The sequence below is a fragment of the Hypomesus nipponensis genome, chromosome 27, assembly GCF_054491055.1.
Source record: "Hypomesus nipponensis isolate SF chromosome 27, ASM5449105v1, whole genome shotgun sequence".
Lineage (NCBI taxonomy): Eukaryota > Metazoa > Chordata > Actinopteri > Osmeriformes > Osmeridae > Hypomesus > Hypomesus nipponensis.
Window position 1 is genome coordinate 8,475,655 of NC_140387.1, and position 72,089 is coordinate 8,547,743.

Consider the following 72,089-nt stretch of genomic DNA (forward strand, 5'->3'; position numbering starts at 1 on the left):
CGTAGTAGCTAGCTGTTGATAAGTAACGGTTGGAAAATAACGGATAATACTGTATCGCTACAATATATGATTCCCGTTCAGGTTACAAAATTCTCGTCAAAATGCGCTTGACGTTACCCAGCGCTTTTCTGAAAAAGCAAAAAAGGCTGAAAAGGCGCTCAAGGCAGCGTTTTTTTTCTGAGAAAAGAAGTCAAGTGTGAACGCAGCCTGACTTTTTCTCAGGCATCACAGTCCTGCTAACATTGTAAACAGTAATGGACGAGGCGCAGGCACACTGAGTGATGCAACAAGCTCAAACACCCATAAAAGCTTGTCTCTGGGTTTATTTATTTTATTTAAGATACAGTATAAGTTTAGCTAGCTTGCATATACTGAGGATAGAGTACCAAAGTAGAGTCAGCCAATGTTGTTAGCGATACTAGCGAACGTTAGTTTGCTAGCTGTATAACATTTGACTGGGTCTTGTAGCGCTGCTTGATTTGCTGAAATTACTATGAAATGTTATGTTCTACCACTAGCCATTTGCCTACTTGAGCAAGTCACAGTATTTCAAAGCCCTGATAGTGTAACTGAGACAACACAGAAAATAATTCCTCTTTCAAGTAATAAGCCCCCGTTCAAGTGTTGAGTATTAAATTAGCTGCAAGGTCTGTAGAGATCTTGGGACAACTTTTGTTTTGCTAATACAGAATTTGGTAAAATAAAATCGGTAAAATATATGTAATGAGTGTAACATAACGTGAAGTAACATGGCATTTTATTTTGTTCGAGCTTTAACTTGTCCAGTGCGGCAAGTATATTTCTCTTCCACTTGCACTACAAAAAATCCACTTGTCCCGGACAAGCCTTAATGTCGAGCCCTGTATGAATAGGGGCCTGTGCCCCAGTAGAGTTTGATGTCTAACAACAGCCCTGGGCCTATGTGAGAGTTAGTTTGTCAAGTGCAGTATGTTCTCGTTTGCAGTATGTTGCCCTGCTCACTTAGTGACTGTTCTTTTGCTATTTGCACTCATCTGTTGTGTGATGGCATTGTTGTATCCAGAGTGCGAATTATTTACATTTACATTTTAGTCATTTAGCATTACATTACATTTACATTTATTCATTTAGCAGACGCTTTTATCCAAAGCGACTTCCAAGAGAGAGCTTTACAAAAGAGCATAGGTCACTGATCATAACAACGAGATTGTCCCAAACATTGCAAGTAGCCAAAACATGAAGCATACATTGTGAAAAAGCTAAACAAGTGCCAAAAGGGAAGACCCATAAGAGCATGCACTTATACAAGTTACAAATTAAAACAACATGAACCACAGAAGTGCAAGACTGTACCTGTAGAAGAACAATCAACAGTAAAATACTTCACAGCGAGTACAAGACTTAGCTTTGTTATATCTAACCTAAAAGAGCAATGAGTCACTTAATAAGAGTCATTGTGATCCTGGAGGAAACTAACAAGTCCATCCAAGCATTCTTAAGTGCCGTTGTACTCCCGGAACAAGTGCGTCTTGAGCCTTTTCTTGAAGGTGGGGAGACAGTCAGTGTCCCTGATGGAGGTGGGGAGCTGGTCCCACCATTGGTGGGCCAGGCAGGAGAAGAGCTTGTGTTGGGACCGGGCAGTCTTGAGCGGTGGGACCACCAGGCGGTTGTCTGAAGAAGACCGTAGGTGACGGGTGGGGGTGTAAGATTGCAGGAGAGACTTGATGTAGACGGGTGCAGTCCCGTTCACTGCTCGGAAGGTCAGTACCAGGGTCTTGAATCTGATACGGGCGTTGATGGGTAGCCAGTGGAGAGAGATGAGGAGCGGGGTAACATGGGAGCATCTGGGTAAATTGTAGACCAGGCGGGCCGCCGCGTTCTGAATCCTCTGAAGAGGGCGGGTTGCACATGCTGGGAGACCAGCGAGCAGCGAGTTGCAGTAGTCCAACTTGGAGAGGACCAGTGCTTGGACTAGCAGCTGGGTGGAGTGCTCAGACAGGTATCTCCTGATCTTCCGGATGTTGTAGAGGGTAAATCTACAAGACCGGGAGACTGCGGCGATGTGGGCCGTGAGGAAGAGCTCATCATCCATGGTAACCCCAAGGTTCCTGGCAGAGGATGAGGGGGTCACCGTCGCAGATCCCAGGGTGATTGACAGATCGTGGGAGATGGAGGGTTTAGCCGGGATGATAAATTCAGTTTTGGCGAGGTTCAGCTGGAGGTGGTGCTCGGTAATCCAGGCGGAGATGTCTGCGAGGCAGGCTTCAATCCTAGCTGATATCCCCGGATCGGTCGGGGGGGGGACGACAGGTGCAGCTGGGTGTCGTCGGCGTAGCAGTGGTAGGAGAAGCCATGGGAGGTGATGATTGGTCCAAGTGAGGTGGTGTACAGAGAGAAGAGGAGGGGTCCAATGACGGAGCCCTGTGGGACACCGGTGGAGAGCTGGTGAGGGTCAGACAGTTTGCCTCCCCAGGAGACCTGGTAGGATCTTCCCGAGAGGTAGGATGAGATCCACTGGAGTGCAGTGCCAGTGATGCCCATCTCAGAAAGTCTGTAGAGCAGGATCTGGTGGTTAACCGTGTCAAACGCTGCAGAAAGGTCCAGCAGAATGATGACGGATGACCTCGAAGCCGCTCTGGCAGACTGGAGGGCAGTGGTGACTGAAAGGAGGGCAGTCTCTGTGGAGTGGCTGGTCTTGAAGTCCGATTGGTTGGGGTCAAGCAGGTTGTTCTGAGAGAGAAAGTTAGACAGTTGGTTAGAGACAGCACGTTCAATTGTTTTAGAAAAGAAGGGTAGCAGTGATACCGGTCTGTAGTTCTGAAGGACAGCAGGGTTAAGGGATGGTTTTTTGAGTAGAGGGGTAACTCTGGCCTGTTTGAAGGCAGAGGGGAAGGTGCCAGAGGTAAGAGAGGAGTTTAAGACATGGAGCAGAAAAGTTATGATAGAGGGGGAGATGGTTTGAAAGAGAGGGGAGGGGACAGGATCAAGGGGGCAGGAGGTGGGGCGATGAGAGAGAATGAGGTCAGAGAGCTCTGACTCGGACAGGGGAGAGAAAGAGTTTAGACATTTAGTTGGGTCAGTCATGAGTGGTGAGGGGGTAAGAAAGGTGGGTTTAGGGAACCGACTGCTAATGTCGGAGACTTTTTCCTCAAAGAAGGAGGAGAAGTCGTCTGCTGTCAGGGTGGAGGGGGGGGGTGGGGGAAGTGGGTTAAGAAGGGTGGAGAAGGTAGAGAAAAGTTTGTGGGGGTTTGAAGCAGAGTTAATTTTGTTAAGAAAGTAGAGGGATTTAGCACCAGTTATGTGAGAAGAGAAGTATTTAAGGAGAGAGTGATACTTATCAAGGTCCAGACCCTCTTTGGACTTGCGCCATCTCCTCTCGGCTGCTCGAAGGGTGGACCGCTCTTCACGAATAACATCCGTAAGCCACGGGCAGGAGGGAGAAGATCGCGCAGGCCTGGTTGACAGGGGACAGAGAGAGTCAAGTGATGCAGTTAAAGTGGTTAACAGGGTGTCAGTGGCAGTGTTAGTGGGGTGGGACGAGAACTCGTCAATGGGAGGGAGGATGTTACAACCGAGGAGAAATGGGAGGGGGATAGGGAGCGGAGGTTGCGCCGGAAAGTTACGAGGGGAGGGGAGGTAGGAGGGGTTGGAGGGAGAGAGACAGATAATTTGATAAAGAAATGATCAGAAATGTGCAGTGGGGTTACAGAGGTTAAGTCAGTGATACAGTTATGTGTCAGGACGAGGTCTAGCTGTTTGCCTGCCTTGTGGGTCGCCGGTGTGCTCAGCAGCGTCAAGTCAAAGGCGGTCAGGAGGTACAAGAAGTCGACAGCCTGCGTTCCCTGGACGTGGATGTGGAAGTCCCCAAGGACTATCTGGGGGGTTCCATCATCCGGGAGGACGCTGAGGAGCATGTCCAGCTCCTCCACAAAGTCAGCAAGCGGTCCTGGCGGGCAATAAAGAACAATTAAGCATGCTTTGATAGGATTAGTTATCATCACATAATGGTGTTCAAATGATTTGGCAGTAAAGGAGAGTGGTGTGGATGTGTATTTAATATGAGGGGAAAGAAGCAAACCTGTCCCACCACCCCGTCCGGTTGAGCGGGGTGAGTGAGTGAAGGAGTGGTTGACGGAGAAAGCAGCTGGAGTTGCAGTGTTCTCTGGGCGGATCCACATCTCTGTCAGCGCAAGGGCATGAAGAGAAGCATGGGATGCAAACGCCGGGATGAAGTCTGCCTTGTTCACAGCAGAATGGCAGTTCCAGAGCCCTAAAGAAAGAGAGAGGGCAGGTGGAGAAGATCTGGATAGGTAGTGAAGGTTAGAAGTTGACCGTATATACTTTGTGACATATCTACATCTACGGGTAGTGTAATGAACAGGAATGCTAAAGAAACACATGCTAGCTAGGAATAAGTTCTAGGTAGAATATGATCTAATTATGAATATAAATAGGTTGATACTTATCAGAAGAGGTGATCCTCTTCGGTGGACTCCCGCCGGTAGACTCCTTTGTCTTTGTTCGACTGAGTCTTTGTGCACCAAGGCTGCAAGACGAGGCTGCCTCTGTAGTGCTAACCGCCTTAAATATGCAAGGCGCAGCTGAAAATGACCCTAATTATGTAAACAAAGATCAGGGTCTCACGCGGCGGCAAGTACCCTGAACAGATCTCTAGCTAGCTACTTAACTTAGCAGACGCCCTTATCCAGAGCGACTTACAGTAAGTACAGGGACATTCCCCCCGAGGCAAGTAGGGTGAAGTGCCTTGCCCAAGGACACAACGTCATTTGGCACGGCGGGAAATCGATCCGGCAACCTTTTGATTCCTAGCCCGACTCCCTCACCGCTCAGCCATCTGACTCCACTCAGATGGCTGAATTATACAATGACAATCGGAGGGGTCAAAATTGTGTATCGACCCCCCCCCCCCCCCCCCTACAGTAGACACAGCAAACCTGGTGTTTCAAGATGGCGTCCCCATTCAGTTCTATGAAAAGTGCTAAGTGGCGCAGTAAGGCAAGCAAGAAACGGACCGCGCCATCTTTCCAGACCGACTCGTCCGGTCTTGCGCAGAACAGTAGCTCGCCATGTTCCTACTTCCGGAACTCGTGCACGCTTGCAACTCGCTGTATACGTCATACTTTGCGACATCTGGTCGCGAGCGTGTGAGCAAAGACATTGCAGTAGTTAGAGAACTTGTAGAATGGGGTAAAAGTCTGATTAAGAATCAGATACATGATGCGAACTCAACCAAAATCCATGTTATCACTGTATACACTATACTATAGTATACAGTGATACCTTTCACTTGGTTTTTAGTAATATAAGCCTATTCTAGATTCGACATATGTTCCACGTACAACTCAGACTCACTATATATATACATTGTTCTTTTTGCTTAGTTTTTTTTGTATGACTGCTTAAAAGGGGCAATTGACTGCAAAACCGATTTTACCTTGTCATAGTTGAATAACGACAGTTCGTGGGTAAACTGAACATACAGTGAATATCAAAGTCCATTGACACCTCTTTCCTATTCAAATCTCAAAAAGAAAAAATTTGGCTGTAAAACGCTAGGTTTTCAACAAAGCTACCGGTCCTACGTAGGACCGGTGATCACCCTCTTATTGGCTCTGGTCTGTATCTTTGTCACGCCCCAGAATTTACATCCAGACCAGCCCAAGGTAGCGTCTATCTCCGATACTAGTTTAGCTGCACGCTGCTCTGTGTAGGCTACTTATAAGGAATTACAAAGAAGAACGTTTTGAATTATACCAGATATTGAAAATGGACCACGGTCGTAAATGCTGTATTCCAGGCTGTACAGGGAAGGCTAACACTCAGTCTTCCAAAGGAGCCAAACATTCAACAGGCATGGCTGCTGTAGTCTATGAGAAGATCCCGGCGAAGTTCGACACTCAATCATTCATTTGCTCTGAACATTTCACCCAAGACAGTTTTGACAACCTTGTACAATTTCAAGCAGGATTTGCTAGGAAGCTGAACCTGGAAAGAGGTGCTGTTCCGACCGTATGCCCATTGCAACCGCAAGCTATAAGGACAGTATGATGTTATGCTAACAGTTATTAGCAATGCTAAAGTTTCCTGTATATAGCATACCAGGTAGAATGCTAAATATGTTTTTCTACACACATCAAATGACTCTAGCTAGACTAGCTGTAGTCGGCATTAGAACGGAAGCTTCCGAAAAATAGCCAGAAAACGAACAGCAGTCTGGCTTATTGCTAACGCCTGTATAGATAATCTATTTGAAAGAACTGGAGAAAGGCAGGTGCTAGATACAGGATACGTTAGCATTGCTAGTAACTGTTACTAGTAGTAACACCTAGACTGTAGGCATGTTTACAACAAATTTAACTTAATAGTCAATAGTCTTTCTCTGTGTCCTTCATGAACTTCAAGGTACTCTGGGGCTCTTGACTTCTAGACCTTCTTCAGACAAACCGATGCTACCATGCATTATCCTCCTTGGAGATAGAGAACATACATTTGTTGAGACATGTTGGAGGTGCATTTGTCTTCACAAGATGGGTGGATACAAGTTCTATTCATCATTTGTATTATTATCTATATATAGATGAGTTGTACTTGTTTACTTACAGAGTTGTTTAAGTGTAAATGTAAATGTAGGCACCTATTGTAAGTCGCTCTGGATAAGAGCATCTGCTAAATGACTAAAATGTCAATGTAAATTTAAGGTGTACATACAGTTAAGTGGAAGAGTTTCAATATGCACAGGCTAAAACATCTACCTTGAAAGCCTAGCTTCAAAAGGACTGAAAGAGCTTTGTTCCATGCATGCATAGTGACGATAAGCAGCTTACCCATTAAGCACTCCACTCAAACTCCGAAATGCGGGTGATAAGGGTCAGGACTTTTGGTTTCACCGCTTTGCTCCTCTTCTTTTCCTGACGTTGTACTTTGGAGCCCTTGTCAGGATTTATCTTGAAGATACTACTGTAGGTAAAGTGGTACAAAATACACTGTTAGACATCAACAAAACATCAACTCCGAATAACACAACAATATAATCGATTTGTTTGTTAACATGGAAAATGGCGGAAATGATATTGAGGACATTCCCGGTTACAGACTACTTTGACTGGATATTGACACATGATGCTTGAAAATGAGTTTTTATTCAGTCCAACATGACACATACTCACTAAGTGAAGCACTGTGTACCCTCAACTAAATACATTGATAACATTGACACCATCTGTAAGGAGGAAATTTGTTGCCCACTTTCACACATGATCTAAGCATCTGAGCTGAAGTTGCATATGAAACTGGTGGAGGAGATTCAGCCACGGAAGTCCCTCAATCATAAGAGAATATATGTACATTTACCTCTGAAGAAACTCCATTGTTCCCCCAAGCTCCGCTGTATGGAAGCAAATCGTGACCAAAATTCAAATGAAAATGCATTTCCAGAAATGCTTTTTCATTTTAAGAATGTGGCTGCATTATTTGACTCATAAATAAAATTAGTAATCAATCATCCTATTTGCATTTTAATTTTCTTCTTTAAGACTGCTCATTCTTTCACTTAATTAAAATGAAAACGAAAAAGACATTTGAAATTTAATTTTCAAAATATGCCCCAGCAAATAGATACCAAAATTCTATTTGAAATGTAAAATTCGAAAATGAAAATGCATTTCCAGAGATGCGTTTTCATTTTAAGAATGTAGCTGCAAAATCGTGACCACAATTCAAATTCAAATGCATTTCCAGAAATGCTTTTTCATTTTCAAGAACATGGCTGTAAAATCGTGACCACATTTCAAATGCATTTCCAGAAATGCATTTTCGTTTTCGTGTTCTGCCCGCAAAGAACTGCCCATAATTCGAAAACGAAAATGCATTCTGAGCGGCGCAGCAGAGTGACGTCAGTAGCCTCTCTTTTTCAGCTACCTGCTGACCGAGCTACCCATCTTGTTCGGTAGGGGGCGGTGGGCACATACGCATTGTATTACATGACCAAATTTGCCTAGAAATTGACTGAATTGCCGGGTATTTAGAGGACGCATCACAGATCATGGCGCTCCCTCAAATTGTGCATACACTGATAGAATTAGCTGAGCTGGTAGAAACTAATAATATATCTGAGTCTGATGCCCGTGACCGAGTAGAACAAACTGAGTTGCTAGTTGCTTGAGGAAGACCCAGATCATCTGGGATAGCACACATACTTCTTGCCGACGTCGGCCCGATGTGTATAAGATACGTCGGCAAGATGTAGTATGGAGACAGTTGGTATTAGATCGAAACTGACTTCCAGATGATGTGTGGACGATGAATCAAATCACACCCGGCCGCACTACAGATATATTCTGATAGATAACTCCTTATATGCTGTTAAATAGGCTATGTCCGATCTCTCAGACAGCAAATATTTCACTAACCATAACCGATATGAAATGTCACTTAGCAAATGAACATAGCCTATAGGCTGAACATTGACTTTGATAGGAATAAGGAGACAATGAAAAATGTGCTTGACCATCCAAAATTGGCTATTAGCAATACAGTACTTGATTTAACCTGGATTTTCTGTGTAGGTATTATAATTAAGAGACACAATTGAAGTTCATGATTTTATATCAGGCTGGATGTTGATGGCATCAAGAACTCCAACACAGAAAAGAAAACAACGAAACATAAATATATAGGCTATGGCTTTGCCAGTTGTTCCACGTCTTCCATCGGTCTCCGCCGCCCTCCGAGTCTGTCTCGACTCACTTGGTAACAGTAACTGCCGATTTTGGCAAAGGAGAAGACACAAGTGTTTACAAGTTTCATAAGCACTTGCTCAATACTGTTCCTCCAATGAGCAACTGAGCTTGTGTTCTGAGGTAAAGTTCGGTCGTTCTGAAATCGTCTGCTTTTCCCTGTGAAAGCAAGCTGTTTCACCTTTGGCCTATTTCAGACAAAATTTGAATTTCCGCAATCTGAATCTGAATTTCAGCAATCTGAATTTCAATAATCTGAATTTCAAGAATCTGAATTTCAAGAATCTGAATTTTTGAAATGTGTATTTTTGGATGAAATAATTCCGTTTAATTAAATTCGGCATACAAATAATTCAGATATTATATATTAAACAGCAAAATATTTCAATTTTATGAAATTCGACACACAAATATTTCTTAACTTTCATATTCAAATTCAGATACCTTTGTCAGCTTTAGCTCCATACACTTTGTACATCTTTACTGTATCTCCCCCACACATAGCATTTCACTCCACTCACTTTCTTCCAACGTCAGAACCACACCCCCCTGTCACAATAAAAGCACACAAGAAAATACCTTACAAGTATCAGCACAATTAGAGGGAGCGCCATAATCTGTGATGCGTCCTCTGAAGACTCGGCAATTCAGTCAATTTCCCGGCAAATGTTGTCATGTAATGCAATGCGTATGTGCACACCGCCCCCTACCGAACAAGATGGGTAGCTCGGTCAGCAGGGAGCTGAAGAAGAGAGGCTACTGACGTCACTCTGCTGCGCCGCTAGGAATGCATTTTCGTTTTCGAATTATGGGCAGTTCTTTGCGGACAGAACACGAAAACGAAAATGCATTCCTGGAAATGCATTTGAATTTGAATTGTGGTCACGATTTTGCAGCCACGTTCTTGAAAATGAAAAGGCATTTCTGGAAATGCCTTTTCATTTTCGATTTTACATTTCAAATAGAATTTTGGTATCTATTTGCTGGGGCATATTTTGAAAATTAAATTTCAAATGTCTTTTTCGTTTTCATTTTAATTAAGTGAAAGAATGAGCAGTCTTAAAGAAGAAAATTAAAATGCAAATAGAATGATTGATTACTCATTTTATTTATGAGTCAAATAATGCAGCCACATTCTTAAAATGAAAAATCATTTCTGGAAATGCATTTTAATTTTAATTTTGGTCACGATTTGCTTCCATACCGCTGGGTATTGCATGTTGAAGATGTAGTAACAGGCGAACATGCTGACCAGAGCGTCGATGAAGTTCGTCAAGTTTTCTATTATCACCGTCTGGTCCGCTGCCAACATGAAAGCTGCTGCAGACATTGGACTTTCTCCTGTGAAAAAAGCAAAAAGCATACAGGCAAATCCATCAGTATAAATACCTCTATTTGCATGGAAGGCACACAATATTATATTGCCTCTGACTTACCACATACAACAATGCATGGAGTGGCTGGCAGGTGTTCTCTCTGAACCTCGTCTGCGATGCAAGTTTTGTCGATCATGTGGAACATTTTTGCACGATCCTCTTTGAAGTGTGAGAGTAGCATCAACACTGCCCCACATGGTGCACCACCAGCTTGCATTTCGGCTCTTTGTCTTGCAGCTCTGTTTGACTTCTCCAATGGAAGAGACTGAAAGTATTCAAGAACTCTGGCAAATTTGGTGGCCATTGCCTTATCAAATCCTTCATCAATTTGGACACCAGTTAAAAGTTTGAAGTGTGCCTTCATGCCAACAAGTGAAAATAGGTAAGGCCATTCTTCCTTGAGGGTCTGTGTGTCCTTAACAGACATGATGTAATTTCTCTGAGATATGAAGGTGTCTGAGATCAACAGTTTTATTTTATCTGCATTATCATTTTCCAGGTACATTTTTTGCATGTCTTTTTTCTTCTTCATTTGTTCTTCCACATTCACACGCCCAGATTCCCACTGAATACAGCCATATAAGTCTTTCCTTTGCTTCTTCTCTTCTGGAACTGTGCTTCCATCATCTGGAGGGCTCTTCTGCTTGGTGAGTATCTCATTTCGCTTGTAGTTTCAACTCTGCACTGAAGTTGTTTGGTTAAAGAATCATGGCCACTTCCAATGAGCTCATCTTCTATTTCGTCTTTGAAGGACTTTGGATATGTTAGCACCATCTGACGTGCAATTTCACTTAAGTGCTTCTTTGATGGTTTATTGCAAATGGCTATGATTTCAGCTGCAACTATGCGAATAATTTCCCTTCTTTCCCTGGCTGTTGGTCGCTCCTGGTTGGCTAATTTTTTCTTCAAAACAGCTGTCAGCATGTTCCAAGGGACTTCAAAACTGTAGTGCCAGTTATTTCCCAGTTTTGTAGCAGAAGTAGAGTATTCACCATCAGATGGAGAAGAAATGATGCTTCCAAATGAGCGTTGAGAATTAGAGGGTGTGCTTGGGCTTGTAGTGAACCGGGGTGTTTCCACAAGAGTTTGAGGTGAACTTGGGCAATCTATCTCCAGGTTTGAGTGGCTTGGAGTTGTGTGGCTCTGATCTGAGAAGACACGTAAAAATTCAATGGCATATTTTTATTTAATTGACATAGTAGCCCCATAATGTCACTGGTGTCAACGTACTCATATTACCAATTGGACTTTTACTTTTGATGTATGCAAGAAGCTTTCTTGCTTGAATGGGTTTGAGCACACCTGCAAGGTCATCTATTTGGGTTTCAGGTCATCAACTGTTTCCACCCCAAGGTCTTTCAGGGCATCCAAAATGGGTTGGAGTGTAGCTGGTGTGTTACACATTGGTAGGGCTTGTTCAATATGAGTGGCTATGTCATCCATGGCTAAAAAGGGTAGAAAAAAATTATAACTGAAATGGAAACAAAGCTACAGATCTAAAACACTATGCTTCAAGGATATGACTGTCATTGCAAACAGACTGTATGCAGCCAGTGGATAAAAATCCAGACATTTCTCAACATTAATGCAAAGCATATTTTTTGTAGAGCTTTGTAGAGCCCATACTCTGGCATGTAGGATGATGAGTGTAGCGTCACAAGAAAATACACATCCTTGTCTTCTTTCATTAGAATGAGCTTGAGTTGTCCAAATTCAACATACTCGTCATTCTTAAGGCATAGAAAGAAACCGTTTCTATAGAGTTCCCTGAAAGCTCACTTCTGTGGACACAAAGTCAAGTGTGACCAAGCTTGACTCAACTGCATTGCGTACCTTACTGCTGTATAGCTCAGCATGGCAAGGGGAGGAGTGTTTCACTGGCAAAGCTGGAGGAAAGAATGAGCTGCAGTTCATGTAGGACTGAAGTAGCTGGTGATTGTTTGCAAGAGTCTCACAAACATTTTTGAAGTTTTGTGTCCTCCTCACACATCGTTTAAAATATGAATGTTTGCTCTCAAACCTTAATGTCCACAAGCGAATGAGTGGGCCAAGCTTCATGATCAAAAATGGGTAGTGGAGGAGGTAGTGATGTTTTGGTTTCAGTTTGTCAGAGGGAAATAGATGCTTCCTTGTTTCAAGATAATCTTGAATGTGCACCTGGAGGAAACTAACTTGGGCAGCAGATATCTTGGGGGCACAGACTATCTCAACTACTTCCTTAAGCATTATCACCAACTGCCATACCTGGTCTTTGGTGTCTTTGATTTTGTCCACAATAATGATGGGAAGGAGTCTAAGCAAACACCAATTCTCGACTGCCTTCCCACCAAGCTTAATTCCACGTTCACGGACTTCTGAAGGAACCGAACTAGCATCAGAACCCAGGTACTTGAACTGTTTGACTCGCCGGTTGAGTTGACTGTAAGTCATCCATTTCTTTACTTTCACCAAGTTGTGTATGTAAATGGAGAGGTCATAGGCAACTACTCCTTCAAATAAGTCATGGCCTATGCATGGTGGAAGGCCAGGCTGACATACATGAAAATACTTAAGACCATTAAAAAATGAGTCAAACTTCACTCCATTTATATTTGTTGCTTCACTGTCTTGTAACAGCTGCACTGCTTCTTTGTAATTCTCAACTGTCCTCACTGGAAACCTGACACTCACATTGCCGATTTCCTCTCTGGGTACCAAGCAGAACCTACAACAGTATGAAGAAGTACTGACATTTTCAGTACAGCCACCAATGCAGTGGGATCCCAAATTGTAACCAACAATACACAAGACTGTTACCCGTACAGTATAACCTGAAGAAGTGACTATCCCATTGTCTTCTAGCTCTCTCACATCTGACAGCATTCTTGAAAATAATTTGTCATGTCCGAAGTACTTGAAATCTTGCTCTCTGCACAAAAGCAACAACTGCAGGTGATAAACACTTGATCTATAGAACGGCTCCAAGTTGGCAAGTGTAAAGTACACCCCCAATATCTTGTGCTTTTTCTTTGCCGAGCCAATAGGGTTGACTACCTCAAAAGCATCCTGGTACAAAATGAGCTTTAAACTTATACCTGGCTCCATACATAACGCATTGGTATCCATCACACACATCAGTTAACACCGAGGTGGGAGGGACTTTTTGAGGCTTCAGACATTCCTGCCACACCCCAGGATCTTTTAATAAAGCTTTTAAAGTTTCTTTGACAGGGATGTACTATGCATACCTCGCTCTTCTATTCTCATCTGTCCCTAGGTAAATGCGTTGTGGGTGTACATATGAGAAGTTTTTATGGAAAAACTGCTCTCTGGTATATTTTGTAGAGTGAGGAAAACTGCATGAAGCATGCAAATTACTCAAAATACTCAAAGCTGCTTCTACATCACAGTCAGAAAGGTTTGTTTTTGCTTTAAGTACCTCTTTGAATTGCTTGTTTGTATGCTGACTGCAAATATCCTGTAAACCATTAATCTCTTCGACTATCATCTGTATGGTTGATGATGGAATTAGGTATTTTGCCTGCATTTTCATGTAAAACATACAGAGGTTTTTCATGTACATGGCTCTCATAGAAATGTCATCTGGCATATCGTCAGATTCAGTTGCATTTTGACTTCTATCAGTTTCGATCACATCAGAAGCCGGCTCAGTGTGCACCAACCCTGCAGAACATGTAGCAGGTACTGTCCTTGCTATTGCATGTTTATGGATCCTAGATATATGGGAAGTAAATGATGATCTTACTTTGAATGTCTTTCCACAATTACCGAATGGACAGTTTGACAACTCATTTTTAGAAAGATGGGACCTGAGATGTGTAAGAAGGTCTTTCAAATCTGTGCACTGTTTGTGACAACTTGTGTTGCTACATGTGTATGGTCCTTGCATAACATTCAATTCTGACACCAAAGGGTTCTTGTGGTGTCGATAACAATGTGTTTTAAAAGCACTATACTTGACAAATTGGCGTTTACAGTCAGCAACCCAATACGGAAATTGGACATGAGCATCATTTCTATGTAGTACCTGATGGTCTACATAACCTTTTACATATTTTAAGTTAATACCACAGGAAAGGCATGTAAATACATTTGCCATTTCACATTACAGCCTACTAACAACTGTGTTCTAAAAAACACAAACAGGTATTAGAGACTATCACATCAGCACTTAAAGCTCCATAATGACATAGCCACTCAATGTAAAAACAAATTAAAAACAAGAAATTCTTTTACATACTTGATGACTTGTCATGGGCGACTGATAAGTCAGGTGTGGGTGTTGAATTAAGAAAGACAACAAGTTAAACAAGAAAAAACATGGAAGATCTAGCATATAATTGCTAGCAAGACATGTTATTTTATTCAGCATAAACACAAGTTAAGGTTAGCTAGTTTACTAAAATTACTGACTAACTTAAGCTACGGTTAGCTAACTAACGACCACGAGCCAGCTAGCGCACTTGGGAGAGCCAGTAAAATTACTTGAAGAACTTCATGTCAAACACACAACTTATCATGAAATTACATGGAAAATCTAGCATTATATTGCTAGAAACCCATGCTATTTTATAAAGCTTAAAAACAAGCGAGCAAGCTTGCAAGTTAGCTTTCTAAAATGACTGACTAAATTTAACTAACTAACTAATGACCTGCAGCAAGTTAGCGCACGTGGGAGAGCCAGTAAAATGACTTCGACTCAAGATCGACTCAATGCAATTTATCATGAAATTAGTAAAACAAAAGGGAATGTGGGTTGCTCACCGTGTTGGGTACTGTCACTCAGCCCGTTCGACACGTCGCTGCACCGTTCGACGGCAGTCTGTTATGGCTGGCCACGCATGCAGGAGGAACAGTACAAGCAACTTAAGTAACTGGCTGGATTCAGGAACAACCCACATGACTTTCTCGCGCACTACTGCGGGTTACAAAATTAAAATGTAGAAATATGAAAGTATTACATTTACAGTTTCCTGGATGTAGGTTCTATTACACTGATTTCAGCGTACTGGGCTTAACGCTCTTTAAATTGAAGACCTCAAACCAATCTTTAAAATCACCAGTTAGTAAAAAAAGGTTGCTATTCAGTATCAGAATCAGAATCATGTGTAATCGCCAAGTAAGTTGTCACAAACAAGGAATTTACTTTGGTGGGCAGGTGCATACAGTAAACATAATGAACAAAATAAAAATGTACAAAATGTACAACAAAATAAAATACTGGCAGAGCTATACATCAGAATATAAAATACGATAAATATTGAATAAACAATACTGAATATGTTAAAGTGACACAGAGTGTATGAGGTAAAGTGACAGTGTCAGTTTGGGGCCTTGGTAATAAGGCTAGTATCAGAAGAAAATAAACTGTTCTTATGGCGTGAGGTTTTGGTCTTGATGGACCGTAGTCTTCTGTGTGTCCAGGGTGGGAGGAATCGGCCACAATCTTCCTCGCTCGCCTCAGGGTCCTCGAGGTGTGCAAGTCCTCGAGGGTAGGCATATTGCAGCCGATCACCTTCTCAGCAGTGCATATGATACGCTGCTGCCACTGCCAAGGACAAGAGCAGACTGCAGCGTACCATCCGATGGATGATCCGATCATAACAGATAGTGATGGAAGAGGTGAGGATGGACTCAATGATGGCTGTGTAGAAGTGCGCCATTGTTGTCTTTGGCAGGTTTAATTTCTTCAGCTGCCGCAGGAAGTAAATGTTGTGCTTTCTTGGTGAGGGAGCTGATGTTCAGTTCCCACTTGAGGTCCAGGGAGAGGATAGTGCCCAGGAAGCGGAATGTTGACTGGGGCTGTATTCTTTTCAAAGTCCACAACCATCTCCACTGTCTTAAGAGCATTAGCTATTGGTTGTTCTGGCTACACAAGGTCACCAGGTTATCTTAACTATACTGAGAGTGATAGGTTATCTTGCTAACACATCCAAAATGCACAGTGTCCAAAACACTAAGAACATTAATCTGTTTTCTAGTACTTTACCTTTGGGTTGGCCAGTAGGATTTGTAATGCAAGTAGGCCTAATGTCAGTTTCCTGGTCATTCCCAAATTATGCATAAAGTAACTCTGCATTTGTGGAGCCACTGTAAAATACATTCTGAGTAAAACTTTTCACTTTGGCACCAACCTTATAGTCCAGCATATGATCTGGACAAGTCATGAGATAAAGCCCCAGTTTATAAAAAATAAATTATTTGTTGCACAAATTTACCATGTAACCAACCCAGAAATGTATGATACGACTTGTGCTTGGTTTGGAAAGATATAAATGTTTTTCGAACATATAGGGTAAAAACACAATAAGAAAGATGTGTGTCAGTGTGTGACCCATGGTGTGACCAAAATTATGTTGGGGGATGGGATGACTACTGCCTCAGGGCTTTCAAGGAATTTCCTAGCAGATTAGAAACAGTAAGTTTATTGTTATGAATGCTAGTAAGCAGAAAACTCTGAAATCAACAATGAACTGTCCAATATAATAATTAGACAGTAAATTGGACGGTAAAAATATTTATTTCGGAGACAACATTGAATGTTGATTTTTGAATTAGGAAGTTCACACATGCGCAATGGTTGTAGCAGTAGCACTTTGCTTCTCCCAACGGTCACTGCCGCACCTGGCGCGAAAACCGGAGGAGAATGGAGTTTTCAACTGAGGAACTGCTCCACAATTTAAAGGATATCAGCTGAAGAAGAGACTAAGAGATTCAGAGGTAACTTTAATGTTAAGATGACAGTGCGTTATATGTTCTTTACAACTTTTTTTGTCAAAACGGAATGGACTTTTATCAAACTGAAGGCCAATTGCTAGGTGACGTTGGCATTATTTAGAGTGACTATTAGCTACTGTAGCTAGCTAGCTAGCTCAGGCGTTAGAGCTCAGGTAACCTAACTGATCAAATCTTCCATTCGCAATTTTAAAACTTGGTTAACGCTATAACCTTCATGATTTATGTGTGGCTTTATAGACCACCTTTACTATAACGTTATGTTGATTCTATTTTGCCCCCTCTTACCCAACTAAATATAATGTTAGCTGCTAGCCAACTAGTTACGTCAGTAAGAAATATTTTACGAAAAACGAAGGCACTTGTTCAATGTTACAGTTGTACATAGTTGATAAAAGCACGTTAATTCATTAGATAATTAATTTGGAGCTGGCAAAGTGCCGCTGTTCAGAGAACTGTCTAAATAGAAGTGTTTTGTGGAATTCTAATATCACCGTGTAGGCAAACCTAAGTTTGGTTAAGTGAAGCTCTCGTGTGTGTGTTTCTGTTGCTGCAGATTTACATTTTCTCACACTCTACATTGTCACCTGGAGTCAGCTCTGTAACCGTGGGCCCGAGTTTTGTGGTGAGTATTACATGAAGTTGCAATTGCCATTATTGTTGAATGGACCGTTGATGGAAGTTCTTTCTGTCACAGACATTCACTTGCATGCATTTCAAATCACAAAACCTACGGTGATGAAAAACAATCTGATCTTGGTAATCATGAGTTTTAGCACAGTTTGAACATGGAAGTGAACTAGTGTTGCACAGTAAACCTGTAATAAAAAGAGACACTCTTACATAGCTTCAGTGTTCCTGTGCATCGACTTTTATGATACTCAAACGATGCGATGTTAATATACCTCTCTGATCTAACGAGTCTGACTAGCTGTCGTGACCTCTCAGGTGGGCTTTGGCTAAGATGGAGAGATGGTTGTTCTGTCAGATCTCCTGTCTGCATAGGAACTGTAGCTCTTTTGCAGTGCCCAATTAAGTAGCCTACCTCACTGACCAGTTCTGATATTACGTCATTTATGCAAAATAATATACTTTTAATTTATTTGTCATCAATTTTGACATATTCATCATTGAACTTGATTACTTGTATTTTTGTGGATTATCTCATTAGACATGATGCTTAACCCTTTCACACGTACGTTCTAAATTGTTTGACTGGTCCCCCAGAGTGAGTTTTTAATGCGCGTGATTTTGGATCAATTTTAACGTTCCAGAAATTGATTAAGACGCATTAATGTCGAATTGCTGTACAATTTAAGCATTTCTCTGTTCGCATTTTGAGTTGAACCTGTTGGACCCCGTAGCTTTGACCAGGCCACAACCCATTGGTTGTTTAGAAGATTACCCCCCCCCCCCCCCCTCCTTCTTGATGCATTTCATCCGCCTCGTGGGACCATGTGTACTTTTCATGGCGACGTTTTTCTGGTAAGTGAAGTGTTTGTTCAACTGAAGTTACAACGCCTATATATTTAGCATGATATTGAGATGAAATTATTAACTGTTCATTACGAGGTGATGTGTTTGCTAAACTAACTAGCTCGTAATAGTGTAATTCAACTAGCTAGAGTGTAATTCAACTAGCTAGCTGTTACTAACTAATGGCTATGTTACGTAGCGTTATTTAGTGTAGTCGGATTTTAACTAATAGGCTACTAAATGCTGCAGAAGTCTTCGATCCAAATGGATTGCTATGCAACGATTATTGTTGTCTGGCAGGCTTTCATCTAACGCTAGTAACTTATTTCATGAACACGGTTTACCCATATCGTACTGTATGCTAGCTGAGTAAACTGCACGGGCGTCTAAATCACAGGATACATGTACAAAAGACACAGTAGTTCAGTATTTTCAAACAATTGTTTTTATTTTATATAATAAAGACTGCTTTTCCAGAGGGAATCGAAAAACCAGTCAGCCAATTTGAGCCAATAAAGGCGAGACTGGAAAATTATTCCCTGACCCCTAGCAAAAAGGCGATCAAGCAAGCTCCTGGAAAATCTTTAGGTTCTAGTTTGCCCACTCAACGGCCAAGGTCGAAATGTGTTATCTGAAACAGAAATAATAGTTGGTGCATAATAATATAAAAAGAGAAAGTATAGCTTGAAGTCCATCGGATATATGTACATATAACCATTTGTTTCATTTTATGGAAATAACAATTAGTACACTTTGAAACAACTGGATAGCTTGACGGTTATCTGAAAAAGAGAGTTTATTGTTTTGGCTCCAGACGAGGGCTCCGAGCAGGTTGACTCCTCTGTTGATTTACTATGTCGTCCTTAGTTTTTTTGAACCATTCTTAGTCTGGCCCCTCACCTGAGACCACTTTGTCTTGGGAGACCCTACCAGGAGCACCAGGCTCCAGACAACACAGCCCCCAGGTTCTTTAGGACACACAAACCTCTCCACCGCGATAAGGTGATGGTTCTAGAAGAGGTGGTTAGTTTTTTTTTGTTTTTTTTGTTTTTTTTTATAACAGGAACTGGATATCTGGACAAAAAGTTGTTATTATAACAGGAACTGAACTGGATATCTGGGGAAAAAAGTTGTTATTATAAAACAGGAACTGAACTGGATATCTGGGGAATATATATATATATATATATTATATATATATATAAATATATATATTTTTTATAACACAAACTGGATATCTGGAAGAATATCTGAAACAGAAAATATATTTGTGTGTGTGTGTGGTGGGGGGGGTTATAACAGGAACAGGATATCTGAAACAAATGTTTTTTTTTGTTTTTTTGTTTTTTTTATAACCGGAACTACATATCTGAAACAGAGAAGGGGCAGTACAATAGAAAAAATGGTTATATCATTATGTATGTATAATGCAGGGAGTGTTGAAAATCTACTACTTGTACCGTTGGCTTTTAAATCCCGCTCAACGCCAAGGCAGAAAGTCACATACAAACCTGCTGCTTGAACCGTTGGCTTTTAAAATCCCGCTCAACGGCCAAGGTAGAACGGGAGATCTGTTGGCTTGATCAGTTGTTGTGGCATGACCCCTCACCAAGATGTCATGTGAACGTCCTGCTTGAACCGTTGGCTTTTAAATCCCGCTCAACGGCCAAGGTAGAACGATGGGTGTTTAATAATGTTTGAGTGTGTGATACTCCTCAAAACATGGGGCAGCACACAAGGCAACGTTGCATGCCACACACATAAACTTTGTCACTTTCCTCTCCTTTCTCCGACGCGAGGTAGAAGTGCACACCTTGCACTTCCTCCTGGTCCTGCTACCTTGGGTAGCAGTCTGAGGGACCTCCGAGGGAAAGTGCCTGGCAGTCAACCGCAGAGGATTGTCTGACGTGGGACGGCCACCGGTGGATGGGCGTCGAGGTGTATGATGCACCTCGAGCAGCTGTTTCATCAAGTTCAGCCTGTACTCCTGGTAAGGGATGACTCTCCCTATTCAGAATGTAGTAAATGAGTAGGAATCAGTAATCACAGCAACACAATTATTTTAAAAGCTTTTTAAGGAAATTATGTAATTTTGAAATGTATTGTGCATTTCTCTCACCAGACTGTTGACGGTGGACAATGTGGCCATTGAGAACAGCAGTGTCTACCAAGTGAAAGAAGACTTTCTTGTACCACTTGGTAGTCTTCCTGGCACATTCAACAAAGCTGTTCACCATGTCCGCCTTGTCCACAGCCCCCATCTTCTTGTTGTAATCAAGAACACAAGCTGGCTTGAGTTTCCTCTCCCCGGTGGCATGATCAATCCTCTGCGTGGCTGACATCACTGAGGAATGAACAGTGGTGAGCATGTGAACGTCACGTTTGTCATGCCACTTAACGGCCAACTAACTGCCATTCTGTTTAAATTCCACTTCACCCTTCTTCAGTTTAGGGCTGAAGGCTGGCATCCCCTTCCGATTTGCACGGACGGTCCCACAGGCCCCTGTTCCTCGGGAGAGGAGGTGCTGGAACAGTGTTGGACTGCTGTACCAGTTGTCGATGTACAGGACGTGGCCCTTTTTTAAGTGGGGTGCAAGTAAGGTCACTACGACCGAGCCAGATATTCCAAATCCTGGAAAGTGGGTGATGTCAGTGCTGGATCCCGTGTAAATGATCATGTCCTGCACATAACCGGTCAGTACATCACAAAGGACAAAGAATTTGATACCAAACCTATGCCTTTTTGACGGGATGTACTGCCGAAATGCCAGCCTACCCTTCCACTTCATTAGGGATTCATCGACACAGAGGTCTCTGTGTGGCACAAAAACCTGTCGGAATGAAGTGGTGAGAGCACTGAACACATTTCGGATCTTGTGCAGGGGATCATTTACATTAGCGCTTGCACTGTCGACAAAGTGCAAGCAACGCAGCAGAAGCAGGAAGCGGTCCTGAGAGAAAAGTGTAGCGAAGAAGGGGGTCAGGAGGATGGGATCTGTGGTCCAGTACTCTCGGAGGGAGGACTTTCGCACAATTCCCATCAGGAGGACAGCAACCAAGAATGAGTACATCTCATTCACGGTTGTCCGCACCCATTTAGCCATTTTGCCTTTCACTCCGGACGGCATCCTCTCCTGCTGCACTGAGGCATAGCGGTTGGTTTCCTCCACTATTTCTTCAACCAGTTCTTCTGTGAGGAACAGTTTGAAACACTGAGCCTCAGTGGGATCATCGGGTGGGGTCTGCACCCCAGAGAGTGTTTCATCAAACACAACTCTAGGTCCAGGGGGAGTGGAATCGTTGGCTGTGCACCAGCTTGTGGAGCTCTGCAAGGTTCACCCGAACGCTCGGGCTGGACTGCCAGGTCCACTGGATGGGCCGACGTGGGATGAGGTGGGAGCAGCTGGTGCCACTTCTTCGCCGGACGTCGGGGCCAGCACCGGCCGTGATGGTTATCCATCTCGGGGGGAACAATCTCGGGTCGCAGTCGGGCTGTAGCCTTTTGCGCAGCATTAGGCGAGACCTCGACTGCATCCGCTGGATGTTCCCCGACACCATGGTGCTGTTCTCCGATATCATCCAGCGGAGAGTGTACCGGAGTCAGACAAGGGGCCGCAGTGCCTATGGCATTGAGAGGTCAAGGCGGTTCGTGAATGCCGGAGTGGCCGGCTTCATGGGCAGAGTTGGAGTCGCCAACAGCAACATCCGCCATGACCAGGACGTTTTTAGGAGGGACGGGGTTCATCTGAACCGTAGGGGGAACGAGCTGTTCCTCGAGAATGTCCTGGTCGGCCTGAGAACCGTCCTGTAAGCGTGTGGCTTACGAAACAACACAAAGGCTCTTCTCTGAGCCACCCAAATACCCACAAAATGTGCAAGTTTCATAATGTGGTCAATCACCAATAGGCTGTAAAACTGCACTGATGCGCAGTGCGAAACAGTAACGCGCACTCGATGTATAAAGTTGTGGGATGTTGCTGTGGCTGTACCAGTATTATTAGTATTGATGGCGGTGGGACTTCTGTACTAAGGGTCAGCCGGATAGTCCAGCGGAACGGCAGGTTGTGGGCGCAGGAGTTTGGAGCGGGAATGTAAGCTACCGACCGGCAGGACTCAAGGCGCAGATAGAGGACGACACTGAACAAAACGAGATAAACGTGTGCCTCGACTTGAACCAATGCCTTGGATTAAAATGTTGTAGTGCCAAATAGTTTCGTCTGTTTATAATCTATTTGCATTTGGGTGTGCCATATTATTTGGGTGTGCCACACGTGTTTTTCGCCAAGATTACCATCAGAATTTAAAAAAACTTCAAGTCTTTTATTGTCAGATGCACACAACAACACAAGGTCAGACTGGGCACCGAAATTCTTGGGACAAGACAAAGCTAAGCAACCTGGCATAACATGTACTCAATGTGTCATCATCGGTCATTCTCCTGGGATAGTTGAACATTGTGGATCAGTTATATTTCTCTGACTGGTGAATGTGAGCGCAAATCATATGAGCGGGAATCATGTGAGTGACGTGTCTGACGACCAATATTAGTAAAAAGTTACTGTACTGTGGTCAAATTAAACGTATATTTCTTTTTAAAACATGTTGTTGCAAACTAGGGAAGTAGTTGCTATTCCGATTTTCAAATATTAACATATTGTGGTTGTGGTATATGATTTTAGTGGTAATGGTAGTGTATAGGATGATAAGCTAATTGCTATTACCGATAATGTAGGCTGCCATGTTTATTGTTTTGATCAGTACTCAATGCATTGTGGGTGACAAATGGTCAACGAGATAACCTACTCTTCTCACGAGAAAATACTGAGGTGTAAGGGGTCAAGTGGTACATCATCAAGGGTTATATTTGTTGCCGGAAGAAAAAAAAAATCAAAGATGGCCTCTAGTAGCTCAAAACGAGACGAAAGACAAACTATTGTCGGATGTTTTAGATGCATATTAGTGAATGTATATTTATTATTTCGATCTTTAGTTGGTTGTACAAAAGTAACATGTGTTGGAAGTGATAGCCAAGTCAAGGAAAACTGATAATTTTATGGTTGACTAGGTGACGTGAGTAAAGCGTGAGTTATTTTTGGTTAGCTATTAGCTAACATTAGCTAAACTAATTTGTTTGAACGTTTTCATATGGATAGTAAAGGTAAACTTTCTCAAAATATACAGTACATCAAGACTTATGTTTATAATGTACACGTAGTCTAATTTTGAAGAGTTTATTGTTACGTAATAAGCCAAACTGGACATTCTAAGGACGCGTTCTAAACATACGGGTATGTCCGTACGCTCCAGGGACCAGCCAGGACTGGACATACCGGTATGTTCGTACGTGTCAAAGGGTTAATTGTGTTAATTTCTATATTTTGCAGTGAATGGTGCTATCAGAATCCCATGTCAGACTCCCATTTTAGTAAGGTTTTTTGTGTTTTTTTACCGATTGCAGTAAAGATAATGAGACTATTTTTCTTTTTCACAGTAAAGCAATCTGTTGCCGTGATTAAGGCTTTGCCAGACTTGTTCCCATCACCTGTGGCTCACAAGAAATTAGGACATGCAAGTGCGGCTATGCTTCACATCCTCAAGGTAAGAAATGTATGCATGTATTTTTCATATTACTTGATCATATTCTCTTAACAGTGACTTGTTTAAGTGATAATTTTTGTTTTTCTATTCTTGTTTCAGTCTGCAGAAGACCCCAACACCTTTCTTCAGGCAAGACCACTCTCCAGCCCTGTTGTGATTGTCTGTGAAACCAACTGCATACTGGCCGTTGGAACCATGCCTGTGCTGACCTTCCCAAAGGAAGACCTCTCTGTCAGTGTGATGTACATCCTTGCATGTTACTACACCTTTCACCTTACATATCCCAAGTGCATTGCCACACTCCTCTCTGTGCTGCAGACAGAAGTCCTCATGGACTCCATCCATAACCGAGATATGACTTTGTCATATAAAAAAGCTATGGCTGAGTGGAAGACGTTCATTGCCGAATAGGCTTGAACATTAGTAATAACGTGGATGCCTGACCCCAATACAATGTTGGAGCTGTTGTTGTTTTTTCAGCCTCCTAGAAAATTAATGACGTTTCTCTGTCAAATGATACTGTTTAATTTTGCCCCTTCAGCCTTGGGGTCTTCATGTATGCTGTTGTTGTTTTTTTCAACCTCCCAGAAATTGTGTGACGTTTCTCTGTCAAATGATATTGTTTAATTTTGCCCATTCAGATTTTCAGCCTTGGGTCTTATGCTCTGCTGATGTGCACCTAAACAAAAAATAAAAAGGTGATAAGAAATTCGACTCGTATCTTAATTTTTTAGGCAAGCCTTTTACATTTTCTATTATCTCAGGATTACACATTGTTTTACTTTAATATGACATGTATATTTCAGGGATTTTGCCTTATTTCAAGAATTGTGTAAAGACGTATATGCTAAATTTAAGCAGATTATACTACACATTGAGAAAAAACTACTTACATTGTATTGTTCAAGAAAATAATACCTAGTGTGTAGCTTTATGACAAGATTATGACACTAGTATTTACTTAATTTAAGAACATTTAAGATTGAGAAAAGAAAGATGATCTGGTCGGGCATAGCAGAGAGAGGGGAGGTAACCTTCCCCCTATCTACGTCACTAGGGGGAGATTTTCAAACAGCGCAATTGAGCCTTCATTTTGTCAAAGGCGGAGAAGAACACGCAGGGCTTGGTTTACACTAATCGAAAATTCTAGCCACTGGGGGACCGAAGGCAGGCTAGGGGAACTCATATTAATGTTAAATAACCTCATAAAATGAAGTTTTCATGTCATGTCACCTTAAGTAAAAGTGCCGGTTTTAGCCAGCCGGCTAATTTTCAACCACAGTCCCTGGGCAAATTATTAAAAACAGTTACAATACAGACAATCATTGAACAATGAACACACGCAGGGCAACATAGGACAAGCAAGATGTAGCATACAGATAGAGCAACATAGAACAATTAGCAACAAGACATAGCATACAGATAGAACAATATAGATCAATAGGCAACAAGACAAAATCTGTTTCCACACCTTACAAGCCTCAAACAACATGGAAAGCGACAATACACAGCTAGGGATTATGTTTACAAATCTGGTTGACCTTTAACCATGTCATCGTGCTTTTGGTAAAAGTGTGATAGGTGGTGCAGTTGTGTGTCTGATGACAGGGTATTCCAGACATTTGAAGCTCTCACAGAGAAAGCGGATTTACCAAAAGTGCTTTTCCTTAAGGGAACTATACAATCGCCTCTCATGGCAGACTTTGTGGTTCGGCTGCCATATGTTTGGGTTTTTTGTTTAACAAAAGTACTGAGTGGAGGGGGAGCCAGGCCATGGAGGATCTCGAATACAAGACATGCGTCGGTGTATTGCACAAGATTTTCCCAACTCAGGAGCTCATGCTTTCTGAGGATGTAACAGCGGTGATGGCTGTTGGGCTGTCTGTCCAGCACTTTAAGAGCCTGTTTATATACAGACTGAATAGGTTTTAATGTTGTGCAGCAAGCTTGGGCCCAACTAGTCAAGCAGTATGTTAAGTGAGGGAGTATCATAGATTTGAAGTACAGTTTTGCTACCTCTGTAGTTAAACAACTCTGTATAAATTGGAAATTAGCTAGGTTGAATTTGGTTATTTGAATGACCTTTTTCACCTGCTTTTTAAAAGAAAGGTTAGAATCCAGTATGATGCCAAGGTACTTAAAACTTAATACTGATACCACCTGGAGCTTCTCCCCTGCACATAGACATCTGGCTCAGTAACATCTGTTGCCCTCTGTGAAGAACATGCAGACAGTTTTTTTCACATTGAGATCCAAACACGAGTCACTGAGCCACTTTGTAACCTGGACCATTACAGTAGTGAGTTCTTGTGCAGCTTGTTGTTTGCTCTTTGCATGCACGTATATTACTGTATCATCTGCATACATTTGAACTTCAGCCCCCGAACAGACAGAAGGCAGATCATTAATGTACAGACTAAACAAGAGGGGCCCCAGTATTGACCCTTGGGGGATCATAGCTAAGAGTGGGCAACAGCTCATTGTTCACTTTGACACACTTGGTTCTCCAACAACGCCCCCTTTGTCCATCTTGGACTTCACATTTTCCAGAAAAAAGCAGTTGGCCGTTTCTGTGGAGTATTTTGGCTTTAGAGTTCTTTAGTGAACTAATCACCTTGTTCACCTCTGACTCAGAAACTTCCCTTATGACGAATACAGGTTGAGCGTCATTCACTGGCACTGAGCCCAAGAAACCAGTGGAGGGGTTCTGTTTCAGTACCCTGACAAGAGTCAATAAAATAGGAATTGAAGGCTATTGCTATTTCAACTGCATCCTGTGTTAGATTGTTATTCACCATAATTTCTGTCTTTTTGCAGTGTTACTATGGTCTTTCCCTTTTAACTTTTTTAGATTCTCCCAGATTAATTTACAATTTCCCTTTGCTTCACCAATTATGTTACAGTTTTTCACAAATGTTAACACACGTTTCTCAAACCAATAACGTCTTTCTCAAAACTGCACACACAAAACTGAAAACCTCACACCGAAAATGCTAAACCTTACACTCCCTTTGCAAGATGACTCTTTGCCATCAAATCTCTCACCTGTTTACAAAATGGAACTCATGTTCTCATTTGGTACACACAGCCATATTTTCAAATGACACACACGTACAATTCATAACAGTACACACAATAACCATTTGCTGCTTCCAAGCATTCACAGCACACAGTAGTGCAAAATTGAAAACACAATTCTCAAAATGGAACACAACATATGAATGGCAATGACTCTGGAGGATGAGCCATTTCAACTTTTGTAAAATGACTCAGTGTAGGCCAAATTTTCATAGTCGAACATAAAACAGCACACATATGCAGCAAAAAAAAGTTGTATTTTTTGAACAGTACAGTATTGTCAATGGGCCTACTAAACCCATTGCAGCACACAAAGTGATGTTCCCACCACGCTAGGCGGGGACCTCAACAATGGTGCGCTGGCCAATTACATTTCTGCCCCGGTGCCTTCTCTTCACCAGGTTGAATCCAACCTCATCAATGAATATGTATTAATGTATTCATATAGATCAGTGGTTCTCAACCCTGTCCTCAGGGACCCCCTGTCCTGCTTGTTTTAGATGTTTCCCTGCTCCAACACACCTGATTCAAATGCATGTTCGTTACCAGGCTTCTACAGAGGTATATAACGACCCTTTTATTTGAATCAGGTGTGTTGGAGGAGGGAAACATCTAAAACATGCAGGACAGGGGGTCCCTGAGGACAGGGTTGAGAACCACTGATATAGATCATTAGCTGTGTCATGCTCCTGGATCTGCTGGAACAGACAGCATGATAATGCAAGTTACTGTATAGTATGGACACAGATGGGTCAACACAATGTGGTACAGTGAGACACATTACAGGTGCATGTGTCAGTGCTGAATGTATGGGACTTACAAACTCTTGCCGCAACTCCTTGATGTGGTCTGTGTTCCGGTCGAATAGGACCCTGTACACTTGTTTCATCTGCATGGCATTCCTGGTCCATGGTCTGGATGTTTCTGAATGTGGCATGGTCAGCCAGGATCCTGGTTTGTATCTGTCCGTGTGTGATAGGGTTGATTTCACGAACCATTTTCACAATGTTAGTCTCCTGTTTGGATGGGAAAGTGCATGTTCTTCCTGCATGCATGTGGTTCTCTTTCAATCCTGCAAAATACAAATACAGTGAGCACACTGTATTCTATTGATATGCAATATTTCAGTACACAAGGCAAATATAATTCATACCTGTTCTCCATTCTAATGTTTCTAATGATGGCAGCAACTGTGAAGCGGTTGAGATTTGGTTGGACCCTCTGGCCAGCCTCCCTCATGCTCAAACCATGGTTGGTCAACCACGGTGGCCCGAATCTCCACCTCCTTCTGCTCTTCTTCCTCCTCCTCCTTGTCCTCTTCCCTGTCCTTTTCCTTGTCCTCTTCCTTGTCCTCCTCTTCCACCTCTCACTCTTACCCCTCTCCTTCTTTGGTTGTTGATATGTTCTAAGTTCTCCATTGTTCACCAAACAAAACAGATGCTCAAGGCCCTTTTTATGCTGCAGTCCTGATCGCAAATTGCTCACCAGACCTGAGTGTTTAGAGATTTGAATAGTTGTGTGTTGTAGGGTGATGCTTTGAGACTTTACTTGAGAAGTGTGTGCAACAACTGAACATTGTGTGTAGTGTTTTGACAACAAGGTGATGTGTAATTGACATCAGTGTGTAAACAAGGAAAGTCAGAGTCTAATGCAGATAAGGGAGTGTAAAGTAGTGATAAATTGGGTCGAGCAATTGGTACATGACGTTAAGGTTGTGAAAATTGTTCCAAGGTTTTGCTTTTTGTGTGTTAACAATTGTGAAAAACTGTAATAAAAAAGTTTTCCTTCGCCTGTCTGATTTCTTTCATCACTTAATTTCTCAACATGGTAAACCTACGCCTGTCATGCTGTAATTTGGATTTTAGGGAGGTTTTTAGAGCATGATCTCATTCTTTCATCAATTTCCAGATTTCTCCATTTAGCCAAGGATGAGTGCTCTTTTGGCCAGGTTTGGATTTGATTTTCTTTAAGAAACCATTTATTGTGGTCTGGATTGTGGATAGAAAAACCTGACTATCAGCTTCCACATCCGTATAGGACAAGAGATCATTCCAGTTGATTCCCTTAATTGCGTTTTCAAAATAATGTAATTCACTCTTTGGTATTCTTAGTTGATCCGGCTTTCTAACAGTAGAGAGGTAAAACCTGTTCTTAGATAACTTTTTGTCTATAAGTGCCAAGTTATGATCAGACAGCCTAGTAACCATGTTGAATGATTTAGTCACTCTCTCTGGTTTATTACTGAACACTAAATCAATCTGTGTTTTAGAGCAACAAGTCACCCTGGTTGGCCCTTTAACTAGCTGTGTAAGGTCAAAGGTATTAGTGATCCGTTTGGTTTTCCTACAAGACTTGTCTTTGATGAAGAAAGTGTTTTGTCTGTCTCTTCATCAACGGAGTGACTAAGTTCAGTTGAGTTCTGGATTTTAATAAGTATTTATCAATCTGCAGATTGGGAGAGAAAATCAGACCTCTGACAATAAATGACAACACAACACCAGGCTTAGGTCTCAATCAAGTCTCTCCTCGCTCTGAAGGCTGGAGGACCATCTTTTATAGGGCACAAGAATGTAAACATAGATAGTGACAGTCAGGCAGTAATGACGTTACAACAGTCTCAGAGAAAGAGATTAACAGCTCCCAACACATGACCACTCAAACTACAGAGTTCATAGTTGGAGCTCTCCTTGTAGTCATGACAAGGACCATTTAGCCAGTACTTTCTCCTGATCTCAAACATCTATTAACCCTGACACATAGACACAATCTACTCTTATTAATAGCAAGCTTACATGACAACATACTAACTAGTATCCAATGACTAGTTCTCTTGATTAGTGAATAATGTAAGCACACAGGAAATCTAAATTTCTTCCACAGTCCCCCCTTTTGACGTTTAACGTCAACACAAAAATCATTCATCAACTGTTTACCTGGGGCCTGCTGTAGTGCCTTACATTTCACAAGTTCTTAACATTTCAATACCTTAACAATCAAACAATACAGTATCTGTTACTACTCAGTACAGCATACATGATTATAGGATTTGAAGAAGTATTAGGTAGTACCCAATCAGGTGAAAAAGTACAAAGTCAATGAAGTGAATAGCTTTTGTTTAGTTCTCTAGATAGGGCTCCCAGAAATGACCTTAACCCTCCTTCTATTTTCCTTGTTCAAAGTTGCATGGCATTATACACTTTGGTGATATTGTAACCTCTGATTCATCCTAGTAACACAGGCATTCCCTAGGACCTTACAAAAGAACCAGCTTACAGCTATTCACTTCATAAGCAAACAGCATAATGACAGTTTATCAACGATTCTAGAAACATAGGCATATTTCTCTCCTGGACATAACCAAGGGTTGTGCTCTCGTGAGCTCAACACAGCAGGGTATAGACCAAACATTGTTCATTACATGTAAATTCAGAGCATTTCAAACAGTATACAAGCAATAAAGTAACCATTATCTTTAATTATTGTTAACTGATCTATGGTTAAAGACAGATCTCTTCAGATTGCATACAATATTGTATATCAATTGGAAAATAGAAGGAGGCAAATGGCCATCTTTATTACATTGGCAAAGTAGTCACGTGGTACTTGAGATTACATATCAGACAAGTCCATCATACTCAGGGCAATAAAGTAATCATCAGTTTTGCTTGCTTTTGTCTGTGGCTTGATTTGGGCTACCATAATTTTACTGGCATGCCTCCGATAGCCTACTGCACAGCACTGTACACAGCAGAAAGTACACATCTTCCAAGCACAAACCACAATCAGCACAACAACGATTAACTCGCCCAATCCAGTGATTCCCATTTGAAATATAGTCGAAAAAGAAACCCCACCCGAGGAGGTCAGTCCGCACAATTCCAAGCTTCAAGTTCCCCCAAAGCTGAAATTATCTCTTTAATGTGAGCATATTTGTGATATTAGCAGATTCATCTGGGATAAAAGTACATCAGTCATGACCTATCACAGAGCTGACAACAGATAATCCAATGCCATAGGGTTCTGTAGCACTACCTGCCTCATGGCCTTCATCTCAGAAGCAACCGCAGTTAAGGCGTTGGCTGTCTCATTACCAATAGACTCCAACCCTAGTGCTATGCTCCTAATATCTGTAAAGGCAGCGATAACACCATACACAGGGAAAATAGCAGCTGAAAACATGACAAGTGACTGAGGTACTATTGAATCCACGTGATGTGATCCCAGATTCTTAGCATCTGCTTTAATAATACTTCTTTTGTGGCGGTGCCACCAATGTTTGAGCAAGGGGTGCAGGGGCAACCCATCTATAGGTCTGAGGGCTCCTACAATAAACCCAAGGTAACCCGTTCCCGACCAGTTGGCCGGCAGGAAATAATAAGCACTCTTACCACATCCCCACATGGTGCCCTTGTTAGCTACATGAGGAAGCCAACATGGTGATGTCCTTATACAGTACTTACAGGTCCATCTGCAACAGGCAATCATGCAACAGGCTGTTAGCATACCTAAACACAGTGTGGTTAACTGTATTTTTTTCAACTAACTTCCCATAATTATTTGAACATTCAATCAACCATATACTACATCTTCTGTAGTATGCTAAAGGTGTATGAATAGCATAGTCAGCAACATCAGGAATTAATGTCACCCATCCAAATGGTATACAAGACAAGTAACATTGAACTCAGATACAATGGAACTTTCAAATCATCCAGTAGAGGGTGAGCATACACAGAAACCGTATCCTTACATGTATTATTCCCAAACACTCTCACTGTACCACTCTGCCATACACCATAACCATGCAGATGGGGAATATTCAAGAGATGACTGATTCGTTCCAAAGAACAGTCACATTTGTTACATCCAACCTTACACAAAACCACTTCTTAACCTTACACATATCAGCCATTGACAGAGGGACAGATATCCCTGGATAACTTCCAGGGTGCTTGGGACTAACCACAAACTCTGCAAGGTCTGTCCCCTCTAATGCTGGTCCAGTCATTTTTTTCGTCCACGGTAAGGTGTTGTTATACAGATTGTTCTTCATGTGTGCTTTATGATGAATCTCAATGTCACATCAGTATAATTGGGAGCGTGCAATAGTGACTCTCGGTGTGGCTCATGTATGCGATGTCTGTGGACTCGTGCGTCCAGTATCAGTAAAAGTCTGTCAGGTGTGTGCGTCAGTATGTCTGGATCTCATCTTGCATCGTAGCTCAGGCAGCGGCCTCGGTTTCCTTGAAACAACCAAGGGCCTCTCATCCCCGTTCTGGGTTCTGTCATCTGCTTCATGTAGAGGCCGGAGGAAGACTGAAAGTGTCTTCCCCTCTCCAGGCTCCTCTCTCTGGTTTCCCGTCTGGGTGCTGTCATCTGCTTCATGAATCACATATGGGGGAGAGAGGCATGGTAGCAACAGCAGCCCCTCTCTGGCTTTCTCCACATGTGACTCACCTTTCGACGTCTTCAACACCTCCGGGTGGGTGCTCTTTGGGACCTCCTTCTCAGCACCCCTGGATTGGAGAGCTGATTGGCGAGGTCCTGGTTCTGGCTCAAATCGGTCCGCTGGACTGGAACTTGCTCCCGGATCAGCTGCTGCAAACGGGTCTCCACCCTCCTTGGTGTACTCCTGGAAGAGTAACCCGGTGGGGATGAGACAAATGACAAGTTGGAGCAGGCACCATTTGGAGGTGCACCAGCTCCTCCACCGGCCCCTGACTCTCCGTTTGAACCCTCCACCGTGTTGTTCGGTGGCGGGGCTGTTTTGCAGTGTGTCGCATGGCTCCATGTTGGACGACCCTCCACTTTCACAGCTGTGTGAGTCACCAAGATAAACAGCTATGGACAGCTCCATCTCGGTGAGAGGCAGTCTTCCATTTGTGCACTTTCACGTGCACGTAGTCTCCCGGTTGATAGGGATGACATGGCTCCCCAGGCAGGGCAGCTTTCACCTGTGAATGCACAACCCTGGCTGCTCTAGTTAGGGCGTAACAAAAGTTTAACATTGTATCATCCATTTGGTGGATATCCATCTGTGTCAATGATAGTGGGAGAGACAGGCAATCTCATTGGTCTCCCTACAACTATCTTGTGTGGGGAAAGTACATTTCTCCTCTGGGGAGTGGACCTCATGGCTATAAGAGCTAGTGGAAGTGCATCAGGCCACTTCAGGCCTGTCTCCACATATCTTGGCTAGTTTTTTTTTTTCAAAGTTCCATGTTGCCTTTCCACTGTCCCCGCAGACTTTGGGTGGTAGGGACAGTGGAAATGATGGTTGATCTGGAGCGCTTATCAAAGTTCCTGAACAATTTTTACCTGTGAAATGTGAACCTCTATCACTGGACAGTCTTGTGAGGATCCCATATCTACAGATCACACCTCTTATAATAAAATCTTGGCTACCGTGGTAGCATCAACTTTCCGACATGGGTAGGCTTCTACCCATTTAGAGAACATGACAACAATTACAAGTACACACTCAAAATTACAACACTTGTTCATCTGCATAAAATCAATTTGTAAATTAATAAAAGGACCACTTGGTGGTGGGTGGGCTGGGTCTCTGGCTCTTTGGTCCCTTTCCAGGATTATGCTGCTGGTAAATATGACACTGAGCACAATGTTGCTCAGCCTTTGTGGAAAAACCAGGTGCAAAACCAATCTGTATTTACTATTGAGACCATACCCCCCTTGCTCGTATGGGCACATCCGTGCGCCATGCGAGCCAACCAAGGGAACAATGCACGTGGAATCTTTCACACAGCCAACAGATAACCAACCATCCCTCTCAGTGTTATCAGCAGCGACTTGAAGGTCCACAACAACATGAAGAGAGGGAATGCGCGTTTCTGGTTGCAGAGACAAAAAAAAAACAAATACAGACCTGGGACACATCAAAGGGCCGCAGCCTTTGCTGCAACATCAGCTCTAGTATTTCCTCTTGAAACATGTTTTCTGCTATTGTTAGTATGAGCTTCACACTTAACAATAGTTGGCTTTCTCGGTAATAGCATTAAATTATGAAATCATCTTTCCATTCTTAATTGCTCCACCTAAGGAGTTAATGAAACCTCTTTCTGGCCATATGGCACCAAAATTGTGAGTAACTCCAAATCCATACCTCGAGTCAGTGTGAATATTTACGACCTTGCCTTCTCTGACAAACAACATGCCCTTGTCAAAGCAAAACTCTTCCTGCTGTGCAGACAGTTTACCAGATTCGAATGTCTCACTGTCCGTGCAGACCGCTTATCCGGAGTTTAGAGAGCCATCCCATGCTCAGGACGAAGATCCATCTACGTTCAACACAAGTTCAGCATTATCCCTAAGTTTGTCACAACATAAGAGGTCTGGGTGTTAGCACTTTATCGACAACCATCTCACAGTCATGTGGTTCACCATCATCAGGGGTGGGCAACAATGAAACTGGATTCAATGTGGGGCATCTATGGAATGTAATGTTACTTTGAGTCAAGAATTACAGTTCATACTTTGTAGCTCTAGTGGCTGACAGGTGTTGAGTTTTGGTGCGTAACAGAAAAACACTTACTGCATGAGGAACCATCACTGCCAAGGGCGACCCCAGCACTATATCTGAAGTTGCTTCCACACATGTTGCCGCAGCACAGACTGCTCGTAAGCACAGGGGGAAACCTGCTGCCACAGTATTTAAAGAAGAAACTCACATAGGCGATAGGCCTCTTAAGATTACCATGCTGCAGGGTCAGTACACCCTGGTGTATTCTGGCAGACCGAGAGCTGGCGCTTTGGCCAAGGCCTGCTTAAGAGATACAAATGATTTATCAGCTTCAGCTTTCCACAACAAATGAGTATCAGTCTCCTTCCTTTTATCAAGGACAGGTCTAGCCAACACAGCATAATCAGGGATCTACTAACGACAATACCCGACTGAACCTAGAGTTGTTTTGGTGTTCTAGGCTTCGGTATCCATCGGATGGCCTCCACTCTATCAGGCGTCAATAGACGCTCTGTACCTTTGAGTGTATGGCCCAGATACTTAACCTCCTAAGACCATAACTGCAGTTTTGCCTTTGAGGCCTTGTGGCCCTTCTCAACCAGTGCCTGTAGCACAACAATAGTGTCCTGTTGGCAGGAGGCAAGATTCTTAGAACATATCAAAAAGGTCATAAATATACTGCACCAGAGTAGAGCCGGCTACTAAGGTGACATCCTGGAGCTCCTCTCGTAATGCTTGACTAAACAACGTAGGTGATTCAGTGTACTCCTGCGGTACAACTGAAATGTATAGTAGACCTGGCGAAACGTGAATGCCAACAGTTACTGGCTCTCTTCTGCAATGGGAACAAAGAAGAAAAGCAACCAATAGTCATTTACAGAGCTAGAAAGTAACAGGGTTACTTGCTAAGTATCGTAACAGAGTTAGGCACAACAGGATGTATAACACAGGCATCACCAGCTTATAAACCCATAATAAACTTCCAAGTATTTGATTAGCCTTAAGGGATCAAATTGACCTAAGTCTACCTATGACTCCTTGTTTCAACAAAGCATCAATAACTGGGACAATACCTTTACCTACTTCTCTATCACTAGCATACTGAGTTCCGGTTCTCAAGAATCGTACTACAAACAATGATAACAATATGATTAGCTTGTGTGGACCACAGGAGCTCAGGCCCAGCTTCTAGCAAGGCCACATCTGCGGTCGCTAAAATCTCTGCTTTCCACTGCTGGGGGATGTGTATGGAATTGCTAGGCCAAGTGTTCTTTATCCTAAGGAATAGACAAGAAACATCAGTAGTGCATATCATTTCGGTTTAGTTTGCACAACAAATTCCTTTCGAACAGATTTATTCGACACCCCATAGTTGAAAGAAATAGAACTCTAACCTCAAGGATTTCAACCAATTTTTTTCTTTACTTTAGAGGATTCTAACCTCAGGGCCTCTAACCCTATTTTTTAGAGGACTCTAACCTCAGGGACTCCAACCCTATTTTTTAGAGGACGCTAAACTCAGGGATTCCAACCCTATTTTTAATTTTTTTTTACATATTATTTTCTTTCCGTAAGAAACTCATTTGCAATGTCATTAATTTCTCAACTTTCTTTCCTGCATTCTCCTGCATCAATGTACAATTATGTTTGACATAATCCATAACCATATCAACAGTTTTTGTTCTCCCAATGTAGAACCTGTTTCTTAACTTCTACCTGGAGTTCAGGAAACAATCCACATATGAACACTTGACAAAGTAGCACGGGGATGCAGCTGCTGTAATATCAGAAAGTTTTTTTTCTTTCTTTTTTTTTACATTCTAGTAAGTCTTTCCAGATAATCTTTAGGATCCTCATATTTTCTCTGTTTGCGATCATACACTTTGCTCCAGTCAAGCAACACTTCTCCAGTATTACTACCATTAAACACCAACAGAAATGTATGCTTTGTTTTCTCAACATACCAGGCTGGAGTTCACCCTATAACCCCTGATTCAAATCAATAAAAGTAGGTATGTTAGCATTGATAGCTATTTGCAAATCTCTTAGAAAATGTTGCTGAGTCCTCTCATGTCAGGAAATCCCTTTCCTAGCTCCCTCAGCTCAGTCACTGACCATGGGTGATAAAGGTACAGAAGCTGTCATACATCAGGGCCTGGATGAACCATAGGGTTCATTGATACCTGGGGGTTCAATTGATAGTTACAGGCCTTCCTGAATAACCTCACCAATCATATTTGTTATGATATGAACCTCGACCTTCTCTTGTAAGTACTGTTCTGGCTGTACCTGACCCGCTGCTTCCCCTAATAATGCATTTTCCCTGTCTCTGGCTCTCCTCTGTATAGCCACAGCTATAGCAACAGCATCATCTTCATTGTCGGTAAATAGGCTACAAATCTTAGGCAGACTCTTGTTTCACTTGAGAATTAAGCTACCTTCAGCCTGTTTCACAACTACTGACTTCTCACAATTAGTTTTGGCCCTGTTCGTCTGTTCAAGCAACTTCATGCTAACATGTTCAAGCAATGTCTTGAATTCCCTCACTCTATGACTTTGTTCAGTCTGATCACCTTTTAATAATGACTTTTCTGTTCATCTCGTCTCTGTCTGAATAGACTAGCATTCTATCAGAATCAGTTTTAGCTTGATCTGACCTTACTTTCTCAAGAAAATGCCACATTGTCTCTTAGATTCAGTTAACCATATCATTTGCCAGCTTTAATATTGTTTACACGTCCGACTTGTTTCCTTGTCTTTCAGAATGGCCTTTTAAACTCCAATATCTTTACATCAAACGTTTCCTCCAGCGGAAAACAATGTCTCGAGTCATGATTAATCCACGCATGCAATCTCTCAATACTTAAAACAGCTTGAATTCCATGTAAATCACACATATATCGGGCTGGACTAACAACGTCTCTATCGCTCCCATACTGGAAGCTAGATTACCCATACTGAATTACAATGTATCTGAATACAAAGTATCTGTAACAAATCTCATAACTGTAGGCTATGTCACCAACTTTTATGATTTACTGCAACAAGAATCACACAGCACTTTAGAATAGTCGCACAATCTGGTAGCACTGTAAAACGGTCACAATATTAAAGAATAAGAGAACTACAACATCATGTGGTTGTGAACTACAAATATGGCCCTTTTCAAGCCAAGCTATCCTCGCCCTCTGGGCGCTCCATCATGGGATGCGCCTACAAAGACCCAACTCTTTGGGAACGCGCATACAATAATTTCCACAACTCCGTTACCTCATAAGTAACAAAAAAAACACAATTCGTGCTTAAAAGAGATGAGTTAATTCATAAACTGCCAGTCTGTCTTTCCCTTAGTATTTGATTGTGTCCCTCGCTGATCATTAAATGCCAAGCTTGTCAGTTAAAAGCCTAACTGTCCCTTTACATTGTCAAAGTATCCCTAACTTGTATAAAACCACTTTACCCTTAAAGTTGGTCTCTTGCATAAAGCCTTTGACCCTAATACATTATGACCGCCCACCTACTGTGCTTGGTCTTAAGAATAGCCCAAAACAAAACTTAATACAGTTACAATATAAACAAAAATAAAAGTCCCAATAAGATCTCTGTTCAAAAGAGAAAAGCCCAACACAAAAAGTTATACAATCCAGTTCAACTTAATACAATTCAAACAAACATAATATCTCTGTTCAACTAAAATGTTCAGCTGTAAACATGCATAAAAACATAACACATACCTTTCCTTGTTTGGTTCACCCCTGGTCTGTATCTGTAAAACCATAACTCTCTGTTAACAGATCCTTTACCTCAGATCAAGAGTATATGGTCCGTATTCTCTGTTAACAGATCCTTTACCTCAGATCAAGAATACAGATTCTGTTACATACTTTTTCAATACTTCCCGCGACCAGGGTTCTTGTACGCTATCAGAGTTTGTCAACTCTGACCTAGACAAAGTAAAAATAGTAAGTCAACATAATGACCCAAATTTACTAAACCAAAACTCTACCTAAACTAAACCTAATATTATCTTCCTCCTGTTGAGGCCTAGCAGACTCTGGTCTGCTAAGACCAGGCTCCCAACTGAACGTCACAATAAAAGGTTCTTAAATTGTTTACGTTACCAGCATCGCAGAGGGACAGCAGGCGCACCAAGCATAAAGCAGTCCATGAATGGGGTTTTGGAAAAGAATCCCCTTACCATTTTGTTTTGTGCACCACGGGTTCTGCTTTATACTGGTGCCGCCGTGGGTCTCTCCTGGATCTGGTTCGGCAATCCTGCTGCTCGACAACGCCAATTGATGAAGAAAGTGTTTTGTCCGTCTCTTCATAAACGGAGTGACTAAGTTCAGTTGAGTTCTGGATTTTAATAAGTATTTATCAATCTGCAGATTGGGAGAGAAAACCAGACCTCTGACAATAAATGACAACACAACACCAGGCTTAGGTCTCAATCAAGTCTCTCATCGCTCTGAAGGCTGGAGGACCATCTTTTATAGGGCACAAGAATGTAAACATAGATAGTGACAGTCAGGCAGTAATGACGTTACAACAGTCTCAGAGAAAGAGATTAACAGCTCCCAACACATGACCACTCAAACTACAGAGTTCATAGTTGGAGCTCTCCTTGTAGTCATGACAAGGACCATTTAGCCAGTACTTTCTCCTGATCTCAAACATCTATTAACCCTGACACATAGACACAATCTACTCTTATTAATAGCAAGCTTACATGAGAACATACTAACTAGTATCCAATGACTAGTTCTCTTGATTAGTGAATAATGTAAGCACACAGGAAATCTAAATTTCTTCCACATCTTCATAATTAATGTTAAAATCTCCCATTAAGATGACCTCTTTCCCAAAATCACATCCCCTTCCTTCAATCCTATCTCTCCTGAAAACATTGTAGCCAGGCACAATCAGAGCAGCATTTGGAGAGTTTTTATGTAGCCATGTATGGAGCTAGAAAGCTGACCAAATTATCTGAATTTGAAAATGAAAGATCTGAAATGTTTGTGTATCGAATTTCATAAAACTGAAATATTTTGCTGTTGAATATATAATATCTGAATGATTTGTATGCCGAATTTAATAAAACTGAATTATTGTGATCCAAAAAAACAAATTTCTAAAATTCAGATTGCAGTCATTCAAATTCTTGAAATTCAGATTGCTGAAATTCAAATTGCGGAAATTCAGATTGCGGAAATTCAGATTTTGTCTGAACTAGGCCAAAGGTGAAACAGCTTGCTTTCACAGGAAAAAGTAGACGATTTCAGAACGACCGAACTTTACCTCAGAACAAACTGAGTTGCTTGTTGGAGGAATACCCAGATCACACACAAGTATCTGGGATAGCACACATACGTCCCGATGTGTAGAAGATACGTTGGCAAGATCTAGTATGGAGATCGTTGGCATTTGATCGAAACTGACTTCCAGACGACATGTGGACAATGAATCCAATCACACCCGGCCGCACTACAGATATATCCTGTTAACCATAGATAACTCCTTATATCTATGCTGTTAAATACTATGTCCGATCTCTCAGACAGCAAATATTTCACTATCCATAACCGATCTGAAATGTCACTTAGGAAATGAACATAGCCTATAGGCTGAACATTGACTTTGATAGGCATAAGGAAACAATGAAAAATATGCTTGACCATCCAAAATTGGCTATTAGTAATACAGTAGCTAGCTAGCGTGACTTGATTCAACCTGGATTTTCTGTATGGGTATTATAATTAAGAGACACAATTGAAGTTCATGATTTTATATCAGGCTGGATGTTGATGCCATCAAGCTCTTAAAAGAACTCCAACACAGAAAAGAGAACAACGGAACATAGCCTAAATATATAGGCTATAGCTTTGCCAGTTGTTCCGCGTCTTCCATCGGTCTCCGCCGCCCTCTGACTCTATCTCGACTCACTTGGTAACAGTAACTGCCGATTTTGGCAGAGGAGAAGACACAAGTTTTTACAAGTTTCATAAGCACTTGCTCCATACTCTTCCTCCAACGAGCAACTCTTAGCTTTTGTTCTGGGGTAAAATTCGGTCAGAGATTGTCTATATTCGGTCGTTCTGAAATCTTCTACTTTTCCCTGTGAAGGCAAGCTGTTTCACCTTTGGCCTAGTTCAGACAAAATCTGAATTTCCGCAATCTGAATTCCTGCAATCTGAATTTCAGCAATCTGAATTTCAAGAATCTGAATTCCTGCAATCTGAATTTTAGAAATGTGTATTTTTGGATCAAAATAATTCAGTTTTATTAAATTCGGCATACACATAATTCAGATATTATATATTCAACAGCAAAATATTTCAGTTTGATGAAATTCGACACGCAAATATTTCAGATGTTTCATATTCAAATTCAGATACTTTTGTCAGCTTTCTAGCTCCATAGCCATGTCTCTGAAAGGCAGAGGAAGCTGAGGTTGGAGTCTGTGAGAAGATGTTGAATTTGATCACTTTTTGGAATGACACTACAAATGTTCAAGTGCCCCCCTAGTAATCCTTTGGGTTTAGCTCGTGGGTCCCAGATGATTCGAGAGTGATGGACACATGGAAAAAAGTAAAATTTGTTGTGTTTTCTGACGGCTGGGTTTAGACCATTTTGTTTGGTTTTGATTAGGGGCAGTTCGGTAGCGCAATTGACAATCCCTCCCGCTTGCACTGAATGCGGGGAACTAATTAAAACAGTACCAGAAGCAAAGTCAGGATATACTCGCATATAGCCACTTGGGTATGTTTGAAGAGTCAATTTCAGTGGGGTCCTCCTGGGTCTCCTGCCATAGCGTTTCATTTCATTTAAATGTTGACACGCTGACACTGATGCTCCCTGAGCCTGCAGGACAGCTTGAATTTCTTTGGGGCTGCTTATCCACCATCCGGACTATCCTGGGTTGCAACCTTTCATAAATGTTTCTCTTCCGTCCATGCCCAGAGAGATTAGGTACAGTGCCATGGATTGCAAACTTCTTCAGTTGCGTATTTTTCGACACTTTTGGTTCTCAAGTCCTCAGACAGTTCTCTTCTACTCTTTTTGTTGTCCATGCTTAGTGTGGCACACACAATCAAAGCTAAGTGAACTTCTCTCCTTTTTATCTGCTCTCAGGTGTGATTTTTATATTGCCCACACCTGTTACTTGTCCCAGGCGAGTTTAAAGGAGCATCACATGCTTGAAACAATCTTATTTATCCACAATTTTGAAAGGGTGCCAAGAATTTTGACCAGCCCATTTTTTGAGTTTTGTGTGACATTACGTCCCAAATCTTCCATAATGCAGACTTACCATAGTTTACTGTCAACTTTAAATTCAAACGAAATGCCACGAAATTCACACTGCCTTCAATTTCTCATCAGTGTAGAAATGTGGTCTGTGTTTTATATGTTCATCCTACAAAACCAAACGCCTATTAATGGATATAACGTGATCTAACAAAACTTGGTAATAATGTAATAAATGAAAGCTTGAGAACTGTGTCTAAAATATACTTTATTGAACATTTGCCTTTGAAAGAGGTATTCACAGAGCCATATAGGCTACAAGACGTTTCCATCAGATGTAAGCAGTGCCGAGGCTCCCATAACGCGCACTATGCGCTGTGCGTAGGGCACCGAGTCTTGGGGGGGCTCCAAAAAATTGCCAACTGAACAATCATCATAGTTATAATAATTATAATGCCAATATTATTTCAGTATAGAAATATTAAGCACCTTTTAGGCATGTATATCACAAAATAGGCAGAACAAGAGATATATTTAATTGCTCAAAAAAAGTTACGATGGTGCCCCCCCCCCCCCCCACAAAAAAAAAGAAACTTCCCAAGCTCGCCGTGGGTGCCCTTTCCTATCTCAGTGGCCTGACGAACTTTGACAGTAGGCTAGGTCAACTATTCGAAAATTGCCTCAAAAAGACAAGGAGTCAGGGGCAGAAGAAAGAAACTGCGAGATGATGCCCATGCATCACTTTCAGGTAAGTCCATGTTTATTCATTGTTAAATGTGGGAAATGTGCTGCTAATTTAATGGTTAGCCTATGCATACACCTCGAACTACAGTAGCTGACGTTATTGCTAATGTTAGCACACTCAAATATGTTAGGTGCAAGCTAAATTGAGATTTTACTGTTAAACATTATCTATGCATTTTACAAGTAACTGACGCCAGCTAGCTGTTACTTTACTTTACATTCTATGATGCTTTTATATTAAATGTATCAAATAGTTTTAAAATTAGTAATAAAGGTGGAGAGCTCCTTGGCTGCTTTCAGTTGTGAATGTTTTGGAAAACTAGGCTAAGAAATGTAAGGGTGGGGCTGAAAAATTAAGAGACAAAAATACATCAACTTTACTAGACAAGGTTTTACCAATTGAAAAACGGCTGTTTATTTTACATGAAGCTCAAAAAACTATTTTGCGCTGAAATAAAGGCCAACGCTTGCGCGTGTTGCGCGCTCGCATTAAGTCGGGAACTCGGGAACTAGCATCATCAAACACAGAATGTGGATGCATTGGCAGCAGGGTTGCCAGGTCTGTGTGACAAAACCAGCCCAATGGCCAATCAAAACCAGCCCAATATCAGAATTCAAAATATGCCCCTGCCAAACCATATACACTGCTTTTAAAGTCCAACAGCATTGCTTTCATTGCCAAATCTATTGTAATATCTACAAAGTAACACCAAATGTTTAGTATGCCAGCATTAAAACCAGTTTTTAGAAGATGCATTAGGCACGTCTGCACACGCACAGTGCATGTGTGCATGTGTGTATGTGCTGATCTGGAGTCAGTTTGGTAGGATTTGGGCATAAATAAATTATTTCATAGAAAATATAAATTTCTAGTTAAAGATATTAATGTAATTTGCATGCAAAATATGTCTACCCGAACCAGCGGACAAAAAAATCAACCCGCGTCAACACTTCAAAACTAGCCCAATTCCGCGGGAAAACCGCAGACCTGGCAACACTGATTGGCAGGGCAGCTGTGGTGGCGTATACGGGCCGGTTCTGGGGGGCCGGTTCTGGATCAAAGTCCAGGGCCTATTTTTACTCCCAGTCCGTCCCTGCCAAGCCCTGATCAACCACCCTCAACCAGCTGTTTATGGACAGATACACAGCAGAGAACCACCACCTCTCAATAGGTGTTACATTGTGATGCTGCTGTTGTGTTAGGCTATTGGTATTGAGGTATATGTATAGTAATAAAACCCCCCTCACCCTCCGTTTTTTTTCGGGGGGGGGGGGGGGGCATCATAAAGGAATTATGCTTAGGGCACCAAAATGGCTAGCAGCGGCACTGGATGTAAGTGGGGGTGAAACATAGTCACTGAGGACCTTTATTGTCCCACAAAAGCAGTCTGGCTTGATGACACGATCAAAAAAAGAATAATGGGTGTGTTTAACAAAAGCTTCTGAAGGGCAAGACTATTATTATTTAAATATATATCATTTCCTATTGTGGTTAACAGTTAAAATATTAATCTTCAACTTTGCTCCAGATAGACATGTCAACAATCTATGCTCGCACTTAACATATTTGCCATCATGTCATGAACGTTTTTACGAAAAAATCAAATCTATTTTTAAATAATGGGAATAAACTATATTAACAACATTTCATGTTTCAGGTTGTCATGTGACAACCATTTGCTAAACTTGTTACAACAAGGCAGGCAACTCAAGCCATTTCTCCCTGTGCTCATTCAATATAAGTCTATGGCTCATTCAGCACAATGTAAATCGGCTATTGGCCAATGTGAACTATTGTGCTCGTGCCCTGTAAGTATGCACGAGCACATTTGCAGGCAACTTTTATTGACGTAGGCAAATAAATGGGAGGAAAAATGATTCTATGAAGAAGCTAGTAGTATGAGCCAGGTTCGAGAATTGAACAAAAATTATTGGGGGAGATAGTTTTGTAAATATTGACTGGAGTTAATAAAACAAAAACGACCGGAAGAGTCGGAAACTAACCGTAAATGCAATACCACTTACATCCATCGGGGCTGTTGCTTCAAGCCAAGGGGCGAGGGGTGGGAGTCTGATCTCGGATGGAATCGCGATTCAAATTGTACCATCTGCTAACTTAAAATATGCCCCCATAAACGTAAATAAGCTTGACATTCGTTTAAGGGAAAATCCCTCATTCATAAAAAGCTCAGTGGTAGTTATCATTGTCAGTAACAATGCAAAATGCGATATAGCCCTCAGGGTTTTTCCTGGGTCAAAATGGGTCTTTGGTGCTAAAAAAAAAAATATATATATATATGTATATCCTTTTTTTTCTAATCAATGTATTTATTCCCAGGTGTTTTACATTCTCCCCCCCCCCCCCCCCCACACACACACACACATGTTTGTCCTATTTCCCCTAAAGCAATAAAGCTAGGCAACTTAAGGACACCTTACACTCATAAAGTATGTTCTAAATGGCATAAATGCTGCCAATTAATAATTGACATAACTAATTGTAAAAGGTCAGTAGCCTAGCTAGCCTATTGATTAAGGTAGCCCACTCTGAAGCATGCACTGATTGTTTCATTTAATCTTGATAGGCTAAGCATTCTGTAGCAAATATTAACAATAAACCCACTTTTCATTAATTAAAATTACTTCAGCATAATAATGCACCTAAAATACAAACCTGAGCAAGGGCAGCAATCGCTATAGACATGTGCAATGTAGCTAGCAGGGGAAGAATACAAACAACAATAATCACCAGTTAACTTGATTTAAATTTGCAAGAACTATAGACTTATACAATAACAGGCTTAAATGAACTTACAACATAAGTTATACGACTTACAGTTCTCAAGGACGCACATACGCAATCTCAACTGCGGTGTGAAGCGCGTGTCCGTGCAATTCTCCGACATGCACTAACAATCACTGCTGATACACGGCCTAAAATTTTGTACAGCCTGATTTCTGATACCGTGGCGGCATAAATGTACCCATAGAAGAAACGCTGCACTAGCCTATATATTATCATTCTAGGTTAAGAATACCAATTGAGGCTGCGTTGGAAATGGTAAATCAAACTTTTGTCAGCATTTTGAGTGGAAATTTCATTGGCATTTGTACAAGTGTATTCGTGCACGTCGGGCTGGCCCTCATAGCGGAACAACAGTTTAGTGGCCGCTCTGTCCATTCGCGCACCTCACAGTTGCGTATTGAACAGACAAGAAGACACGCTTATCAACTCGATTACTATTGCTCAAAACAGAACGAGGGTTTGGCTGTAGCCTACTTGAAACATACTATTGAGAACATTCGCTGACATGCATTGCACGCGTGATTTCAAAAATTTTGTACAGCCTGGTTTCTGATACCGTGGCGGCAGAAATGTTGCCATAGAGGAAATACTGCACTATATATTATCATTCCAGGTTAAGAACACCAATGGAGGCTGCGTTTGAAATCGTAAATCAAACTTTTGCCCGGATTTTGAGTGGAAATTTCATTTGAATTTGTACAGGTGTATTCGTTCACGTCGGCTGGACCTCGCAGCGGAACGACAGTTTAGTGGCCACTGTTGATTCTCACCTCACAGTTGCGTACTGATCAGACAAGAAGACACGCTTATCAACTCGATTACTATTGATCAAAACAGAACGAGGGTTCGGCTGTAGCCTACTTGAAACATACTCTGTTGAGAACATATTCGCTGACATGCATTGCACGCGTGATAAACACAGCTTTTTTTTCTTTTCTTAATTGCGGACTTTTTTTTTGCCTTTGGCACTCGTGATTTGTCATTGGCGCACGGGAAAACAGCTTTGGCGCGTGCCAAAATGTTCTCTATGCAGGAAAAACCCTGGCCCAGTGTGGAGAAGCTGCCCCGGTAAATTGTACTACTACCAGTACAGTACAGTACGAGACTGTGTTCGTCTTGGTAGCATTTGCATGGGTTGAATTCGATAAAAAAAAATAACATTTTGTTTAAAAAACATTGTAGGGTGTGCTTGCTTGCTTCAGTTGCAGGTGGGTTCGTTTTCCCTTCTAGTGATATTTTCAAGCATTTAGCCTACTCAAATTGCATAATTCATTAAGAACACCATTTGAAACAAGGAACCCGCTTTGAAACAAGCTACAATAACTACGTCGTCACTTGCAGTATTTCAGATGGAATTGCGATTCAAATAGTACCGTCTGCTAACTGAAAATAAGACCCCCAAAACGCAAATAAGTTCAATATTAATTTAGGGGGACATGGCTAATTCAAAAGCAGTTTGCTAGAGGCAAGCTAGCTGCCGTTGCTATCCACACTCCACTGATTGTTTGAAAGCGCAGGAAATTAGAATGATTCTTTTAAGGGATAATGTATAGTAGACCCAACAGGGCGAACAGCACCCCGACGCGAAATGGAGGGGTTTTGTTTCGCCCTGAAGGGGCTTATTTCCGCGATAATGACCGGCGTTCTATACATTATCCCCTAATACACGGCTACTTGCCAACAAAAATAACTTAACACAGTGTATATTTTTACAATGTATTTGTTACCATTCATATTGTTGATCAACAGAGAAATAGTTCGCCAAAGACGTTGAACTTCATAGACTTTGAGCATTTTTTAGGCTTCAAATCAGCTGACGTCGCTAAGCAACAGAGTACGCTGGGGTTCAAAAGTTACCGGACTGCATAGCAACGGTCAAATATGAGAAAATTGTTCACCGCAGAACGTTGGGAAGCCCTATTCAAGTGAATGGAGCATTCTACAACATTAAGAACAGCTGTGTAATAAGACAAAAGTTTAGCTTTAGCTGTGTCATTGAAGACAGTACTGTAGCTTACTATGCTGCCAGTGGGCGAGCCGAGTCTGTGACTCTTTGGCTAACGTCAAAACAAGATGCAGTCTCACTGAAATTCCAAGTTTTACACAAATAACAAACTATGCTGACCCGCTGGCTGTCTTTGCAATCGCCATATCTTTAAAACACTGCTGTCCATTTAGATGTAGAATTGACCCTGGTACGAAATGAAGAAAATACTCACCAGATGCAGATCGACAGTTGACTGAGTGACAACACTGTTGACAACACTGTTGTTGCTACCGCAATCGTCAATGGAGGCTGACAGGCTCTCACGTAGCAAACAAATCAACGTTTTTACAGCAACCTATATTAAAATCTCACCACCTGGCTGTTTTCACAATAGTCATATCGTCATAACATTTCCGTCTTTCAGTTTTTTCGTGTAAAATTGAACTATAAAATTAGCTACAAAAAATACTACTATGACGCTTTCTAGCATGGCTGCTGCCTAAAAGACGAGGCGTCTCACGGGCGACCTGCACTCGCTCAATTTTCAAAGACTGTCACGACCTAAATCAAAAATGCGAGATTGCAGTTCCACTCAAAATCGCTTTCTCTACAAAGCCAAATGGTTGTGATTTTTTGGGGGTGGTATTTTTCACTCGTAATCCAAGCTCTAATTTGCGAGCCAGAAAGTCTATCACGTTGTATCCATGCGTCGTTGCTAACGTGTGTTGACGTGGTGACGTAGCTAGCACAGGTTATCCTTCGTCGACAAAAGGCACTTTGTCCCCACAAAAACATTATAACCTCCTAAATTGTGCAACAGAACGTAAATCCAAATACAAGTAAAGTCAATCGAGACCAAGACGAACATTTTGACACAGGCGTTGTCTATGTAGTCCAAATATTAACTGAGCCTTAGGGGGTTAAAAATAAATAATAAATATAGCTGCAAGCAGTGATGCGGGTTCCTCCTCAAAATGGCAAAATATTATAAACAGGGAGTCAGATGGCTGAGCGGTGTGGGAGTCGGGCTAGTAATCAGAAGGTTGCTGGATCGATTCCCCGCTGTGCCAAATGACGTTGTGTCCTTGGGCAAGGCACTTCACCCTACTTGCCTCGGGGGGAATGTCCCTGTACTTACTGTAACTCTGGATAAGAGCGTCTGCTAAATGACTAAATGTAAACATGTACACTGCAGAAGATCGAGATTAGAACAACAAGAGAGCAAAACAACTTCATGTTTGGCCAAAAACAATTCTAGGCTCTCAGTCAATGCACAACTAACTAAAGTCATGTGGGCAACTGGGCTTGGGCAGCGTTCATATTCAGCTCCTTGCAAGATTAGCAGCCGACTCTCTGGTCCGATTAAACTCTACAACATACACAATCAGGGTGACCAACAAGATTATATTAACTAACCAACAATAACATTACAAACATCTAACTGAACCAACACAACAACTGAAATCCCTCGCAAGGCTGTTGTAACCTAACTATTTTCCACAAGTCTTTGCGTTTTTGGACATGCCGCACTGCATGCTGGGTACCCAAGGGTGCTGACGCTGATTATCTAGCTGTGCTCTGACTGCGTGATATGACGAGATGCTAGTGACGCGCTAAGGTCTCGGAGTCTCCTGAAATGCAACGCGTCTTTCTGCCTTGAAGCTGCGTGCGCATCATCATCAAGACCTTATGTATATGGCAAGATAACATGTTACCCCGCTCCTCATCTCCCTCCACTGGCTACCCATCAACGCCCGTATCAGATTCAAGACCCTGGTACTGACCTTCCGAGCAGTGAACGGGACTGCACCCATCTACATCAAGTCTCTCCTGCAACCTTACACCCCCACCCGTCACCTACGGTCTTCTTCAGACAACCGCCTGGTGGTCCCACCGCTCAAGACTGCCCGGTCCCAACACAAGCTCTTCTCCTGCCTGGCGCCCCAATGGTGGAACCAGCTCCCCACCTCCATCAGGGACACTGACTGTCTCCCCACCTTCAAGAAAAGGCTCAAGACGCACTTGTTCCGGGAGTACAACGGCACTTAAGAATGCTTGGCTGGATTTGTTAGTCTCCTCCAGGATCACTACGACTCTTATTGAGTGACTTGTTGCTATTGTAGGTTAGATATAACGAAGTTAAGTCTTGTACTTGCTGTGTAATATTTTACTGTTGATTGTTCTTTTACAGGTACAGTCCTGCACTTTTGTGGTTCATGTTGTTTTATTTGTAACTTGTATAACTACATGCTCTTATGGGTCTTCCCTTTTGGCACTTGTTTAGCTTTTTCACAATGTATGCTTCATGTTTTGGCTGCTTGCAATGTTTGGGACTATCTCGTTGTTATGTTCAGTGACCTATGCTCTTTTGTAAAGCTCTCTCTTGGAAGTCGCTTTGGATAAAAGCGTCTGCTAAATGAATAAATGTAAATGTAATGTAAATAACATCCAAGCTAACGATTTCTCCAAATCTGACTGCAGCTTTGTATACCATATGTACTGTGTTATGGTTGTTTGGGTTAAACAACTTGCTTAATGAATTAAATGGCTGTTAAATGTCAAATCCAACTATAAATGTATAAAAGAGAGAGTTCCAATCAAATCTGAATTCTTTTTAAACCTAAAGGTTTAAAAGACAACCTTTGCCTAATCTGACATGCACCAACTCAGAGAACTGAGTGTCAACATCCATTTACATCCACACTTAGTCTCTATTTTTTACCCTACACTTAAGGCATAACTATGTTTAACTTAATGTCTGCACCTCTCTGTCACCAACTGTCTCTGGAGTCGGGGGTGGGGGCTTCACAGGGTGTCTACAGGTGTAAACAAGTTAAATTTAAGACTTTTAATAACACTTCCAATTGAAATTAAAAGACCAAATTTACAATGGAAATATAAATCAAAAGTGGAAATATACAGTAATCTTCCCAGACACTGATGTCTGTTCAATATGAACAGTATGGTAAAATGACAACAATCGGTTGAGTATAAGAACATTGACTAAATGTGTGTAATGTGAAAGGATAACACAAAAATGGAATTGCTGTCCTAAATTATATTTTTTATTACACAATGGTGGAGCAGAAACTAGCAATTCCATGAATCCCATGGAAACAAAGGTAAATGTGTGAGATGTACTGATGTGGAGCACAAATCATCCAAGAAGCAGTACTTCTCTTGAGTGGTTTTTATTCAGATGACTAATCATTGGATTCAAGTCAAAAGTCTATAACTTGAACTGGTTTCATTACTTAAGACCCTAAAAGTCAGCAGCTTGGCATGCTGTGACATGGAAAGGATTAAACATTTAGACTTTCATCAAAGTAAAAAATGCTGGTTTGTCCTTTTTCATCAATGTCCTCAAAAAAGCAGACTGCAGAGCAACTGTGTCTGTGGGGTGACTGTCTGTCTCTGGAGGGGCAAGCAGGGCCTGCAGGCAGGGGCAACCAGGGCAGGGCCTGCAGGCAGGGGCAAGCAGGCAGTCAGGGCAGGCCAGCTGGATGAGGCTGTCATGGGGTCAGGGCTGAAGAGAAGCTGTCCTGATTCTGTCCAGCTAGAGGGGGGTAGTCCAGCAAGGGATCAGTTTTTCTCTCATCATCCTCTGTTGAACTCTGTTGAGCAGGCCTTAGCCAACTCCTTCACCAGTACTGTAAACCCCGTGGGGAGGAGGGCCACAACATCATGGCCACCAACAAAACTCAGCAAGGAATGTTCTTGCTCTGGCTTTAAACTATGGATATTCGGCAGCGTTGCTGCCACAACCGCAGAATAGTTTCGCTCGCATCTTTCTCCGCAAGCCGAATCTGTCTCTGAGGTTAAGTCAAAACAATGTACTCCCGGGACGCAGTCTCACTCCACTTGCAAGTTTTCCATCTGGCAAAAAGCACAATTCCAACATCTCCTAAAGGCTGCCCTCCTCGAGGTTTGGTAACAAACAAATTTTCTGACCACTGACCTGTAAAATGGTGAACTTATGAACATGACGCGACCAAAACATGGCTTCCGCCTAAGCCTATGCGGTCTCCCTGGCGCATATTGGCTTATTACAAAGACTTTCACGAGCCAAATCTAAATTCTGAGCCGACAGGTCTTTGAGGAATCGCTTGTTCTCCTAAAAGCTGCTCTCCTCTACCTTTCTGATGAATTTGCCGAGATGCTACATGATTCACTAATTACACAGAGGGAAAAACTAGCTACTTTTCGAGTTTGGTTTTCCGTCACTTCAAACTCACGATTTAAAGGTCTCAAAGTGCTCAAACCTTCACCATCATTCAAGAGTAGTGTACTTTCACGAACCCAATCATTGATTCTAGCTTTAAATGTGTAAAAATAGGACTTACCGAACGTGGCTGCCCCCAACACGGCTTTCAGGTGATTCCAGTTGAAAACAACAATGGCTGCCAAAAATAATTTATATTCGTAACGGCGAGCTGTGATTGGAAGCGAAATGAGGGTGAGGGTGGGGCTTGGTCAGCACACCATTTCCAGAAAGGATGCGTGTGGGTCTCGCCAAGCTCGCAGTGTGTCAAGTAGGTTTACCACCTGTCCCTCTTTGCGCTGTACAGCACAGCATTTTCAATATGCGACGTGCGGAACAAGGGGTGAAAATGCTGTGCGACACAATGCAAAGCGGGACAGGTGGTCACCCTAGTGTCAAGGGGCAGGATGAGTCTAGATGAGAATTTGGAGTGCGCGCACTGTGGAGCAATTCAATTGAATTCAATCATATATTGACATACCAAGGTGAAATTGTTTATGGCACTAGAGATTGATGTTGTCTTGAACCCTATTAGGTTTGAAAAACAATCAGTCAAAATTATATTTGATTTATTAACAAAAAAATATTGAGGCAATTTGTACATTTACATAAATACACTTCTTTCAACCATTTTGTATTGCATTTCTTATTCAATTTGACCCTTTAATAACCCTAATAAGAATACTAACAAAAACAATAGGTTTCCTCCTACCAGAGGAACCCTAATAAGAATACTAACAAAAACAATAGGTTTCCTCCTACCGGAGGAACCATAATAAGAATAATACTAACAAAAACAATAGGTTCCCTCCTACCGGAGGAACCCTGATAATGACAAAGTTACAAAGTGCTTTACAGGACAAGATAAAATAGTATATACAATCAGGATAGGAACAAAAAACATATATACATAGATAAAAACAGCGCATTACCTGATAAAACAAAGTATAAAAAATAAAATGAATAAGATTGAATTAGGTAAGAGTGATAAAAGTAGAATAGACAGATTTTCTATGAAAAAGCCTTCCTATGAAAATAGGTTTTAAGAAGAGATTTAAAATAACAATACTTACTTTCAGAAATGTAAAATGTAAAAAGATCAAAATAGGGTAATTAGAATATTTAGAAATAATAAATGTAGTGCTCTTCAGCAAATCATCAGGTAGCATCCTGTTCCTCGAGAGAATCACGTATGAGTTAATATGTTCTTATCTGCACTGTTTGTGTTTTAAATGTAGTTATTGAATTTATTGCACATTATGAAGCAGGAAGCTCCATTAAATGGAGAAATGATCAAAAATGCTGAAAACCTAACATTCTACCAAAAAGGAAGTAATTTAGATTTACATGTAGTCATTTTAGTAATTTAGTACAGAGAGCTAACAAGTGTTCTTGAACATCTGACTTCCATCAAAATTATACTCTCAAACTCTTTCAATGGCAGAATATACAATACTTACAATTAGTCCTTTTTCGATGTTCATGAATATGCTGTGTTTGAATCCATATCAGCTCACAATGCTAGAACTTGCTTTTTGTCAGTATCAAAAAATTTATATACTGGAATTTGTACTTGATGCACAATTTTGTAAGGTACAGGCACAATTTTCCATGCCAAATAGTAAAAAATAACCTGCTTCTCAAAGAAAGACCAATAGTCTAGATATATGCCTGAATAATATAAAATAAATTACCTTGTGGTCTGCACTTTCAACACTAGAGTGAGCTCTTTCTCCAGATTTATTGTGAATGATTTCCTGTTGCTATACAGAGGCACTGAATTGACCAATTGCAGTAATGCCCTAGTAAGGTTTTGGGTCAGCTTTAGGATCCACTGTTTTTGTGGAATTTGGGGGTCTTTATATACAACTTTTCAAAAGGAAACAAATTCCAAAATGTTTACGCAAATGTGGCTTGACATTTTTCTATCAGTATCACAGTCTGCCTTCTAAAATGTTTTACAATCATTCGCTCTCTCTTTCTCTTTCACACGCACACACAAACACACACTCTCAAAGACTGCACTCAGATCAGTGGTAACAACCTTTACCAAGGGCATGCCACCATACTTATTTTTTGTAATGTATGAATTTGATTAATGTCTGGCTTATACACTTACATTTTCTTTGATAACTCGGCAGAGTCCCCATGATTACAATTTATGTCTCTTTAAGCAAATTGCACTAAAATATAAGCAAGTGTTGCAGTCCTCATCCAGCATCTGGTTAATCAATGCATCCATCTGAGAAAGTCTGTTATGCGCCATCATTATAAAGAAACACAACTTCAATAAACTGGGTTGGGTAATTTGGGCATCTGTAGCCCTCATAAAGGAGGTGTACTGGTCCTAATAATAATTTATGGCAAATATTAGCACCTCATATTATGTTTCCCTGAAACTGTATGGCGTTTGGCACAAAAATGTGGCTTACATTTCCAAGATGGTAGATATCTTCTGTATGTTTGACTGAATATGTACAGTACCACTGTCTTCAAGTTGTAGTCTGGGTTGTTATATGTTTTGGAAACTGCAAAGGCAGCTCGAGTCTAAGGCGGACACGAGACACAGCAAAGACTGCCACTTATGTGCTTTGGATTTCTGCAAAAGACTGCAGCTTGTATTTTGTCTTATTACATTTTAATTAATTATTTATGTATTGTTATTACTGTATCACTTCCATTATTGTTTTTATTATTAGTTTTTTATAGATTTTATGTAAAGCACATTGAGCTGCCAGTCTTGTATGAAGTGTGCTATATAAATAAAGTCTTATTATTATTATTATTCAATGTGTATTCTGTCTTTTGAAAGACATAAAATACAATTTATTTGTACCCCTTTTTACAAGCAATGTTACAGGTGGCTTCACATAAGCCCATAGAACTGCCCCTCAATCAACCTAAACCTTCAAGGAAGACAAGAAAAAAATAAAATAAAGAATAATTAGAGAAATAATTTAAGAAACCTTGAGAGGAGCAATTCAGTTAAGGATCCCCTCCTCCAGAAACGGTTGGTGAAAGAGAGGTGCAGAACACATGCTAAACATAGTCATACATAAAGATAAGTGCCAATGAGTGCTGAAACACAGACATCCAAAGTTCAACTTGGGTCAGAGTTGGCAAATGTCAGTTTAAGCAGTAAAAGCCGCAGGGCTGGGGTCATGTGATCGGCACAGCATCAAAGAAAATCCAGGTAGATGGATTCACAGGAAGAGACCAGGAACTCAAACGTTGGAAGACCGTCATAAACCAATGTACACTGTTGGCAGACGTTGACAGCTCAACCCACTCACCACAGGGGAGGTATGGAGGGGTGTGTGGAGGAGGGACAGAGAGAAGAGAGCAGGATTAGAGAATACAAAGGAGCAACTAACAGTTATAATAACAGTAAGGGTGAGGTCCCCAACAGTCAAGTGTGAACTAGTGCAGCAGTTTAGCAGACAAAAAAGGATATTTGATGTAGCCCTAGACACCAAGACAGCGACCAGCCCCCCTAGATTGGAACATGAAATCTGTTCCAGAGAAGAGAAACTCTCAATAAGACTGTAAGAAACAAGTTCAGGTTTACATTATTTGTAAATTCAAGTTATATGGTACCTATGCCAGGGCTCCAGACTAACTTTTTTTACTAGGAGCACAGTAGCCCCTGACCAGGGCTCGACATTAACTTTTTGAGGCACTTGTCCTTTGGACAAGTACATTAACGTTTCACTTGTCCATACACAAAAGTCACTTGTCCGGGTAAAGATTTATAATTTTTATATTTAAAAAAAATGGTGTTGACATTTCTACTTTGCTAGCGTCGGCAGTGGTGTACCTAGCAAGCTTTAGCAGCATTTGTATCAGTTAAATGTATGTAGTTGAATATCAGCTAATATTCAACTGTAAAGTAGGCTATACACCATTGGCAATTTTAGACCCTTTTTAGGGGTTCTCATAGCCTGACGTTGTCATACTCATAATTCTAGTCAGAATATGAGTCTGAAAACTCTCCGTTGGGCTGTGACTATGGGGCATGTTTCAACCGAATTTGTAAAACAAATGCCTCTTCGCTCAATTGGATAGACCTACAACCAATCAGAGCAACGTAATATGTTGTTTGTTGAAAACGAATTCAACCCAAGGGCTCTTTCGTGTTGATTACGTTACTGTTGATCATATGTCCGACATCGTATAAAGCCCGCCCTGGCAATTTCATTGGTCCGCCCAGATCCTGGTTTTATGTAGTTGTTCCCAATACGAGACCCTCCAGACCAAATTTTTTTGTGGGCGGGGAGAAGTTGGGCTGGCAGCCAGGCTAGGGTGCTCAAGGAAATAACATCACTTCACAGGTCCACAGTTTTGTCTATCCTTAACCCTATTTAAAGATTGTGTTTCAATTCAAATCAATATATTTGTCATTGTCATAGAATACAACAAAATACTGTTTAGCACAATCAAGACACGTAACAGTAACAATATTCAGTATTAGCAGCATCGTGAAGGGCTTTAACACATAGACAACCTAACAGAAACATACCAAAGGCGGAACAGTCAAGATATGTGGAACATCTTGTTATTTGTGCAACAATGCCAAGTCCAATTGATTGTTATTGTTTTTGGTGGGTGTGGTTACTGTCCATAAGAGGGAGGCAGAAAGGGGGGGCACTGTTCAGAAGCCTCACAGCCTGTGGGTACAGACTGTTGATCAGTCTTGATGTTCTGGTCCGTATGGACCTGTACCTTTTACCTGAGGGCAGCAGGTAGAACAGATGGTGAGCTGGGTGGTGACGGTCCCGCAGGATGTTGTGCACTCTCCTCAGACAGCAAGTTGTGTAGACGGTACTGATCTCGGGGAGAGCCGTCCCAATGATTCTTCCCGCAGTTTTTACCACCCGCTGGAGTGCCTACTGTTCAGCCGTAGTGCAGCAGGAAAACCACACTAAGAATCCTTATGTTAAAACGCTGCTGATGGCACAGTTGTAAAAGTTTGCCATCAGTGGTTTCGGGATTTTGGCGCTCCTCAGTTTCCTCAGATAGTAGAGGCGTTGTTGGGCCTTTCCCAAAGCTAAGGCAGTGTGAGTACCCCAGGACAGGTCTTCAGTCATGGTAACCCCCAGGAACTTAAAGTTGGGCACCCTCTCTACCTCCTCTGCGCCAATAGAGAGTGTCTGATGGTTAATTTGTCCGCATTTGCGGAAATCTACAATGATTTCCTTGGTCTTCTTGATGTTCAAGACCAGGTTATTGCAGTGCAACCATGACGCCAGATGTTGCACCTCATCCCTATAGGCAGTCTCATTGTTGTTGTTGATGAGACCGAGCACTGTGGTGTCGTTGGCAAATTTCACAATGAGATTGGAGGGAAGTGGCAAGGCAGTCATGCATGTACAGAGTATAAAGCAGGGGGCTCAGCATGCACCCTTGGGGGGCCCCGGTGTTAATGAAAAGGGTGGAGGAGGTCTTCTTGTCCACTCTGACCCTCTGCGTGCGATTTGTTAAAAAGTCAGCAATCTAGTTGCATAGTGCGGTGTCTAATCCAAGATAATTTTACTTGGCCCGGAGTTTGAATGGCAAAATGGTGTTAAAAACATAACAGTAGTCCACAAAGAGAAGCCGTGCATAGGTGTTATTCTGCTCAAGGTGCTCCAGTAGTGTGTGGATCCTCAGTTGATCTGTTCTCCCTGTATGCAAATTGATATGGATCAAGTGATGGTGAGATAGCTGCTTTAATAAGTTTGATGACTAGTCTCTCTAGGCATTTTGCAGGAATGGAGGTGAGTGCCACAGGTCTGTAGTCGTACAGACCTTCACGCAATTCAGACAGGAGCACTCTACTGTGCGAGACCTGGCAAGACAGAAGTTCCACTCGCGCTGACCAGATCTCGGTTTTGCAAACTCCAATCAAGCCCCCACCCCTAGCTTTTCATTTCGAAGCAAAGGCTCTGATGGATGTCACCCAGCTTGTTCTGGTTATTTTATTCTACTAACTCCAAAATAAATATCCAAAACTATTACTAACAATTTTTACGGAAAACCAATTTGTTTTGAAAAACAGAATGAGTCAGGTGCCTTAACGGAAGTGCTCCTCTGCTTCAAGCTGAGGAGCTGGGGTTGGAGTTCTTGACTTCAAAGTTCCAATGAGCACTTGCCAAAGAAATGAACGGGACACCATTTTTAAACAGCTTTGAAGCCTGGTCTATGCTTCACCATCAAGCCCAGGAGAGGCCACACTGCATACGATTAAAGGGTTATGTCAAAATCCTCTTTGAACCTTCCAAAATCACCTGGGGTAAATCAATTAATTCATTAACTAAGTAGAGGTCAAAGCCAATACTTGAGGAAAAGACAAATCAATTAAATTTGGTGGGGCTACGAAGAAGAGAGAAAATTTAATTACTGGATGTTTAATTAAAGATTGTTGGCTATGTGACATTATTGGTTGTTCGATACATCTCTTTCTATAAGATCCATGAGACATGTCGCAAGCAGATCAGATGTCTAATTTTCTGTGTCTGGGTCTTAATGACTGTTTGTTTGGGGATGAACATAGTAATCATTTTGATGGAGTTTTGGAGTATAATTGCTCTGTGTGTGTCTGAAGCGGAGGCATGGCCACGGGTCGCACAGGCCTACCCAATTTGTTCTAAGGCCTACCCAAAAACGAAAATATCTCAGAAAGAATATGCACCGGGTGCACATCGCAAAGTAAACTAGAGAGGGTATAGTTTCTGGGCAAATTGTAGGGTGTGCTTGCTTGCTTCAGTTGCAGGTGGGTCCGTTTTCCCTTCTAGTGATATTTCAAGCATTTAGCCTACTCATATTGCATAATTCATTAAGAGCACCCTTTGAAACAAGGAACCCCCTTTGAAACAAGCTACGGTAACAACGTTGTCACTGGCAGTATTTCAGATGGAATTGCGATTCAAATAGTACCGTCTGCTAACTGAAAATAAGACCCCCAAAACGCAAATAAGTTCAATATTAACTTAGGGGGACATGGCTAATTCAAAAGCAGTTTGCTAGAGGCAAGCTAGCTGCCGTTGCTATCCACACTCCACTGATTGTTTGAAAGCGCAGGAAATTAGAATGTTTCTTTTGTAAGGGATAATGTATAGACCCGACAGGGCGAACAGAACCCCGACGCGAAGCGGTTTTGTTTCGCCCTTAAGGGGCTTATTTCCCTGATAATGACCGGCATTCTATACATTATCCCACTTATTACACGGCTACTTGCCAACAAAAATAACTTAACACAGTGTCTTTTTACAATGTATTTGATACCATTCGTATTGTTGATCAGCAGAAAAATAGTTCGCCAAAGACGTTGAACTTCATAGACTTCTGAACATTATTTAGGCTTCAAATCAGCTGACGTCGCTAAGCAACAGAATACGCTGGGATTGAAAAGTTACCGGACTACTTGCGGAGTGCTAGGAAAGACGTGAATCCAAGGCAAAAAGGCCACTTCCCTTGACAGCGGTCAAATATGCATAGCAACGGTCAAATATGAGAAAATTGTTCACCGCAGAACGTTGGGAAGCCCCATTCAAGTGAACGGAGCATTCTACAGCATTAAGAACAGCCGTGTAATAAGACATAATAAAGTTTAGCTATAGTTGTGGCATTGAAGGTAGTACTGTCGCGTACTACACTGCCAGTGGGCGAGCCGAGTCGGTGACTCTGTGGCTAACGTCAAAACAAGACGCAGTCTCACTCAAAAATCTCACAACAAACGGTTGTGAAGATCAATATTTTCTACCGTAACCTTTGTGAGGCTTGGTCTGAAGAACATATCTGGTCATTTTGAAGAAGATTTGCAACAATTAAGTCACAACAACCTGTTGCACTCATGCAACACACCACATTTGGTTGAAATATCTGTTTGCGTTAGTGTTCAAGTAGTAGTGAGTGTTCAAACTGTTTTTTTTCTGGTATAACACCACAGGCCTCCTCTGCCCCTCGTGGGAACGATGGAACCCAAGTTTGGTGACAATTGCACAAATGGTTGCTGAGTTATGCTCTCACGTGTCTTTTGCGGCTTTGCTGCCGCCTTTGATTGGCTCTACCGAACAAACGGTTTTAAAAATGGAAAATCCATCTGACACCTTTTTGAAGCTTGGTCTGAAGATCATCTGTGCCAAATTTTGGCTGGTTCGCTGCTTGGCCCCTAATAATAATAATACTAACAATAACAATAGCTTCGCTGCTTGGCCCCTAACAATAATAATAATACTAACAATAACAATAGGTGCCTCGCAGCTTCGCTGCTTGGCCCCTAAATATAGCTGCAAGCAGCAATGGAGGGGCCAAGCAGTCCAGAGCAGGACATGGCCTCCATAGCACTTGCGCAACAATTAAGTCACAAAAACCTGTTGCACTCATTGCAACACACCAAGTTTGGTTGAAATATCTGTTTGCGTTCCAAAGTACTGAGTGTTCAAACAGTTTTTTTTCTGGTATAACACCACAGGCCTCCTCTGCCCCTCGTGGGAATGATGGAACCCAAGTTTGGTGACAATCGCACAAATGGTTGCTGAGTTACGGTCTCACGTGTCTTTTGCGGCTTCCCTGCCGCCTTTGATCGGCTTTACCGAACAAACGGTTTTGAAAATGGAAAATCCATCTTACACCTTTTTGAAGCTTGGTCTGAAGATCATCTGTGCCAAATTTTGTAAACATCGGACAAAATTTGGGGCTTGTAAAAGGTTTTTACACTTTTCCATTAAATCCAAAATGGCGGCCGCGTCAATTCGGTTGTTATGAAATATTATCGATGGTCAAGCTTGATATCTCACAAGACATCAACAGACAAAGAAATATCTTTATTAAGGTAAACACTTAAATAGTTATTAGCCAAAACACGTTTATGCTTCCGGCCACGCCCCCTTTTAGTCACATGACACAATATTTGGAGGACATCCTCAGACTAAGGTTCCGAGTAGGCATACCAAATTTGGTGTCACTGTCTCAAAGAACTGCTGAGATATTACTTCATTTCCTGTATGGTGGCTTTCCTGATGACTTTGATTGGCTGTCACGGACAAACGGTTGTGGGGATCAAAATGCTCTACCGTAACTTTTGTGCGGCTTAGTCTGAAGATCATCTCTGTTAATTTTCAAGAAGATTTAACAAGAATTGTAAGAGGCGTAGGCTTTCAAAGGTTTTTGATAAAACCGGAAATAGCGGAAACTTTATATAACCGGAAATTGACGCCATGGTGTGCATTGAACTCGGCTTGATCCAGGGAATCCAACGGTATCTCATTTTTGAAAATGGGTCATACGGTTCAAAAGTTGCGTGTGTAAACACAAGTCCAACTTTGACCCGTTGGTGGCGCTAGAGTGACCGAGTGTGGGACATGAAACTTTGTGAATTGGACCAGGGGACTGTCCCCAATGAGTGTGCCAAAATTCAAAACTTTCGACCATGCGCTTATGGGGGCTGCCATAGACACCCAGTCCTAAGAATAATAATAATAATAATACTAACAATAACAATAGCTTCGCAGTTGGCCCCTAACAATAATAATAATACTAACAATAACAATAACAATATCGGCTCTACCGAACAAACGGTTTTAAAAATGGAAAATCCATCTGACACCTTTTTGAAGCTTGGTCTGAAAATCATCTGTGCCAAATTTTGTAAACATTTGGGGCATGTAAAAGGTTTTTACACTTTTCCATTAAATCCAAAATGGCGGCCGCGTCAATTCGGTTGTTATGAAATATTATCGATGGTCAAGCTTGATAACTCACAAGACATCAACAGACAAAGAAATTACTTTATTAAGGTAAACACTTCAACATTTATTAGCCAAAACACGTTTATGCTTCCGGCCACGCCCCCTTTTACTCACATGACACAAGTTTTGGAGGACATCCTCAGAATAAGGTTCGCTGCTTGGCCCCTAATAATAATAATACTAACAATAACAATAGCTTCGCTGCTTGGCCCCTAACAATAATAATAATACTAACAATAACATTAGGTGCCTCGCAGCTTCGCTGCTTGGCCCCTAAATATAGCTGCAAGCAGCAATGGAGGGGCCAAGCAGTCCAGAGCAGGACATGGCCTCCATAGCACTTGCTCAACAATTAAGTCACAATAACCTGTTGCACTCATTGCAACACACCAAGTTTGGTTGAAATATCTGTTTGCGTTCCAAAGTACTGAGTGTTCAAACAGTTTTTTTTCTGGTATAACACCACAGGCCTCCTCTGCCCCTCGTGGGAACGATGGAACCCAAGTTTGGTAACAATTGCACAAATGGTTGCTGAGTTATGCTCTCACGTGTCTTTTGCGGCTTCGCCGCCGCCTTTGATCGGCTCTACCGAACAAACGGTTTTGAAAATGGAAAATCCATCTGACACCTTTTTGAAGCTTGGTCTGAAAATCATCTGTGCCAAATTTTGTAAACATTTGGGGCATGTAAAAGGTTTTTACACTTTTCCATTAAATCCAAAATAGCGGCCGCGTCAATTCGGTTGTTATGAAATATTATCGATGGTCAAGCTTGATAACTCACAAGACATCAACAGACAAAGAAATTACTTTATTAAGGTAAACACTTCAACATTTATTAGCCAAAACACGTTTATGCTTCCGGCCACGCCCCCTTTTACTCACATGACACAAGTTTTGGAGGACATCCTCAGAATAAGGTTCGCTGCTTGGCCCCTAAATATAGCTGCAAGCAGCGATGCGGGTTCCTCCTCAAAATGGCAAAATATTATAAAAGGGTACAATGTAGAAGCAAAACGATTTCATGTTTGGCCAACAACAACAGGCTGAATGGGGATTTGAACTCATGAGCGTAAGGTTACAAGTCAGTCTCTCTATCCTCTCTGCTACACACCAACCGTTGGGAACCATGAGTGATGTCTGAGAAGTCTAGTGCAGTTGTCCCACATTGGTAACAAATCAAACTAAACCTACTATATTCAACCGTGTTGGTTAAACAGTACTAACTAGTTCATTCACTGTGTTAATGAAATGCACTCCACGGCTACAAGCTAGCTAACGCTATACACGAGTCATTAACTTAATCATGCAAGCCCAGGTAACAAAACAATTGAGATCCATTCCCTTTCGACTACAATACCTTAAGAAATGTTGCAACAAGCTACAGTCTGAATCACGGATATAACTCTATGACATAAGTTACAATCAGGGGGTAAATTGGGGTTTGATATATCCGGGGGCTCTGTGGTTTCTGGGTTTCGATGGCACATGCGTATGCAAAGCCTACTAAACAGGTATCCTACTCAGTTTAATGACTAACGCAGACTACCTAACTCACTACCCATCGAATCATTTTGTATAGTACTACTATGTGCCTCTTTCAATTATATCTTTTAACATATGAAACGTTGAGATTGTATCATCTTGCAGTAAAAACATGAAAAACTGAACCTAACAACAGCTAGGCTAGGCTAGCTCATAACGTTAAGTTCTCGTTCTCGCCAAACAACGGTTAGGATCTACTGAAATTACTACCAAACTTAACTTTACGCTAGTAGCCTAACAAACTCATTCACTGTTGACTATATATATATAATATATTTAAGTTGTATGCATAATTTGTGATGACTTACTTTTATTTAGAAATTGCTTCTCTTAGATGCTTGTTTGCTTTCATACCTTGTGGCCGAAAATAACCGGAAATTACCAGGCTTCACACCTGTTTTTAGGTCACTTAATGATTTAATCATAGACATTCTTTATGTCTATGGATTTAATGGCCAGACATGGTAAAACAACAAAACTTTATTTTTCATCAAATGCATACAATACATTTTTCTTTAGCATGTGGCAGCACAGTAAGAAAAAAGGCAGTGAACACATAACCGACAGCACACAAGCCTATAATACCAACAGTAGACTACATCGTAAATGGCAAACCAAAAGGGTAGACAAGCAACAAGTGAAACCAACGATCAATTGTGTTGACTTTCTATAGAGCAAGCCAATCATGACTTTTTTAGTTGTTAATTACGAAAGGCAATTCACCTTTATATTAACTATAAAATAAACAATTAAACTAAACATTTAAGTAAATTGCATACCTTTGAAAAGACTGACTTATTGTCTGTTCTAAACAAGAAATGTTAATCTTTCCATCAATCAAGCTGTTGTAGTGAATATATATAATTTAGTGACTTTCTAGAAAGTTTCTGAGAAAACTGCAGCCTTGTGTTTTGATACTTTGTGCTAATAATATGAACAAGACACTGATGTGTGCAGGTGGCTACAGCTGTATCTCCATGTATAAAAACCCTGTCTCTGGAGAATGTTTCATCAGATGCCGACAGACTACCCAATGTGTGTCAGGTCCTTTCTGCAAAAAGCTATATTCAATAAATACTTACTACATTCTAGCAGCTTTGGGTGTATTCTATTGGATTGTCTCTACCGAACAAACGGTTTTGAAAATGGAAAATCCATCTAACACTTTTGTGAAGCTTGGTCTGAAGATCATCTGTGCCAAATTTAGTAAACATTGGACAACATTTGGGGCGTGCAAAGGTTTTTACACTTTTCCATGAAATCCAAAATGGCGGCCGCATCAATTTGGCTGTTATGAAATATTATTGATGGTCAAGCTTGATATCTCACAAGACATCAACAGTCAAAGAAATTACTTTATTAAGGTAAACACTTCAACAGTTATTAGCCAAAACACGTTTATGCTTTCGGCCGCGCCCCCTTTTAGTCACATGACACAATCTATGGAGGACAACCTCAGAATAAGGTTCCGAGGCGGCGTACCAAATTTAGTTTCACTGCCTCAAACAACTGCTGAGATATGACTTCACTTCCTGTTTGGTGGCTTTTCTGCTGTAATTTAGAAGAAGATTTGACAAGAATTGTAGGAGGAGTAGGCTTTCAAAGGTTTTTGATAAAACCGGAAATAGCGGAAAATCTATATAACCGGAAATTGACCCCGTAGGGTGCGTTGAACTCGGCTTGATCCAGGAATGGAATAATTGTTCTCTAGTGCCGTTATTTCTTAACCAGTTGGTCTTACCTAATGGCTCTGCGCCGCTCCGCTGTAGTGGACACGCACGTTAGACGCTTTACTGTGCGTGTCCACTACAGCGTCGCGGAGCGTCGGCTTCCAATTCATTTTCAATAGTGATGGGCAAATCGAGGCTTTTCAAAACACCGAGACAATTGAAACATTGGAGTCGGGGCCTTTGAAACGCTCGAAACCTTTACTCAACAGCGACATCTGCTGGCAACTACGAACATGGCATAACTAACGGTGGCGTAGCTAATTACATATGTCGTTCTGAAGGAAACTTGTGGTTGTACGGAATTATTGCCGTCTGCAATGCAGAAAGCGTGGTATCGAATACGGGAGCGATGGCTTTCATGTAACAAATAAGTCCAAATATGATTTTCGAACTGTTTGAGACGATAAACTCAGTGTACAGTTGTTACATACTCATAAATATATACTGTATAGGCTATATATAACGTTCTCTAACAGTCTCCAATTATCTTAAACTATCTTAAACTCACAAATCTCACTTTTCTATATTTGATTGGCTTCGAGATGGTTTTGGGAGCGGTGATCCCGCCTCCTTCTACAGAGACACGAAACATTTTTAACATATTACAAATCTTTTCTACAAGTACACAAATATTTGTTTACAGTGCTCCATCTCCTGGCACTAATTTCACGCCATACCATAGTCTCGCGCATTCAAAACCTTTGGCTTTGCCGCCTCATTTTATACCCCAACACGTCAGAGTCTTTTGGCAAGTACGAGACAGGTTTCGTTCAAGATCACGTCACAAAACGTTTCGAAACACTTTGACACGTGACCGGAAGTGTTTTTAAAACCCGTCTCGAAACGTTGTTCCGATGCAATGAGTGTTGAATGTGTCGGGACAGTATCGACACCTTAGTACCGAGCAGCCCATCACTAATTTTCAATGAAACCGAGCGTTGACGCTCGTGTAGGGCATTGTGGGAGCGTACGCGATCCTCAACGCCCGGTTTCATTGAAAATGAAATGGAAGCCGCGACGCTGTAGTGGACACGCACAGTTATACGTCCCCGATAGATGAATGACACGCGCTGCCCGATTGCCCTGCCTGAACCAGCTGCGCTTATTTCTTCCTCGCGTAATTCGCTAAGTGCAAGACTCTACTTCCGCTCCCTTGTGTACGTGTCCATTCTTCCGGCAATATGGCGATGTTTTACACAAGATGTCTTCAAGACCTGCCCAAGCTGACAATATCAGACGTCCACACACTCGTCCGGAAAGGATGCTCTGCACCCCGGAGTAAGTGGGAAAAAGGGTACAGTACAAGATGTACTTTTCTAGTTTAATTGACAACTATGAAGGTAAGTTTGAAATTGACAGCCAAACACATTCACATTGTGGGATTGCTAATTAGCTAGCAGTAGCTATGTAGTTAGCTAACATTTAGGTCAGTTGTCCTTTAGAGATTTTAGGTTTGTAGAATTATCGATTGATTTCAACGTTCAATGTTTTTTAGTTGAGATGCATACGACCAAATCAAAAACGCAGCACCCTGAAAAAGTGCTAACTTTTCAGAACCAGATGAAATGATTCAATCGGGCGCAGCTGTCTAAACGTAGTGTGCGATACTAGCGTTGGGCTACACATGTCAATTTCGGATTAGTATGAGATGTCAGAGGTGGGCCTACCGAATAGTGGTGTTGTCTAACGTTACATGAATGATGTTGAATTCCTACAGTGTCAAACAAAGATTCTGCAGGGAGGATGACCGTCAGGGCTGTCTGTTATAGGTCAATGAGGAAGCATGAGAAGCCTCACAACCTCAATATTTTACTGTTGATTGTTCCTCTACAGGTACACTCTTGCACTTTGAGTTTCATGTTGTTTAATTGTAACTTGTATGACTGCATGCTCTTGTGGTTCTTCCCTTTGGCACTAATTTGGTTTTTCACAATGTATGCTTCATGTATTGGCTGCTTGCAATGTTTGGGGCTACCTCGTTGTTATGATCAGTGACCTATGCTCTTTTGTAAAGCTCTCTCTTGGAAGTCGCTTTGGATAAAAGCGTCTGCTAAATGCATAAATGTAAATGACTATCTGTTCAGATTAACAAATCTCTACAAAACCAGAGCTAATGTCACTAATGCAGGCCTACAATTGACTTGAGACCATACCTTTTGAAATGAGAGTCTGAGTGTAAATAGTGTGGATTTTTGATATTGGATCATTGAGTAAGTGTTCAATATTTCCTTATTAAATTCTACATGTTCAAATGTAATCTCTGGTGCATTTTAATTTCAAGTCAGTAAAAACCCAAAGCTAATGTAATGATGATAATGACACAAATATTTGTTTTGAAGAAGCAAGATAGATGTTTAATTCATTGCTGAGTTGCCCATGTCTTCACTAACGGCCCATTCTGATAATTGACCAGGAAGCAGGCCACACTGAACAGTTCATCAATGTTCCCGCATGTAGACAGTGGTATGTCCTTGTCGAACAGTTTGTTCTCTTTCACTCTCCTTATGCACCTCTCCACATGCACTCGCAGACGTGCAATTGACTGTGTCTGTATGACATCCTCTCGACTCATTTGTCGTTTGTTGCTGAGAAAGGCAGGCCAGTACACCTTACAAGGAGCAAGGTTGTCCACAACAAACCCTTTGTCCACTATAATTGCCATATCTGGCTTCAGCCGCTTGACAATCCCAGACAGCTTGAAGATCTCGCGATCACTCATAGAACCTGCATACAGTCCAGACACAAAGGTGACAACACCGTGGGGTGCCATGCCAATCATGGCCTTGAATGTCGTGTGCGATTTGTAGGTAGAGAAAACCTCACTCTGAAGGAGCAGAGAGGATGGCGTCTGACAGAATATCTCTGTACAATCAAGGATCACCTGTGTATCAGAAAAAGCTGCAAACTCAGATGGCAGGTGAGCTCTCAATATCTCTGGAGGAATCCAAAGGCGCTGGCTTCCCAACAGGCAGTACAGGAAATGAGTCCATGTGGAAATGATCCAACTTGTAGGAGTGCGGTGAATGCTGAACCTCTCTGCTAGGTCCCTGAGAGGAAAACCCACTGACAGGTACATCAGGAACAACAGAAACTCGTCAATGGGTCTCAGTTTCTGTTGAGATATAAAACAAAAGCCTCTGTTTAGTTACCTTGACATTGTTATTACAAAGTATACATTTAGAAAATAATACCAACATCAGCCGGTTGACTTTTACTTTTTAGTTAGATGTAGTTAACTCCACAAACCAACAGGGGCAATTATGAAATAAAACATTTTGTGTCTAATTTCAGAGTTACATTAGGCCTACAACTCTGCACGTCATGTTACCTACCGTTGTTGGGTGATGGACTGTGCTGATGCTGGCAGAGGCTGTCTTGGTGCTGGTTATGCGCACCATCTTGTGGATCACAGCAGGATCAATTAATCTCCAAAATGCCATGAAACTCCTGTAGGACACAAACCAAGTATAAAAGCGCACGTCCTTGTCTGATGCAGACAGGCGCTCTATCCCACAGCGCTGGCGAAGTTTGAGGACTTCCAACTGCTGCTGTAGCTCCCTAATCTGGCAACGTAGAGCTTCGTTCTCGTCGGCCAAATTACTAGCCCTCGCTCCTGTTTTAGGGACTACACAGTAGTCGTGATCCGGAGCCATTTCGGTCTCCAAGTGCGAGTCTGACTCTGGTGCGGGACTCTCGGCCCGCGGACGCCTTTCCCAGACGCTCGGTCTGGGCGTAGGTAGTTTGTACCCATTCCATGAAAAGAAAACTGGTACCGCTCCCTTCTTCATCCTCAACCTTGCGGAAGAAACGTTTAAATCAGTCTGCTTAAAATGCCGACTACAGACCCGGGTGTTCTTGGTCGGGTTGAAGTCATCCCTCCGGATATTCTGCATCCACTTAGCCCGTACCACAGCGTCAACGGGGAATGCATGAAAGCTGACTACTTTGTTGAAACAAGACGAAACGGTACATAATGGCACACAACAATGAAGTGCTGAGGATGTCACTCTCTGAAAGGCAAGTCGCTTTTTTCTTTAATCCTAAAAACACTCATTGTGAAATAATGATCTCTCTGGTCATTTAACTTGTTCGCTGTTTTCTCCCGCTCTCGCTGTCAGATCGCCGGAAGTTGTCACCGGAAGTACTGCCACACACATTCAAGTTTAAACGTCAACCCGCCGCCATATTGTGCACGGAGCCATATGTTGATCATGAGTGATGAGGAAATCATCACGTGCTTACCGCTAGACCAATAAAGTGGCCGCTTTTTGTAACAACATTTAAAGAGTCCAAGATGTTTTCTCAATCAATCTCATCAAGTAGCGAAAACGAGGAAATTAAGGCCAAAGGCCAAACCTTCAAAACTACATGGTAAGGATTTTAAACAATGCTATATGCATCTCACATCCATAAAGAATGAAAAAGTATTTTATCTGCCACGGTGGAATACATTCAAAAACAGGCTAAAACGGTTGCTTGGCTTGCAGGGTGAGAATCAGAAAATAGTGGAAACATACATTGTCTAAAAGTTGAGTTTGACAATGTTCCCGAAGACACTGGGTTTCACTCCACTTGCTACAGGCGTTTCATTGACATTTATGGCAAAGGCAAAAGAAAGGCATTTTCTGTTGCTTGTGAGACAGATGAATACCTGACTGCATTTACAAATCTGGGTACCAGTTTTAACCTGGACCAGTCTAACTTTGTTCGTGTTCACGTATTTTATTGTCAGATGCACAGAACGACACAAGGTCAGACTGGGCACTGAAATTCTTAAGACAAGACAATGTAAGCACCTAGTGTTACAGTAGTCAGACTACTTTTATTAGGTAACGAGTAACTTAATTCATTACTTATTTAATTGAATGAATTTGTTACTTGTTCCTTGTTCAAACAAGTAACGCGTTACTTAATTTAGTCTTTTGGTTGTAGCTAAAAGTCTAGGAAAGTTGAGGCTACTTTTCGCTAGGTACCTACAAAAACGTTTTTGTAGGTACCTAGCGACAGGTGGGTTCCCATTCGTCTCATCTTTTGGTGAGCAGTCTCACGAGCCCAATTTAACCGGCGTCATGGTCATTGAGCCGATCAGCTAAATAGTTATGTAAAGACTTGCATGTACAGGCCAACGTAATGTCACATTAGATAATGTATTGAACTCTAGCTTGTGTGATGTGTTGCTGTATCGTTCAGTGGTTAGGTTTAAGATTAAATTACAGTAAGTAAAATAGTCTGGTTCTGTACATGATGATGAACATGGTGAACACCATTTTGCTACCATATACCTAGCTATAGCTTAGCTTAGTTTTGCTTTTAGATTAAAACCTAGCCCTGGTAAATTGTAGAGCTAGCTAACTACTAGACTTCTGCCTGGCATTTTACAACATTATTTATTGAAAAGTTTCTTGATTCAAGAACTTCATGCAAATATTGCTTTTCATTATGGTGGATTATTACCTTGATCTGTCTTGCAGTGAGGATTGATCATGTTATATGCGAGTGACACTGAATATTCAGTACAATATGTGGTATTGCTGAGGTGAACCGATTAAATGCGCCTTCTGGGCATAAGAGTGAAGGTGATTTGTCTTAGAAATAAAATACTTTTCTTAATGTAACGCAAAAGTAACTTAACGCCTTACTCTCTACAGCAAGTAACATAACTAGTTACTTTACAAAGAATGTAACTAGTAACTGTAATTAGTTACTTTAAAAAGTAACGTTACCCAACACTGCATATAAGTACACAGAACATAAATTACATCTATGCTAAGCTTAAATAAGTAAACCGCCTAAATATACAGATAAATATGAAAATACACTATACTAAACCCTAAATACACGTAATAACCTATTCCTATAAACTTATTCTAAACTAAGTGAAGTACAGTAAAGTATAATAGTGCAATATTACTGCAACCAGGAGCTGAAAGTGACAGTGTGTAAGTGACTAGTATGAAGTGAATCAATGTCCACATCAATGTCCATTCAGAAGCCTGATGGCCCTTGGATAGAAACTGTTGTCTAGTGTGCGTGTGCGTGACCGAATGCTGCGGTAACGCCTGCCAGCAGGCAACGGGGTAAAGAGACTGAAGGATGGGTGGGAACAGTCTCTTAGAATCCTGCCAGCTTTCCTGAGGCAACATGTGTGGTAGGTGTCCTGTAGGGCTGGGAGCTTCCTGCCGATGATGAACTCAGCAGAACGGACCACACTACATAGGGCCTTGTGGTCCATAGCTGCCATACCACATTGTGATCCAACCGGTCAGAATGCTCTCTATAGTGTATCTGTAAAAATTTGTGAGAATGACTGAGTCCATGCCAAACTTATTTAGTCTCCTCAGGAAGAAGAGGCGTTTTCTGAGAGATTGTTACCACCCATCATTCAGTCTTTTTACCCTGTTGCCTTCTGGCAGGCGATACCGTAGAATTTGGTAGCATTTGATCTCACACACGCGGACTGGACAACAGTTTTTTTCCAAGGGCCATCAGGCTTCTGAATGAACATTGATATGGACATGGATACACTTCTCACTAGTCACTTTAGTCACTTTACACACTGCCACTTTCAGCTACTGGTTGCACTATCAGCAATATTACACTATTGTACTTCACTTGTCTTAGGTTAGTTTAGGTTTATAAGGTTAGTATAGGTTATTATGTGTATTGTGTATTTAGAGGTTTACTATACTGTATTGAATATTGTATATTATTATATATTGGAGGTTTATTATATTTTTGCTTATCATAAATGTAATCTATGTTCTGTGTACTTATATGTTATGTTATGCCAGGTTGCATTGTCTTGAATTTTTCAGTGACCAGTCTGACCTTGTGTTGTTCTGTGCATCTGACAATAAAATACTTGAACTTAACAAGAAATCCTAGCTAGGATTGCCCCTGTGTGTTGCAGGTAGTCCGCTGCAGTTGCAAGCAAGGCAAATGTGAGTCTGGAAGATGTTCCTGTATGTCTGCAAGACTTTCTTGTACTGATTTGTCGGTGCCAAAATTGTGCAAATGTTACCCAGGAAACAGAGGAAAGGGCTACATGGAATGACAGCTCTGACTATAGCAATAGGGATGACACTGATGTACTGCACTGCGTAAGGATGATACTGATGATAAGGGATGATATTGAGGAGGAAAGATGATACTGATGAGTAAAGATGTTACTGATGATTAGGGATGATACTGATGAGGAAAGATGTTACTGATGATTAGGGATGATACTGTACCGCCACCAGGCTCCTGTATGGTCATTGACATAGTCACTGATTTGCAATTTTGCACTATTGTACTGTACTCCACTTAGGTTAGAATAGGTTATAGGGTTGGAATAGGTTTTATGTGCATTTAGGGTTAGTATAGTGTATTATTTATTGTTATCTGTAATTTAGAAAGTCTTAGTATTAGGGTTAGTATAGTCGATTTTTTTATTGCTATCTGTATATTTAGGAAGTTTCACTTATTAAGCTCAGCATAGATGTAAATTATGTTCTGTGTACTTATATGTTATGTTATGCCAGGTGCTTGCGTTGTCTTGTCTTAAGAATTTCAGTGCCCAGTCTG

The 72,089-nt window shown here is 41.6% G+C and overlaps 3 protein-coding genes across 5 annotated transcripts; 1 reads left to right on the forward strand and 2 right to left on the reverse strand.

Moving 5' to 3' along the window:
• The first annotated feature begins 18,277 nt into the window (after positions 1 to 18,277).
• LOC146220742 (uncharacterized) lies at positions 18,278 to 24,629 on the forward strand. Of its 3 annotated transcripts, none has more exons than XM_084694213.1 (5): positions 18,278 to 18,331; positions 20,126 to 20,312; positions 20,445 to 20,683; positions 20,770 to 23,920; positions 24,020 to 24,629. In XM_084694213.1, the coding sequence occupies exons 4-5, from the start codon at positions 23,657 to 23,659 to the stop codon at positions 24,329 to 24,331; spliced, it is 576 nt and encodes a 191-aa protein (XP_084550339.1). In that variant the 5' UTR covers positions 18,278 to 18,331; positions 20,126 to 20,312; positions 20,445 to 20,683; positions 20,770 to 23,656; the 3' UTR covers positions 24,332 to 24,629. The 3 variants fall into 3 exon arrangements, with proteins under 3 accessions (XP_084550339.1, XP_084550341.1, XP_084550340.1); XM_084694215.1 differs by having other exon boundaries at positions 23,814 to 23,920; XM_084694214.1 differs by lacking the exon at positions 18,278 to 18,331 and having other exon boundaries at positions 19,185 to 20,312.
• A 7,344-nt stretch (positions 24,630 to 31,973) lies between these two features.
• LOC146220743 (uncharacterized) lies at positions 31,974 to 33,523 on the reverse strand. Its single transcript, XM_084693265.1, has one exon. The coding sequence runs from the start codon at positions 32,853 to 32,855 to the stop codon at positions 32,175 to 32,177; it is 681 nt and encodes a 226-aa protein (XP_084549391.1). The 5' UTR covers positions 32,856 to 33,523; the 3' UTR covers positions 31,974 to 32,174.
• A 33,327-nt stretch (positions 33,524 to 66,850) lies between these two features.
• On the reverse strand, positions 66,851 to 68,176 carry LOC146220744 (uncharacterized). The gene is made up of 2 exons (XM_084694240.1): positions 67,856 to 68,176; positions 66,851 to 67,635 (listed from the first exon to the last, which is right to left on the reverse strand). Exons 1-2 carry the CDS (start codon positions 68,174 to 68,176, stop codon positions 66,883 to 66,885), a joined length of 1,074 nt encoding a protein of 357 aa, XP_084550366.1. The 3' UTR covers positions 66,851 to 66,882.
• Between the last annotated feature and the right edge of the window lie 3,913 nt (positions 68,177 to 72,089).

What these genes read in the sequence shown, in the direction of transcription:
- LOC146220742 (XM_084694213.1), top strand. Translation starts at nt 23,657, where the DNA reads ATGTTCGTACGTGTCAAAGGGTTAATTGTGTTAATTTCTATATTTTGC. An exon ending in CTATGCTTCACATCCTCAAG is followed by an intron (nt 23,921 to 24,019) that starts GTAAGAAATGTA and finishes TTCTTGTTTCAG; the next exon opens with TCTGCAGAAGACCCCAACAC.
- LOC146220743 (XM_084693265.1), bottom strand. Translation starts at nt 32,855, where the DNA reads ATGGAGCTGTCCATAGCTGTTTATCTTGGTGACTCACACAGCTGTGAA.
- LOC146220744 (XM_084694240.1), bottom strand. Translation starts at nt 68,176, where the DNA reads ATGGCTCCGGATCACGACTACTGTGTAGTCCCTAAAACAGGAGCGAGG. An exon ending in CAGTCCATCACCCAACAACG is followed by an intron (nt 67,636 to 67,855) that starts GTAGGTAACATG and finishes ATATCTCAACAG; the next exon opens with AAACTGAGACCCATTGACGA.